General features: G+C 39.7%; 1 long non-coding RNA gene and 5 pseudogenes across 2 annotated transcripts; 1 reads left to right on the top strand and 5 right to left on the bottom strand.

The window, feature by feature from the left end:
- Positions 1 to 56: 56 nt before the first annotated feature.
- Positions 57 to 556, bottom strand: LOC144251893 (F-box/WD repeat-containing protein 7 pseudogene; annotated as a pseudogene).
- A 2,116-nt stretch (positions 557 to 2,672) lies between these two features.
- On the top strand, positions 2,673 to 45,009 carry LOC144251894 (uncharacterized). Of its 2 annotated transcripts, XR_013342813.1 has the most exons (6): positions 2,673 to 2,745; positions 11,481 to 11,560; positions 12,660 to 12,794; positions 14,352 to 14,464; positions 37,423 to 37,492; positions 44,853 to 45,009. It is a non-coding gene; the product is annotated as an uncharacterized LOC144251894 (long non-coding RNA). The 2 variants fall into 2 exon arrangements; XR_013342814.1 differs by lacking the exons at positions 37,423 to 37,492; positions 44,853 to 45,009 and adding an exon at positions 30,692 to 30,948.
- On the bottom strand, positions 17,659 to 18,431 carry LOC113175448 (uncharacterized; annotated as a pseudogene).
- On the bottom strand, positions 28,459 to 29,382 carry LOC113175446 (F-box/WD repeat-containing protein 7 pseudogene; annotated as a pseudogene).
- A 5,189-nt stretch (positions 45,010 to 50,198) lies between the features above and the next one.
- On the bottom strand, positions 50,199 to 53,789 carry LOC113175443 (NEDD4 family-interacting protein 1 pseudogene; annotated as a pseudogene).
- Positions 53,790 to 54,032: 243 nt separating this feature from the next.
- LOC144251892 (DNA repair protein RAD51 homolog 1 pseudogene) lies at positions 54,033 to 55,006 on the bottom strand (annotated as a pseudogene).
- Positions 55,007 to 63,118: the final 8,112 nt, after the last annotated feature.

The raw sequence follows: 63,118 nt of genomic DNA, 5'->3' as shown, positions 1-63,118 counted from the left end.
GCTCTCAGGTCCCTAATAGTTGTTGGTATTGCTGAACATCCCAGTGGTACATGTACATTCTGAGATTTTGCATATTTTCTTTCCAAAGAAAAGGAGTGGACCTTTGAACCGTGGCCCAAGTTTGTTTTCATTTTTGTTGTCTTTGTATAGAATGCGGAGGGGAGGGGGTGAATGGGCAGGTCCACAGGACTTCTGCAGTGTGTGGCACTATTACTCTGTGTGTGTTCATCTCCTCTGCTACTATCACCAAACTGATCAAAATCATCCTGGTCCATTGTCTCTTCCTCTTCCTCTTCAGCAGCATGTTCTGCATCTTCCTCCTGTTTTTCTTGGTTTCCTGAGGAGTCCTTGTATACGGAAATAAGTTCATTATTGTTTTCTTCCACTTGTTCTTGCCAAGAATCATTTGGGTCTCCAGGTCGAGGTTCTGTTCAACAATTTCACCATTCTTTGAAGTGTGCTCCTCCTCTGTTTTCTCATCTATCTGGCTTAAGGTTCTGTGAGACCCTTCAGTTTGTGGTCTTTTGCTGCCCACACAGAGAAATTCCTGATTCATTTCTAAAACCCAGCCTGCCACTTCTTGGACTTTGCCTGGACTATGAGAAGATGTGACAGTTTTCACATTCAAGAATTTAGATAGCCTTTTAGAAATATTGCTGATGGTGGAGACACTGTTTTAGAGAGAAGTCCTGGTGCTGAGAAAGTGGGTTGGTTTCCTTCCTCCTTGGCACTGAGGCAGTAACTGTGGAAGGCTCCTGCTCAAAAATGAGAAGAAGCAGTGGTAGTGTGGCTACAACCAGAGGATGGTTCTGCTCATCTCCCTTTTTTCTTCCTGGGTGTCTTGCTTATTTATGCTTTCTCTGTGCCACTTTTTTTTTTTTTTTTTTTTTTTTTTGGTAGTGGTGGTACTAGAATTGAACCCAGGGCCTTATAAATGCTAGGCAAGCATGCTTTATCACTGAGCCACATCCCCAGCCCATGACTTTTTTTTGTTTGTTTTTCTAGTTGTTGATAGACCTTTATTTTATTTCTTTATATGTGGTGCTGAGAATCAAACCCAGTGCCTCACACATGCCAGGCAAGTGTGCTACCACTGAGCCCCAGCCCCAGCCCCCCATGACTTTTTTTTAATACATATTCTTTTAGTTGTCAATGGATCTTTTATTTATTTATTTACATGTGTTGCAAGGATCCAACCCAGGGCCTCACACATGCCAGGCAAGCACTCTATCACTGAGCCACAACTCTAGCCCATGATTTTGTTTTTATAGTTTACCTTGGTAAGAGGCTGTGAGGGAGGACAGGAGTAGAGTAACTCCCCAAAGACCTGCAGAAGAGCCAGGGGTCTGGTGACTGACCAAGGGAAAAGACCCCTAAGGATATTGAGGAAAAGGGGGACAGTAAGAAACTGGAGAGACACTGATCCTACTCTCCCTGCTTCACATTAGGATCCCCACACTCAGAGTGAGGGTGGCTCCTGAGCTGGGGTAAGGTATCATACAAACCAGGGTGACATGCTACAGGCCCAAGAAGGTATTCCAGGCAGCTGACTGGAGAGAAGCAATGACTCAGCTTGGCGCCACTTTCACTGTGTTCCAGCAGTTGAGGCTGCCACGTGGACTCCTCTCCCTACACCTTGTGGATCTTTGCGCTGTGACTCAGGCCGAGCCAGAAATCCCAGCCCCTCCTCAGGGTCCACTTACTAAAGAGGAAGTCCCCACTCGAGGCTGGCAGTAGCAGCCTCCCTGGTGCCCTGCTGCTGGCTCTGGCAAGGGCTCTGACAAAGGCTCTGGCTTGTGCCCGGGCATGAGGAGCCACCTTTTCTGGGAAGGAGAGCTGGGGAAAAGGGTGACGCCACGGCGTCGCTGGTCCTGAGGTGTAGGCTGCTCTCCCGTGCTCGCTGGCTCACAGCACTCTCCAGCAGCAGCCATGGAGCTATGAGCTCATCAGGCTCCTCCCTCTCTCTGTGTAGGTTTCCCGCCTTGACAAAGACAGGGGTGGGGGCGGGGAGAGCGGCGCCTACTGGTGACACAATCACCCAGCGACCGCTCTCCTCCCCCGCCCTCTGCCTTCCGCCTACAAGGACATTTTTATAATTTTTTTCTTTTGAGAGAGAGAGAATTTTTTTTTTAAATATTTATTTTTCAGTTCTCGGCGGACACAACATCTTTGTTGGTATGTGGTGCTGAGGATCGAACCCGGGCCGCACGCATGCCAGGCGAGCGCGCTACCGCTTGAGCCACATCCCCAGCCTCAGAACATATTTAAATGAGGGCTATGTTGCATCTGAGATTAGGAAATACAAAAAAACCTTGACTTTATATGTACTTCGTATGTGTGTCAGACATGGCTGCCTGGAAGAGGGTGTTCTTAAGGTATCCCGATTCCTGGACATTTAAATAAACAGCATGACTTTTTTAGTTTATTAACTATTGTTTAGGGAGGCTTTAAGGATGGAATCAAAGTATTAAGGTTTGGGTAAAGCACCATAAAGCACCTTTTATTTCTTTTCTTAAAAACGATTGTATTGGTGCATTATAGTCACACGTGATACTAGAGTTTATTTTCACATAATCATGCATGCATGGAATGTACTTTGCTCCATTTTAGTCCCAGGTGTGCCCTCTTTCCCTCTGCTACCCTCTTATTCATTTTACTTGCTTATTATTTCAGATTTAAGAAGACCAAATTGGCCTGTCAAATGAGAAAACAGACACTAGCGTCAATTCCTTCTTAATTAGCTAGGTATGTTTATATGCTCAAATGTCCTGTATTAACTTAATAGAGCTGTTGAACTGTTTTAGCCCAGTGTAAATGAGATCCCATTTTTTTTTAAGAGAGAGTGAGAGTGAGAGAGAGAGAGAGAGAGAGAGAGAGAGAGAATGAGAATTTTTAATATTTATTTTTTAGTTCTCAGCGGACACAACATCTTTGTTGGTATGTGGTGCTGAGAATCGAACCCGGGCCGCACGCATGCCAGGCGAGCGCGCTACTGCTTGAGCCACATCCCCAGCCCTGAGATCCCATTTTATCAAGCTAATTTGTAGATGCACAAGCTTACTTCAGTATATTCTTTGTGTCAGAGCATATATGACCAATATAGAAATTTTTGGAATAGTGAGTATTATGAGTGTTATGAGTATTATGAGTGAAATTTAGGGAAGGCAGCCATAGCCATTTTTTTCTGTATTATATTTAGTTACCTGTTGAAGATTGAAAGCTGCAGAATTTTAAAATTTCATGGGATCCCAGGTGTACCAATTTGGAGCCCCAGTATTATTAGCCCAGTGAATTTTTGTCAATTGGTGTAGTTTATCAAAAGTTAGTGTTTAGACACACAGTCAATCAGCACTTTGTTTTTCCATTTTTCTTACATAAATACATTACATAAATATATCTTTTGTATATAATCTAGTACATCAATTTTGAATATTCATTTGGACCAAACTAGGTTAATTTGTTTTATTTTAATTATGATTTGTTCCTACTGGAAAACAATTTATCATATTGTTTATATTGAACTTCTTTATATATATATGTATACCACACAATTTTTGCCTTTTATCTTTTTTTTAGTGTTTATGACTTAATAAGTAATTTATGTAGTCTAGTCCTTGCATTGTGTTCTCTATACGTGGTGATCCCTAAGTACTAAAAGTTCCCCTTATTTTACTCCTTACTTTGTAACTGGCTTAAGTGACAGCCTTTTTTCCTTTAAACATTTTTAAATGTGTTTTAGGAATTTATCTGACAGAAGTTCTTATTTTAAGTTTCTTTTTCTGATTGAGAAGAGGAATAGAGCCATGGGAAAAGGTTCTGTTGACAATGAGCAGCAGCCCTTCCTACCACCATACTCCATTCCCTTCCTCCCACTTCTTCATCTTTTAAGTAAAGGCTTTAAAATGGCTTATATTTCTGTGCAGCTAAAACTTTTCCCCTTTGTCTTGGGACGCTTCCTTTGTCAATTCCTAGTGTTTAACTGGAGCATGTAGTGAGCATTTCTCGTGGTTTAGGGTCCCCTTCCTACGCAGCCACGTCCTCTCCTAGGACCACCCAGTTGGGATATGACAGCTGAGTCTTTTGCCTAGCATGCAAGAAGTTTCCAGCTCTGAGAGGAGCCCAAGGACAACGGATTCGTATTTACATTTCTTTATTTTGCTAAGCGCTTCTCTGCAGGGTGACAATGGGTTTTTCTGGCTTTTAAATTAAGCCTTTTGCCACTCACACCAGGTGTTTGTGCATAGGGGGATGGCTGTTTGTGGGGGGGGATGAATAGCCAATGAAACAAAAGAAGGGGTGGATGCTGCAGTGCCGCTGGAGACCGATAGATGGCAGCATGTCCCTAGTAATTGAGAAAACATGTTGCCTGAAATTTCTGACCCATGTCCAGTTTATTTTTGCCAAGATAGCCACTCTGTAGGAGAACCCTGGACAGGAGGTGAATTTGATTGGGATGTTTCAATGAGGCAACACACTGAGGAGGCAGCATAATCACACAGACTCAAACACAAACGTGAAGGAGCAGTTTTTATTGTTTTATTATTTTATTATTTTGAAATCCTAAAGAGAAGAGGGCAGCAGACCTTGCAGGACCATCAGTAAGAGTGCATTCTTGTGGGACATGCACACTCGAAAAGAAGGTGAGGTACAAGAGAGACAGAGATTGACCTAAGGCCAAAACATTTGTTGAAGTTCATGATTTTTAATTCAGGCAAGTTTCCTGAGTGGAGCTAAGATTGGTAAATCATAGTAAGTAGACAGGAGCTCCCTGGAGGCTACAGTGACTTGAGTAGGAGTTTCTTTGGCACATCTGCAGAGTTCTTGTGGGATGTGAACATGACTGGATGAGTCAAATAGGTTGTATTGAACTGTAGCAAATGGAGACGATTATTAGGAGATGGTCTATAAGGTAGATTTTTGGAATGGTCTTGTTGAAGAACTAAGAGGATAGGAGAAATGGAAACTGTGTTAAGGGCATGTAAGCCCTGCTTCTAGTATGGGAAAGGTCAACTTAAATTTAAAATAGAAGCCAAAACCATCTAAAATTCTAAGAATTCACCAAATTGTTTGCCATAGGAGCCGAACCATTTTTCACATCACCTGTGCACAAGAGTTCCAATTTATAAATCTAAGCGAATATGATCAATAGTTAATGAAATACCATGTAATTGCCCACTAGAGTGATTTTGTTACTGAAAGCTTAATCCTTATCCTGATGCCAATCCAATAGCTAGGACATCATTTTGAGAAAAAGGAAAAGGAAGTTTTATTGCTTTGCTAGCAAATGAGAAACACAGAGGACTTTTGTCCCAGAGGCTGTGATTCTGTGCAAGAGGGCTTTTGAAGAGATGATTCAAAGGCTAAATTTAAAATGTTTTCTGTCCAAAGAGTTTTAATTGACTTGTTAATTTTGGAGATAGTCATTTCTGAGGTCTTCTGGTGGTAGCCCCAAAGTTTGGATTACTTTGTTTCTGTGGTGGGTGTGTGCCCCCAAATAAGTAATTCTTTATACAAAAAAAAAAAAAGAATCTTTATTTTTTAGTTATAGGTGGAGACAATATTTATTTTTATGTGGTGCTGAGGATAGAACCCAGTCCCTCAAGCCTACGGAACACTCTACCTCTGAGCCACAACCCTAGCCCACAAGTAATTCTTTCTAGGATGGGGAAGAAAGTTAACCCTTTTCCTCTTGAGATTAGGAAGGAAGAGATATTAGGGAAGAAAAGGGAGTGAAACATGTCCTTTTAAAAAATAAGTTGCAATAGCAGTGCAGCTGGTGCTATAGGCAAAGCCTTTTAAAGTGGACCACCACCATTAGAGTTTGTATGTGTGTTTTGTTGTTTTGTGGTCTTGATGGAAGTTTAGGTTCAAATGAGTGTAATTTCACATGTGCTGCAGCCTGACCTGTGGGCCTATGGCTTTTCACATAGTATGTGAACTACAATTACTATTCACTCAGTTAATCCCAAAGGATTTTCTGGTAAGCATATTTTCTGTGGCCCCAGGTGGCTAGGTAGTATTATGACATCTAACAAAAGTCTAAGGCCAGGGGAAGCCACCCTCTATTCCTCTTATGGTCTATCAGAGGGTACATATTTTGCCTAAGTAGCCATGAAAAGTGTGGGTTGCTCTTTCTATTTCCCAGAGCATAGTGGGTATGAAGGGTCCCAGGCTTAGGGTTAGAGTTTCTGTTAACAACATAGCCAAGGAGGCAGCCAGTCATGCTGCTTCAATGGTGCAAAGACTAATTTGTGGGGTACTTAAATTAAATTTTAAATGGTTTCTAAGCAATGCAGTTTAGAAAACAAGGGTGCACTCAAAAGATCCCAGAAACCCGAACACAAATGAGATAAGGAAGAATGGTCTTATTACTTAAGAAGGAATATAGCAAATAAGCTTTGGAGCCAGGCACAGAAGGGTACATCTGTCATCCCGGTGACAAGACTAGAGGATTACAAATTCAAGGCCAGCCTCAGCACTTCCTGAGGCCCTAAGCTACATAATGAGATCCTATCTCAAAATAAAAAGTAAAAAGGGCTGGGGATATACCTCACTGTTAGTGCATCCTAGGTTCAATACCCATCTCCCCTATGACAGAAACATAAAATAAAAAATAAGTATTATACTTTAATTATTTAACTATTGTACTTAGAATGAGCTCCTTTTTTTTTTTTTTTTTTTTAAGTTTAACCCAGAGGCACCTGACCACTGAGTCACATCCCGCCCTTTTTTGTCTTTTATTTAGAGACAGGGTCTCACTGAGTTGCTTAACATGTTGCTGAGTTCCTGAGGCTGGCTTTTTGAACTCTTCCTGCGTCTGCTACTGGGATTACAGGCACCAGAGTGCCCTTCCTTAGCTCTTAAAAATGCTTATTATTTATTTATTTATTTATTGAGACAGAGTCTCACTAAGTTGCTTAGGGTCTTACTAAATTGCTGAGGCTGGCCTTGAACTTGCATTCCTCCTCTCAGATCCCCAAGTTGCTGGGATTACAGGTGTATTCACCTGCACCTAGTGAACTCCCTTATTTTTATACCAGTTTATTGCCAAGTGTACACTTCAGTGGTTCCCAGCACACCCACCTGGCCATGTAGCCATCAACACTATCCAGTTGTAGAACACTTCTTTCACCAAAATGATACTGTGTACCTATTATCAGTTAGTCCCAATCATCCCGTTCATTCATTGCTTGGTAACCACTCATCTACTTTGTCTATGTGTTTGGGTATTTTGGACATTTTGTATAAACAGAATCAGTATGTGGCCTTTTTGTAACTATTTTCCATTGCATAATGTTTCCGAGGTTCATTTACAGTGTAGCATGTAACAGTACTACATTCTTTTTCTTTCTTTTCTTTTTTTTTTTAAACAATTTGTTAATGTTATGGTTTGGATATGAGGTGTGCCCCCCAAAGCTCATGTGTGAGACAATGCAAGAAAGTTCAGAGAAGAAATGATTAGTTGTGAGAGCCTTAATCCAATTAGTGCATTAATCCCCCCCCCCAATAGGGATTAACAGAGTGTTAATTGAAGGCTGGTAGGGTGGCCTTGGAGGCATAGGTTTGAGGGTATACATTTGTCTCTGGCAAGTAGAGACCTGTCTGTTTTCTGATCATGATGTGAGTTGCTTCTCTCCACCACACTCTTCCACCATGCTGTTCTGCGACCCTAAGGAATGGAGCCAGCCTTCTATGGACTAAGACCTCTGAAACTGAGCCATAAAATAAATTTTCCTCCTCTACAGTTGTGGTCAGGTCATTTAGTCACAGTAGCAAAAAAGCTCACTAAAACAGTTAATTTATTACTTTTAAATGTTTAGACACATGGTTAATAGGCCTTTAAAAGACTTTTTATTGGTGCATTAGAGTTATATAATATTGGGATTCCTTTTTCATATACATGCTCACAATGTAACAATATAATTTGGACCATTTTAATTCATTCTAATTTATTACTGAATACTCACTTATGTTTTGTAGCAGTTAGGTGAAACATTCAAGTGTACATAATACCACTTGAAAGATTTTCTGCCATTCTTGAGGTCTATAGGTGTCTGGACATGTATCATCTGGTATCATTCTTTTTTTTTTTTTTTTTTTTAGAATTTGTTTTAAATAAGTGGACACAATATCTTTATTTTTATGTGTTGCTGAGGAAAGAACCCAGTGCTTCACGCATGTGAGGCAAGCAGTCTACCAATAAGCCACAATCTCAGCTCCTGTCTTTATGTTTAATTGACTGGGGTACCTGGTGATGTTCTGTCCAAAGGGCTTATATAGCTTCAACCCTGTGGCCCTGTTGATGACATTCCAAGTAGCCTTTCTAATTGGCTTGTCTTGGCTTCATTCCTGCAGGTTTGGTCAGCGGATGTTGCACTTTAGGGTCAACAATGTCTTTATAACAACTACAACTTCCTTAGCCTCAGTTTTACCCTGGCCCTTAAAGTCAAATCTTTTTGCTCTGCTTTCTGCTCCTAATTATCAAAATAAATTTGGCTAAAAACTACCAGCAATATCCATGCCACCGCCTGAATGCTATGCTGCCTAGACATTTCTTCCACCAGATAAAGGAGTCCATCACTTTTAAAATCAGCCTCACAGAAAGTCACAGGACATGAGCAAAATGCAGACAATGCCTCAGCCAGAATGTTACACAAATGGCCTGTAGTACAATTGCCAAGAATATTCTCCTTTTCTTCTAAAACCTCATGAGCCCAGACTTTATCGTGCTCAGTTCTATTGCCATTCTGGTCTTCTGAGCTCCCAGCAGAACTGGCCATTAAGTTCCGCTAAAACATTTCCAGATTGCACTGCTAAGTATCTCAAAATTCCTCCCACCAATTTCAAAAAGCTCCAAAAGCTTCTGAACCATATGGTCAGGTTAGGCCCAGCAATGACTCCACTCTCAGTTACCAATTTCTGGTTTAGTCAGTTTTTTTTTGTTTTGTTTTGTTTTGTTTTTGCTGCTCTGACTGAAAGATCTGACAATATCAACTTTATTTGTTTATTTATTTATTTAATATTTTTTAGTTGTACATGGACACAATATCTTTTTATTATTTATTTTTATGTGATGCTGAGGATCGAACCTACTGCCTCACTCATGCTAGGCAAGTGCTCTACCACTGAGCTACAACTCCAGCCCCAAGAACAACTTTAGAGGAGAAAAAGTTTATTTGGGGGGCTCACAGTTTCAGAGTTTTCAATCCATAGTCAGCCAGCTCTATTCCTCAGGCCTTGGGGTGAAGCAGGACATAATGTCAGAAGATTGTGGTAGAGGGAAGCAGCTCACATGATGATTGGAAAGCAGAGAGAGGGAGAGAGACTCCACTAACTAGATACAAAATGTATGCCCCAAAGGTGCACCCCCAATGACCCACCTCCTGCAGCTGCTCCATACCCATCTTCAGTTACTACTCAGTTAATCCCTATCAGGGGATTAATTCACTGATTAGGTTAAGGCTCTCATTACACAATCATTTCTCCTCTAAACCTTCTTGTATTATCTCACACATGAGCTTTTGGGGATAACTGACATCCAAACCATAATATTTACCAATGTAATTTTTTAAAATATTTTTTTTAGTTGCAGAGGACACATATCTTTATTATACTTATTTGTTTTTATGTGGTGCTGAGGATCGAACCTCTGTGCCTCATGCATGCGAAGCAAGCACTCTACTACTGAGCTACAACCCCATTCCCCAATGTAATTTTTTTATTACCTTTTATTTTTTCCCCTTCTATGTAGAGGATCTTGTCTTTTCTTACCCCCCTGACCGCCTCCATCTTATCCCCTTTTCCTCTGTATCTTATACTTGTAGCTGCCTGAAACCATAGTAGTTGTCTTTGCTGAAACTCAGTATGGACATTCTAAGTGGTTACAAGAAAAGTGGGGTAGGGCAGGTGCCCACTGTACTGCGTATAGGCAGCATGTTTGTTCTCTGCCTTTTCAATATTACTTTTCGAAGTAGTGTTTGCTGAGAGAACTCTAACAGCCCCTCCTTGTCTTTTGTTTGAAGTATTAATTTCTTTACAATGTGTGTGTGTGTGTGTGTGTGTGTGTGTGTGTGTGTTTAAGTCCTCAATCCTTTTGTGTTTGTTTCTTTGTGTTCTGGTTGGCCCAAGTGGCTCTGGGCATAGGTGGTGGCCTCTTTTATAGTTTGTTCCAGTTCAGCTGTGAGGGGCCTGGATCTACTTCCAAGAGAGACAGGGGCCTTAAGAGTGTTTTGAACCTCCAGGTCCTTACATAAGTTCCTTGTTTTTCTGGAAAGGCAGAGTATACAACTGAGGTTCATGCATATTATTTGGGAATTTTATGTTCCTGAATCAGCTGTGTGACATCCTGAGGGATCTTTGCATAAAGGTCACAAAGGCCCTCTTTCATCTGGGTCCTATCCTGATAAGGGTAACTTGTATTCTTTTGATCAGTGGAGGTACAGATCCAAAAAAGAATCTGAACTCCTGAGCCCTAAGAAGAAAGAATAACCCTGAAGATAACATGTAGTCATGGGTTGTGATACATTGCTATCTTTTTAACCCAAAGCTGGATCTTAATGGCCTTGTATGAGATTCTTAAAGGCTGAGAGTTAGCAAGTAGTCTCAATGTAAGAAATTAACTTTTTTTTTTTTTTTTTGTCTTTGGGACCAGGGATTGAACCCAGGGGTGTTTAACCACTTAGGTACATCCTTAGCATTTGAGACTGGGTCTCAAATTTGCTTAGAGTCTCACTAAGTTGCTGAGGCTGGCCTTGAACTTGCAATCCTCCAGCCAAGGCCTCCTGAGTCCTTGGGATTATAGGCATGCTCCAGGACACCTGGCTGAAATTTAACTTTTAAACTTCTTGGTCCCACTGCTCAAATCTACCTGCTACCTAACACCATTATAGTGACTCTGTGTTGATCACAACACAGGAGAATCTCCCGAGAGGGCTCTCTTTCCACTCCATAGGACAGACTGAGATGAGTCCAAAATAGCAGTGCAGTAGTTTATCCCATCACTTCTCAGTGCATCCTGTGTACACACCAATCCTGTCCTTAACAGTTGAGAAAAATCACACCTGAAGCCCTAAAGAAGAGTCTTTTATAAGTTGACCTTGTCAGTATAACAAAGGGGTGCCCCCAGGAGTTTGAATCTGGATCTAGGCAAGTCACACAGCTTAGATCTGAACTTGTGGAGGACTCAAGTTTCAACTTCTGAATTTTCAGTGGAAATCCACAGCAACACCCAGACAGTGTCACAATGCAAAAGTGTAACACAGTGCAAAAGTGCAACAGCCTGAGAATATGCCACAATCTGCTGGTACCTGCTTGCAATATTCGTAAGAAAAGTCTTGGAACATACCATCCCACTGTGATGCTAAAGCACCCTCTTCCTTTGCACCACTTTTTCTGAAATATAGATTTTATTACTTTTTAAGAATGATGATTCCAAGGAATGAGGAGATTATTGCCATTGAAAATCTTTTTTATTGTCACAGATCTCAAGAAGAAAGGACATGCCACCCAGTGAGGGAGCAGATGGGCAACCACTAAGGTCATCCACAACTCGAATGGAGAGGCAAGAGCTTTTATTTTCATCTGGAAGGAAAGGAATGGGCAAAGCCGAGTAAGAAGGATTCAGATTCCTTAGATTTAGTAATTTCAGCAGGCTCCAGGGCATAAGGGCTAGGTTGGTGATACCTGGACCTAGGGGCGTCAGGTAGGTGAACAGTGGCCCATAGTGTGAGAAGTCAATAAAGGAGGTAGCTGGAGTTGTAGGTCTGCAGTGGTTGCTGTGATATGACATCCACTATTACAGGCCAGTTGTTTACTTTCTCTGGGAACTGCTTAGCCCTGGAAAGGGACAATCCTCCAAGGTCAGCCCAAGCAGAGATATCAGACATCAGAATACAGGAAAGACATGGTTCATACAATGGTCCCTGGGATGCTTTGACCTTTCATTAAGGAATTATTGGAGTGATGAGAGACAAAACCTTTATAGATTTCCTCATGTTTCCTAGGCATGTCTCAACCCCATCAAGATTATAATCCACATTAACCATGACAAGTATTTATATCCATGAGAACCCAGTAGTCAACCTGTCATTATTGTTTTGATGGTGTTTAGCATGAGACCAAGGAGCAAGTTCTTGCGTAGGAAGCCCCAAGGCAACTATTGGCCATTATGGGTGGTCCAGAGTTATTTCATTGCCTAAGCTTTTATTTTGACAGAGGTTTCGGGATTTTGTTGTTGTTTGTTTCTTTTCTCTCTCTCTTTTTTTTTTTTTTTTTTGCATTGTGTGGAATCATTTTTTTTTATGTTTCCTTAGCCAATTCCTATTGTTTAAGTGGTACCTGTTTGAGCATTTCTGGTGGTCCTTTTTATGCATTCATGTCCTCTTCTAGGACCACCCTCTTGACCAAATCAATTGGAATGCCTATTGATTTTAATTCATAAGTAAAATATGTAAATGAAGACCAGAATATGTTGTAACCAGTGGCCAAAAAGTGCTAAGAAAAGACATTGGGGATATATATTTGTGTGTGTGTGTGTGTGTGTGTGTGTGTGTGTGTGTGTGTATGTATATATATGCTTACTTAATGAGTATTTCAGATAAATCATCATAGAAGAGAGAACCCTTAATGTGACATAGCTTTTCTGATGCTGCAACTAAAAGAACCCGACATGAACAACTGTAGAAGAGGAAAAGGCTCAAAGCATAGAAGGCTGGCTCTACTCCTTGGGGCTCGGGATGAGGCAGAACATCATGGCAGAAGAGTGTGGCAGAGGGAAGCAGCTCACATCATGATCAGTAAGCCTAGAGAGACTCCCCTTGCCATGTTCAAATATATACCCCAAAGTCACAACCCCATTTCCCTCCTCCTTCACTCTACCACTTCAGTTATCACTCAGTTAATCCCTATCAGGGGATTAATTCACCAATTGGGTTATAACTCTCACAGTCCAGTGATTTCTCCTCTGAACCTTCTTGCAGTGTCTCACACCCTAATCCTAACCCTAACCCTGAACCTAAACCTAATTCTAATTCTAACCCTAACCATAACAGATGTCATGCCTGGGTTCCTGGAAAAAGGTCTATGTTATCAAGATCTTATATGCTGAGGTTGTGGGTAACAACAAAGGTGCTCTTATATCATATCTATATAGCCTAGAAAAGGTGAGTTGTATCCCTTTGGAGATAGAGGCACCATGCAGCTTCAAAGCTGCAGGAATAATCACTGAACGAAATAGTTTATCCAAATCTATCGTACAGTATATTTATTAGTGATAGAACAGATGTAGCCAGCAATTTTAATAATACTGAATTTTAGTTAGGAAGTCTTTGATAGATGGAAACAAAGCATTAAGTCGTAGTAAAGCATCATGAAGCACCTTTTATTTCCTTTACTTATGTATTTATTTGTTTCGTCTTTAAAAGAGATGAACTTGGTTAGTCAAATGTAGAACCAGCTGATATAATCTACTTATTAATTAAGCTTTGTATAATTAATTTTTTACTCAAAAGCCCTGCTTTGACTTCATACAAGTAGGAAAATTGAACTATATGATATGAGTGTTGGGGATATAGTTCAGTTGGTAGAGTGCTTGCCTCACATGTACAAGGCCCTAGGTTCTAATACTAAGCACCACCAAAAGCAACAACAACAACAAAAAAGAGTTCTGGAGTATTTAGTGAATCCAATTTTATCAAGGTAATTTGTAAGTGCCAAAACTTATTTCAATCTTAATATATTATTCACAATGTTGGACTAACAAAATATTTTTAATCAGTGACTATTATGATTATAGTAAATTTAGGAAAGGCAGGCGTAGCCATTTTTCTCTATTAAATTTAGTTACCTCTTTAAGATTGGAGGCTATAGCTGGGCACAGTGGTGCAGGACTGTAATCCCAGCAGTTTGGGTGGCTGAGGCAGGAGAATTCGAGTTCAAGGCCAGTCTCAGCAATTTAGACAGGGCCTAAGGAATTTAGCAAGACCCTATCTCAAAATACAATATGAAAAAAGGGCTGGAGGATGTGGTTCAGTGATTAAGTACTCCTGAGTTCAATTCCCAGCACAAAAATAAAGAAAGAAAGATAGAAAGAGAGAAAGAAAGAAAAAGAAAGAAAAGAAAGAAAGAAAGAAAGATAGATAGATAGATAGATAGATAGATTAGAGGTTCTTTTTGGTACCAGGGATTGAACTCAGGGGCACTCAACCACTGAGTCACATCCGCAGCCCTGTTTTGTATTTTATTTAGAGACAGGGTCTTGCTGAGTTGCTTGGAACCTAGCTATTTCTGAGTCTGAGTCTGGCTTTGAACTCACAATCATCCTGCCTCAGCCTCCCAATTTGTTGAGATTACAGGTGTGTGCCACCACGCCAGGCAAAGATGGAGATGGGACCTGGTGACCCTGGGCAGCAGCCTTTCCTTGAGACATCTCCCCCACCAGCAAGACCTCAACTTCCTCAACTTTTAAGTAAGTCTTTAGAATGTTTTATATTTTTAGGCAGCTAAACAAATTTTTCCCCTTGTCTTTGGATGTTTCCTTAGCCAATTCCTGTTGTTTAGTGGTGCCTGTTTGAGCATTTTTGGTGGTCCTTTTTATGCAGCCATGTCCTCTTCTAGGACCACCCTCTTGACCAAATTTGGGTTTGCAGCAACCCCCAGTGTGCAATGATAGCTGAATCATTTGCTAAGATCATTGGAAGTTCTTAGTACTGAAGAGAGACTAAGGACCAGGGATGCACATTTACATTTCTTTATTTTCCTAAAGACTTCTGGAAGAGGTGACAATGAAATAGTCCTGCCTTTTTAACTGAAGACCTTGCCACTGCACACCAGGTGTTGGCATATAGGGGGATAGGTGAGGGGATAAAACAAGAGAATGGGTAGAAGTTGCAGGGCCACTGCAGACAAATAGTTGGCAGCAAGTCCCCAGAGATGGGAACGCATTTCTACCAGGATAGCCACTCTTGTAGTAGAGCCCTGGAAATGAGGAGAATTTGAAAGTGTTATTTCAGTTGGGCAGGACACTGAAGAGGGGAAAAAAAAAAGACTGAGGACAAAGCATCAACACACACACACACAATACACATGCACACACACACACACACAAAATACATATGCACACACAGAAAACACACACGAAGTGAAAAGAATAGTTTTTATGACTTTGAAATCCTAAGGAAAGCTGCACCTCTTGCAGGAGCATCAAGATGAGTGCAGTTTTCTGGGACATGCATGCTCAACCATCCCATGGGGAGCAACAGAAATAGACAGAGGCCTAAATCCAAAGTCTTTATTTTAGTTAGGTCCCTGGTTTAACAGAGGCAGATTTCCTGAGTGAATCTGTAATTGTTTAAGGTATACAAGGCTATGTGTGGATGAGTCAAGTAGGTTGTATTGGAGTGTTCTTTAAACAGATGGTTACTAGGAAATGGTTGTATAATGTAAATTTCAGTAAAAACTGGGAAGGGAAGAGAATTGAAAACTGTGCTAAGGGTATCTAAGCCCTATTTCTGGTATGGGCCAAATTAACTTAAATTTAAAATGAAGCCAAAACAATCTAAAATTACAAAAATTGGCCAACATATTGTTTTCCATAAGAGCTGCACCATTTTTCATTCATAGCACCTATGCACAAGAATTCCAATGTCTCAGTCAGGTGAGGTGGATGGCAACAATGAGGAAGGTTGAGACAGCCCAGTGTGAGCAACTTAGGGAGACCCTGTCTGTAAATTAAAAATAAACAGGGCTTGCGATGTAGCTCTGTGGTAAAGCACCCTGAGTTTAATCCACAGTACAAAAATAAAAATAAGATAGAATTCTAATTTCTCCAATTTTTATGAACAATTGTTATGTTTTTCTTCTCTCCTTCCTCCCTCCCTCCCTCTCTCTCTCTCCTTTTTTTTTTTTATTAGTGTACTTGTGTGTACGAGGCACCATGATGTGTGTGAGGCAAGATCTCATTGTCATTTTGTTTTGAATTTTCCTTAAAATGATTTTAGTATTCTTTATATTGAGTCTCTTCTCATGTGCCTGTTGACCTTGGGTGTATCTTTTTTTGAGAAACATGTATTCATGTCCTGTGTCGTGTTAAATTTTTTTTTGTGATTCTTTTTTTTTGTATGTCCTTTTTAAAAATCACAGTATTTTGTTGTTGTTTATTTGTAAAAGTTGTTTATGTCTTTGTATTTTCAGAGTTTGTCAGATATATAATTAGAAATATTTCCTCCCATTTTATAAGTTGTCTTTTCGTTCTGTTATAACCATTGATTCACAAAAGTGAGACATTTTGATGTCAAACTGGATCATTTTTAGTTTTTTTTTTTTTTTTTAGAGGGACTAGTTCTTTATTTCAAAAAGACACTTGTCAATATTCAGTATCAAAACAGTTGCGCTATTGTTTGTCTTTCTCCCAACTGGCCCCAAAGAGACCACAACAAAGGAGAATACATTTTAAGCCAATAAGCTGCAGGATGTACACCTAACAGACCTCACAAAACCTCACCCAAAAATGTGGGGATTGGGCTGGGAAAGAAACTTTGAAAGATCAGCACACTGCCAGCCCAGACTGCAGGACTCTCACAGCCAGACGAGGTGGCCAGGTACCCCACCCCAAAGATACAGTTTGAAAATAATATAAAATTTAAAAAGTTGTGTACATAAGCTATTCAAGATTCTCCAGCACCGACTGATACAAAGCACAATGAGATGGCACTTTTAGATACAGCAGCTTCAGACCTAGAAAAGGGTGATGAGATGAGTTCATATGGCTAAATCAGTGGCCAAAACATAATTTTCTTTCTTTTTTTTTTTTTCAAGCAAGCAGGAGAACAATTAAGTGGTCACGCAAGATTAAGGGGCCCATGATCCATTCTGTGAACACTTGGGAAATGGGTAGAGATGGGAGAAAAATTTGGTCTCAGGGCTAAGAATATGGCTCAGTGTTAGAACATTTGCCAAAGAAGCACGAGGCCCTGGGTTCAATCCCCAGCACCAGAAAAACAAAAAGTCTCAGAGGTCTCACCATGCTAATTTGGTCATTTCTGATGAAAAAAAGTAAAAAATAAGAATACAGTTGTCTAAAGATATCTTAAAGCTAAAAATAAAACAAAACCTGAATAGTAAGGTTTTTGTTTTTTGGCTAACTCCTCTTGGAATCACCTTTCTGGTTTGGCTAGTACTTTGCACACAGCAATGAGGGTTGCCATAGTAGAGTCTTTCCCTGGGCTCTGTTTGGCTCTCAGTAAGGCAGGCCTATTCCTCTTTTCCTCCTCTATGGAGAGGGCAATAGGGATTAGGCTGGAAAGTTACCTTCCAAAAGTGAAAAGGGAATTAGATTGCTGCTTCAGAGCTATGAAATTATTTGGAATGTTTTACAAATGGTTACTGTAACAACAAAAAAAGTAATTTACAAAATATGTACATCACAACATGCTTTTAAAGATACTTTGTGTGTTGTGCTCACATTCCCTTAAATGCTGTTCCCAAAGGTGCTCTGCCTCTAGCCCAGCTGGAATGTCTGGGAAGAAGCAGAGACAGTTTGGTGAAAAAGACAAGGGGGTAGGGGGTCCAGGGGGTGTTGAAAGGAGAAAGCAGCCTTCCAGTTAAAGATCAGCCCTCAGTTTCAAGGTCAGCTTCGGGCTGGCTGGCCTCAGGTGGAGTCAGGGTCAGAGGGAGGAGCAGCAGCAGGGCGGGACTGGGGAGCTCTACATCTCATTCAGGTCAAGCAGAGTCTGGTCCAGCATCCTTTGTGTACAGAGGTGCTCCTCTTTGGTGCATTTCAGCTTATCTTCCAAATCATCAATTGTCTTTTGTAGTTTGGCTACCGATCTCAGCGTGGGTCTCTGTCTCCTTGAGTTTATCAGTGAGAATCTTTATTTCTTCCTCATATTTGTCTTCTTTTTGAGAGGACTTTTCTTCAGTAGCATTCAGACACTTCAGGTTCTGGTCCATCAGTCTGATCTGCTCATCTGTCTCTCTGCAACGGGACTCTGCCAGCTCAGCTCCTCTGTGCATTCCAAGTCTCCTTCAATAATCACTAACTTGCGAGCCACCTCTTCATACTTCCTATCTGCTTTTTCTGCAATGTGCTTAGCTTCTTTGAGTTGGATTTCCTGGAGTGCCATCTTTTCTTCATCTTTTAGGGCCCGGTTTTCAATAACCTTTGTACCTCTCTCACTCTCATCAGCAGCTTTTTCTGCTTCCTCCAGCTTTTGCAGGGCAGTAGCAAGGCACTCCTGAGCACGGTCCAGCTCCTCTTCGACCAGTTGGATCGTTACATTCAAGGAGGCTACCTCAGCCTCAGCCTGTTCCCGGGCCTGCCTTTCTCCCTCAACTTCCCGCTGGAGGCGCTCAGCCCTCTCCTCGGCATCATCCGCTTGCTGCTGCAGAACCTGGATCTTGTGCTTCACCGCCTCGACGGTGGTGATCCCGGCCATGGTGCCCACCCAGTGGCTTCTCGTTATCTGCCTTCCCATTTTTAGTTTTACTACCTGCATATCAGTATTATATGCAAGGAATCATTGCCAAAACCAAAGCCATGAAGTTTTGTCTGATACTTTATTATGAGAATTTATGGTTTTAGTCCTTATATTCAAGTCTTTGGTTCATTTTGAGTTCATTTTTATATATGGTATAAGGTAAATGGACAATGCCATTCTTGGGTATATGGATTTCCATATTTCTCACCGTTTGTTGAAACTAAAAGACAGTTCTATCTCCATGCAATGGTGCTGACACTCTAGTAAAAAAAAAAAAAAATCATTTAAATGTGTATGTAGCAGTTTGTTTCTGCCTTCTATTCCATAAGTCTACATGTGTTGGTCTTTATGTTTTCTTTTTAATTTTTTAAATCTATTTTTATGTGTTGCTGAGGATTGAACCCAGTTCCTCACATGTGCTAGGTGAGCACTCTACCACTGAGCCACAACCCCAGTCCCTGGTCTTTTTGTTTAATTGACTTTTTATAATAAGTTTTCATCTTTAATGTCAGTGTTTTAACTTTCAAAGTACCATATTAACTATTTTTTTCTGGGGCTTTTTGGGTCCCATTTTATCTAGTTATGAGAAATTGACAATCCTGGTGGTCCATTTTCAAAATACAGTATTTAACCTTAAATGTAAAATGACCTGGGATATAAGAAAGGCAGCCTGAGTGAAGAGCCGAATGGAAATTAACAAACAGTTAATACCTCAGTGTAAAATTTTACAGCTCCTTGACACACAGGAGGTGAGAAGGAGACCTGGCCTGATCAACTGAGAAAAGCTGTGTTCCTGTCAAAAGGCACTCAACCCAGAGGGCCTGTCCCACCACAAGGGAACACCACAAGAGAGGTGGGGACAAGTAGAGGATATATTTCTTTAAATAACCCAATAGGAAATAGTGAAGTTGGCTCCAACCAATGAGTAGTGGTCCAGTACCCCTTTTCCTTCATAGCTGTTCTCCCAAAGCCAATGAGGTCCCCTCTGACCTATAGGCAAGGACCCAGTCCCCTTGTGTCAGAAAGAAAAGCCAAGCTGACTGCCTGCCAGGGACCCCTGCATTGGTTTAGATGGCTGTGGGCCCTTCTGGGCATGGAAGTAAACTTATTGCCCTGTTGACAGAGCTGATTAGTCTTGACTGTTTATTTTCATGCCCAGGACTCAGTATATTTTTTCCAACACAGTAAAATGTATAACTGCCAAAGGTTTAATTTAATTTTAATTTGTCATTCATTGTGTGATAGCATCTATAACCCAATATGAGACATATTGCCACAATTGGTACCATGAGTGTAGGATATTGAAGCAACTATGCAGTTAAAATGAGGCTTAAAGGCTGGGATGTAGTTCAGGTGTAGAGCATTTGCCCAGCATGCTCAAGGCCATTGGTTAATCCCTAGTACTGAAAAACAAACAAATAAACAATGCTGAACTATTTTTCTTCTACTTTGTGTGTAGCTATTTTTCTAATATTATAGCAGACAAAATATTTTCCTTTTGTTTCAGATTCAGGTATATGTATTTGTACCCTAGAAATTGATCATGTATGGAACTTATTAATTTAGTCCATTTAATTAATTATTTATTTAGATGCTAGGGATTGAACCCATGGACAGTTTACCAGTGAGCTACATCTCCAGCCCTTTTGTTTGTTTTTTTTTGTCTTTTTCCTGGTGCTAGAAACCAGAGGCACTTTTCCACTGAAGTACATCTCCAGTCCTTTATATTTTTTATTTTGTTTATTTTTTGGTGGTGCTGGGGATTGAACTAAGGGCCTTGTTCATGTTCAAACACTCTACCAACTGAGCTACATATTCTGCCACGTATATGTATTTTTTATTTTTATTTTGTGACAGGGTCTTCCTAAGTTGCCATGAGAGTTGAGAGTCATGATAAGTTGCCAAAGCCTGCCTTGAACTTAGGATCCTAATGTTTCATTTTCCTGAGTCACTGGAATACAGGCCTGTATCACTGCTTCTAGCTTAATTAGTACATTTTAGCAAATGCTAATATTAATTCAGAACTTATATTGATATGTGGTTATTATATACAATTTCTTTTATAAAACTGTGCTATATAAATGTTAGTGTGTAAGTTTTGGATTTCTAATTGGGTCAAATGGCAAATCTATATTTTTGTGAATGCATGTGTTTTAGTCATCTATTTTGCCACTCTGACTAAAAGACCCAACCAGCACAATTGTAGAGGAGGAAAGGTTTATTAGAGGGCTCAGGGTTTCAGAGGTCTCAATCCATAGACAGCAGGCTCCATTCCTCAGGACTCAAGGTGAGGCAGAAGACCTTGGCCTAAGAATGTAGCAGATGGATGAAGTTCGCATGGTGATCAGAGAGAGGGAGACTCTACTTACTCTCCAGATACAAAATGTGTACCTCATAGCCACGCTTCCAATCCCCATCTTCTCCAGCTATGCCCTGCCAATTCAGTTACCACTCAGTTAATCCCTATCAGTTGTTTGTGGAAAAAATTCAGTATGAGTCTTCTAGTAGGTTACAGAAAGGGAAAGTAGAGCAGGTATCCTGTGACCTGCCTTTAGGCAGACTTTTCTGTTCTGGAGCTTTTGAAATTGCCTTCAGGGATTGGGGTTTACACTTATTGGTCTAGAAGCATTTCTTTTGGACAGGATGGTTTTCTCTTGTGTATCAGTCCCTTTTCATTGTTTCTTTCTTTTTTTTAAGTCTCCTTGTGTCTCTAACTGTTTTGTTTCTTTTATTAACCCCATGAAGTTCTGGTGTTTCCTAAGTGGATCTCTGCATGGGTGCTGGCCTCCCTCTGGTACTATGTCCCAGTTAATTTTTTTTAAAGAATGAAAAAGTAGGATTTATTCAAGTATGAAGAACAGAAATGTAACTCCTATAGCCACAACAAGGGACCCCAATAGTGGTTGCCCTCTTGTTGATTTTTTTAAAAAGATATTTATTTTTTAGTTGTACTTGGACACAATACCTTTATTTATTTTTATGTGGTGCTGAGGATCGAACCCAGGGTCTCGCACGTTCAAGGCAAGCACTCTACTGTTGAGCCACAGCCCCTCTTGTTGATTTTCGAGGAGCCTGGATCCTCTTCCAGTACAGTGATGAGATCATTATTCTCGAGGCTCCAGATTGATAGCCTAAGGCCTTCTGTATGCTGTTAAGCAAACGTAGTCAGTAAAGATCCATGCACTTTATCCGGGCATTTTACCTTCCTGAATCAATTGCATGATGTCTTTTGGGGTTTTAGGAGATTGAGGACATAGTCTTCTCTCACTTTTACATTTTTCAGTAAGCATACTTGTGCTAGTCACAAACGGTATGATCTCTTGTACGTCACTAGGTCAGGGGATAAATTACAACAGCAGCAAGACAAGTGATAAAAGTTTACATTTATAACTCTTTTCACTGAGTGCATAGCCTACTTCCTGAGTTTAAAACATCACACTGACTGTGTGTCAATCACCACATATGAGAGCTTCCAAAGAGGGTTCTCCTATTCAACAGGGCAGGGTGGGATGAATGGGAATCAAGAAATGCTACAGTTTGTCCTGACAGTTCTCCATGTTACCCTGTCAATTGGTCAAGTGCACTCATCTAGCTGGCCCCAAAATGTTGGGAAATAAATCCAAACTCACTTTATTCTGAAAAGCCTTTTTAAGGTTAACCTAGTCAATTTGAAAAGGGTGCCCCTAAGAGTATAATGTTCAGATCAAGGCAAGTAACTCAGCTCAGACCATAAGTTGGGGGAGACTCAGTATTCAAGTTCTGCATTCAGGGTAGGAATCCACAGCAACAAACAGCATTTGTAGCCACAGTGCAGGCATGCAGCAGCAGCAGCAGCAGCAGCCTGGAGCGTACCACAGCCTCCTGGGGCACGCCCGCACTATCAGTGAGCCATGAGGAGTCTAACAGCCTATCATCCTGGTCAATGGCCAACCACCCTGTTTCCTACAATTGTTCTAAAATATAGGTTTTGTTACCTTTTGGTAATGGGGATTCCAAGCAATCAGGAGATAGATTGCCACTGTGAAGACATTGTTTATACTCACAGGTCTAAGGAAGAGAGGGTGAGCCACCCCATGGCGGAACTTTGGCAAAGCACCAGTATCATTCACAACAAGGCAAGTGGGGAGAGGGGTCATGTAGGCAGGAGCTTTTAGAGTTTGTAATATCGACAGGCTCTAGGGTATGGGGGAGGGCGGGAGGTGTGGGGCTAGTGAATAGTGGCTCAGAGTGTGAGAGGCCACTGAAGTGGCTGGGATTGTGGGCTCTGGAGTGCTTGCTGTACAATATGATAGCCATTGTCATAGTACAATCATTGATGTCTGTTTAATCTGGCATACCCTAAGAGGGGTAAATCCTCCAAGGTCAGCACAGCTAGAGCTGTGCATGAGAATATAGAAATAATAAAAGGATATGGCTCACACTACTGGCCCTGAGATGCTCTGACCATATAAAATATATGACATCATTAATAGTAGCAAGTTAAAGGAATGATTGTGGTGGAGGATGAATGTGTGGCAGGAGGTCATGGCGGAAAGCTAGTTCTTAGAGTATGGGAAGATAAAAGGAGTGAATGGTCCATTTCCTAGGGGTCAAAGATAGGTGACAGTCCCCAGGTGACTTCTGGGGAAAACCATCCTCCTGCATTTTTGAAGTTATATTAATAGTGGTACATTCTCCCACATTTCTTTTTAGGCATGGAAGTGTACTTATGTGTATGTTGGCAGAATAACGGTTATACCTAGGTCATGGGCTAAGCAAAGATAACATCGCAGAATCTCTAATATCAAAGTAGGAAAATAAAATAATGTCATGTATCCAATTTTGTCTTAAGAGAGGTAGTCTAAGACCTTGTTGGGGGCCAGTGTTCACATCCAGGATAAAGTTATATCTGCTGCATTGTGCAAAGTCATCTTCAGTAGTGAGCTCTTGGGCAGGTAATGTCATTATGGCTATTGGACTATCCAAGTGGATACCAACTCAAGCTAAGAGGGATCATATTTTGTTTATGTGTCTGGTTTTATGATGCTATAATGAGTTTAATCTGCTTGTATAACTTGAAGGCAATGTGGTTCCTAGTATCTTGACTTTCCAAGTATCTTTTAATTCAAGGAGCTTTTTGGTACATCATGCACAATTGTGACTTAAGCATGCATAGCAGAGCTCCACTGAGACAATTAAATTTCCAAGAAGATATTACCAAACATACACATTTACAATTCTCTTAGGTTTTTCCCAGATGGTGATGAAAGGAGTTTATTTGCAAACAGGTTTTAAATCCCTTAGTCTGATTTGGGTATATTTTTTTTAGTAGCATGTTAGGTCATATGCAAATCACAATATTAAGACTCAAGTTTGTAGATCCAGCATTAAGCCAAAATTTGGCAAACGGCTGTGGGCCTTTGTTCAGTTTTCAGTTTGGTAGGTAACATAAGTTGTTGAGGTATAGAGCTGAAGGGCCTCTCTTAGCTAAACTAGATTGGCATAAAGAGCCTCAGCATTTGCCATATCTGGTTGAAAAGATGAGTTGCTTTGAAGCCTGTGGGCTTCTAACTTGCAAAGCAAGGAAAGTATTAAAACCATCCAATAATAATGAGGGCCACAATCAACAGAATTGTTGAGGTTTACCTAGGAATTTCTTTTCGCAGGGGGCCGGGGGGGGGGAGATATTGCAAGGCTGCCAGCGCCTTGCTGGGGGTTATTTCTCCTGCCCAGGAGGGGGATAAGCCAACTGAAAAAATACAGTCTGAAATAATTAGTAAAGAAGTAAGACAAAGTCAGAATTATAGTTTTAGGAAGCATGGAGCGCCTGATAGGTCAAGCCCACACAGGAGCTAAACAATTAAAAAATGGCTCTGGTGGTTTATTTAAGGGGGTCATCAAAGGCAGGGATAAGGTATCAGGGGTGGAGTCTTGCTTCATGATGTCTTACAGTTAACAGGTTGATTGGCATCTTGGCAGATCACACCCATCTCTGAGAAGCTGTGTGGCTACAGCAGGTCACCCCATCTCTGGAGCTCTGTGGGACCTGGCAGAGCTGAATAGGACTCACGCCTATCTGGGCAATCTTACCAGCAGGATTGCCACTGTAAGTTCCCAAATCCCGCATTTTCCTATTCAATGGATTTCCATGCCAATTTGGTCCACCCATAGTCCATGGATAGCTCTCAACAAGGGAGTGTAAGTACATCCCATTTCAGATGAACAGCTGCCTGACCCATGAGATAATCTGTGGCTAATGGGTCCTACGAGATTTTGCAAACTCAATATGACCTCCAGCCTTCATGGGATCAGGGTAAGATAGAGTATACAAAAAAAAAAATGTAAACCTTATTAAGTGTCTCATATATAATGAATCCATATATAGAGAGCAGGAGTTGTGGAGAAGGAAGAGAGCATGACATATCCCGCTTTAAATACAAGGAACGAGTCATGGGAAAGTTTTTAACATTGGTGGAGATTTGATACACCCAAGAAAACTGAATTAAGAGAGCTTCGTTCGGGGCTGGGGATGTGGCTCAAGCGGTAGCGTGCTCGCCTGGCATGCGTGCGGCCCGGGTTCGATCCTCAGCACCACATACAAACAAAGATGTTGTGTCTGCCGAAAACTGAAAAATAAATATTGAAAAAAATTCTCTCTCTTTCTCTCTCTCTGTTTAAAAAAAAAAATTTATTAAAAATAAAAAAGAGAGAGCTTAGTTCCTGCAGGAAGATGGAGACCCACTGAAGTTGCCATTTGTCTGACTTGAATCTGACAAGAAGTTATTTGAGACCGTTAATTCAGCCAGCTTTCTAGGACCTAACAAGGGGCATGAAGACGTTATTGGATGTCTTTCTAAATTGTGTATTCTGAGAAGTGGAAACTGGTCTCTTAGTAATGTCTGTAAATCCTGAGGGGGTAGGGAATGTCCTTTTAACTCCTTGTTTTGTGACCTTAGAACACGTGGATGGTCAGGTGAATTTGCTTTAGTTTTGGGTATATGTGAGGCAGGACTATTAACTATTTTAACCAAGGGATCATGGGATTCAGTTTCTTTTTTTTTTTTTTTAAAGAGAGAGTGAGAGAGGAGAGAGAGAGAGAGAATTTTTAATATTTATTTTTTAGTTATCGGCGGACACAACATCTTTGTTGGTATGTGGTGCTGAGGATCGAACCCGGGCCGCACGCATGCCAGGCGAGCACGCTACCGCTTGAGCCACATCCCCAGCCCCATGGGATTCAGTTTCATCAAACCAATTTATAAGTGCCAAAGACTTATTTTAACATTATTATTCATTGTGTGAAACTATTTATGTCCAATATAGAAAATTGTACAACAGTGAGCATTATGACAATGGGAAATTTAGGAAAGGCAGGTGTTAAAGGCAGGCATAACCATTTTTCTCTACATTGTAGAACATTAGAGCTAGCAGATTGTTTATATTTCATGGAATATCCATATATAACTTTTGAGCCCCAGGATGATTAATCTCATAAACTCCTGTCAGTTGGTGCAGTAATCTGTGTTGTGGAGGCACAAAAGCCAATCAGCATTTATCTTACATAAATATTTAGTATAGAAATTAGTATAGTTTGATGTTGTTATTGTTTTTGTACTAGGGATTGAATCCAAGGGCAGTTTATCACTGACTATATCCCCAGGTCTTTTTTTTTTTTTTTTTTTTTTTGAGACAGGGTCTCCATAAGTTGCTTAGGGTCTTGCTTAGTTGCTAAGGAATCCTCCTTCCTCGGCCTCAAGTCACTGGGATTACAGAAGTGTGCCACTATACCTGGCTTAGTAAATAAATTTGAATTTCTAATTAGATAAAAATATGGAAATTTGTTTTACTTAATTTTTTCATTCTTACATGAACTCAGTTTATCATGCATTTATATTGAAAATTATATGTGTTTATTATAACTTTTTCCTTTTCATTTTGTCTTTTATGTAGTCTCGTCTTTGTAGGTTAATAAGTAATCTCCAGACTAACATTATGCTTACTAGACCTGGAAGTGGTGTGTGCCAAGTTCAAAGTTCTTCTTTTTTATTTCTTTTCATTGATCTGTAGCTTCTTTAAGCAACATCCTTTTTCCTTTTTGAAAATGTACTTTAGGTTCCCACCCACCTAAAGCACTGATTATTAGTTTCTCTTTTGGGTTTAGAAGAGGATCAGGGGAGGCAGATGGGACCCAGTGTCTTTAGGAATCTTCCTTTCCCTGGGATCCCCCACCACACACACATAGCAGGATATTTAGTCCCTATGCCCCCCTAACACACTTTTTAAAGTCACATCATTCAAATAGTTGTATTTCTAGGTGGCAAAACAAATATTTTTATCTGTTCTCTTTGGTGTTTCCCTGATATTCCTAGGATTTCAGTGGTTCCAGCTGTGGGTGGTCCTCTCCCATTGGTCCCATTTATTAGAAGCTTCCCAAGTAACCACAAATGTGTTTGGATCAGTCTACAGTAGTGCAAGGATGGCTGGATCGTTTGGCAAGGCCACACAAGCCCACCTAAGCACAGACCATAGGTTAGGGGCACTGGACAGGCATTTGATATTTCTTTAGTTTGTTAACATCCTTAGGGATCTTGGGAGGAGTGACAATAACATATTCCCACTTTTTAATTTGAGTCGCTAAGAGTTTGGGGATTTAGCTCAGTGGCAGAGTGCTCAGCAAGCATGCACAAGGTCCTCTAAGTTAGAAGGCATTGGAGCCTAGTAGAGGCCTTTACATTATGGTCTCAACCTCCCACATTCCTGGGATTGAAGGAGTGCATCCCAGCTAATGTTTTTTTAACCTGAGATTGAACCCAGGGGCACTTAGCCAATGAGCCACATCCCCTGCCTTTTTGTGTTTTTATTTTGAGAGAGGGTTCTCCCTAAATTGCTGAACCTGGCCTTGAACTTGCCATCCTCCTGCATCAGCCTCCCCAGTCACTGACATTATGTCCTGTCACTCTAGAGAGATAGATGGCCACATGTCCTCAGTAATAGGGAGCCCTTCTTGTCAACTTGAAAATTTTGTTGTCTAGTTTATTTCTGCCAAGATAGCCACTCTCTGGGAGAGCCCTGGGCAGGAAGAGAATTCGATTGTGGTATTTCAATCAGGCAAGACTGTGAGGAGGTAAAACATACATAGACACACACACACACACACACACACACACAAAATAGTTTTTATTACTTTGAAATCCTAAAATGAAATTACAGCACTCTTTGCAGGGCCATCAGGATGGGTGCAGTCTTCTAGGACATGCACACTCAACCATCCTGTGGGGAGCAGTAGACACAGAGAAAGACCCAAAGGTCAAAGATTTTATTGAAGTCCAGGGTATAAGTTAGGGAGGTTTCCAGTGTGGAGCTGTAATTGGTAGATTTAGGGTAAGCAGGCATGAGCTTTCTGGAGTTCACTGTGACTGACAAGTGGTCACTTTGGCACTTCTGCACAATCCTTTTGGGATGTGGGCATGTGCCTCAAACCGATTGTTTTGAGTTGTTTGATAGGGAGTTGGTAATTAGGAGGTGGTTGTATAAAGCAGGTATCTGGAATGCACTCATTGAGTAATTGGGGATGGTAGAATTAGAAATGTTGTGTCTAAGCCCTGGTTTTCTTTTTTGGGGGGTGGGCTGGGGTGCTGGTGTTTGAATCCAAGGGCTTTAACCACTGACATATATCACCACCCATTTTTATTGTTTGTTTTGAGACATGGTCTCACTAAATCACCAGGGCTGGCCTCTAAATTTCAATCCTCTTGCCTCAGCCTCTGGAGTCACTGGGATTACAAATGTGCACCAATACCTCTGTTATGACATAGGTGTTGTATGTCTTTCTCTCTCTCTTTTTAAAAATATTTAGGCATATTGTTTGTAGGTCTCCTTTTTTTTTTTGAAAAAAGATTATAGGTGCATTATAATTCTTTTTTTATGGACAAATAATCCCTTATTTTTGGCAGTAGTTAAATGAAGTATCTCAACTACTGTGTGTACATATGTCACCTGAAACCTTTCAGCCATACAGGATGCCTGTAGGAGGTTGGAGAGATGTAATTAATTGCTTCCTTTGGCCATTGATCACTCTCAGGTTCCCCAAAATTGTTGGTGTTGCTGAACATCAAATAAGTCCTGTGGTACTTGTATACTCTGAAACTTTGCATGGTTTCTTTCCCAAAGAAAAGTAGCAATCCTCAGAACCATCTTCCTAGTTTCTTTCCATTTTTGTTGTCTTTGTATAGAATGGGAAGGAGAGTTGGCCCTGGAATTTGTGACACTATTACTATGTACGTGTTCATATTCTCTGCTACATTCAGTAGGTGGAAATCATCACTCTCCTGGTCCATTTCCTCTTCCTCTTCACATCCTCCTCATCTTGTTTGCCACCATGTTCTGCATTTTTCACATGTTCTGGGTTTCCTATTAATTCCTCATCTAATGAAATAAATTCATTATTATTTTCTTCCACCTGTTCTTGCTGGGAATCATTTTTGTTTCCAGGTCTAGGTTCAGTTCCAACAATTTCACCATTCCTTGTAGTGTGCTCCACCTCTTGTCTCCGTTGCTGCTGCTGGTGGTATTCTTTTTCTACCACAGGATTCATCTGTTCCTCATCCACCTGCCTTGTCGAAGGTTTTTCTGAGAATCTGCAGTTGGTTATTTTTTGCTGCCCACACAGGGAAATTCTTGATTCAATTCTAAAAGTCAGCTTGCTATTTCTTGGATCTTGGCTGGACAGTAAGAAGATATAAAAATTTTCACATTCAAGTATTTAGATAGCCTTTTGTTTTAGTTAGCTTTTTTTTTTACTGCTACTGGAACACCCAACCAGAACAACTATAGATGAGAAATGGTTTATTTAAGGGCTCACAATTTCAGAGGTCTCAATCCATAGACAGCAGGCTCCATTCCTCGGGGCTCAAGGTAAGGCAGGATATCATGGTGGAAGATCACTGCAGAGGGAAACAGCTCGTATGATGATCAGGAAGAAGAGAGAAAAAACTCCACTCTCCATATACAAAATATATACCCCATAGCTACACCCCACCTGCCTCCAGCCACCACCTAGTTAATCCTATCAGGTATTACTTCATTGATTAGGTTAAGGCTATACTTTAATCATTTCTCCTCCAAGCCTGCACCACATTAAAAAATAAATAAAATAAAGATATTGTATCCATCTACAACTAAAACAAATATATTTAAAAAATATTCTTTTAGTTGTTGATGAAACTTTATTTATTTATTTGTATGTGGTGCTGAAAACCTAACCCAGTGTCTTACGCATGCTAGGTAAGCGTGGTACCACTGAGCCATAACCCTGGCCCAAAAATAATATTTTAAAAAATGTTTCTAGAGTAGTGAGTACTCTGACTATGGGAAATTTAGACAAAACAAATGTTAAAGGTACGTGTAAGCCATCTTTCATTGTATTATATTTAGTTACCACTTTAAGATTAGAGGCTACATAATGTTTGCAGTTTATGAGATGTCCAGATGTAACCATTTTCACCCCACTATAACTAATCACATGAATTTTTGTCAATTTTTATGGTTTAGAAATACTGTTCACTTGAATCTGTGTTTTAGAGGAACAAAGCCAGTCATCATCTTGCTTACCTTTTCCTTACACAAATCTTTTGTGTATAAATTAGTATAAATTTTGAATTTTCATAAGTGATATCAAACTACATAAATTTTACTTTAATTATATATTCATGGTACATGAACCCAATTTATAATACACAATTTTCCCCTCCCACTGGGGATTCAGCCCAAGGGTGTTTTACCACTGAGCCACATCACCAGTCCTTTCTATTGGGGCGGGGGGCAGTAACCAGGGATTGAACTCAGGGGCACTCCACCGACCCCTGAACCACATCCTCAGCCCTATTTTGTATTTTATTTGGAGACAAAGTTGCACTGAGTTGCTTAGAGCCTCACTGAATTGCTGTGGGTGGCTTTGAACTCACAATCCTCCTGCCTCAGCCTCCTGAGCCACTGGAATTACAGGCGTGGGCCACCACACCTGGCTCCTTTGCTGATTTTCATTGTTGTTTTTCATTTCCTCCTCGTGGAATATTTTGCTGAGGATGTTCTGTAGTTCAGATTTTCTGTTTGTAAATTCTTTTGATTTTTCTTTATCATGGAAGGTTTTAGTTTTTTTTTTTTTTTTTTTTTTTTAAAGAGAGAGTGAGAGAGGAGAGAGAGAGAGAGAATTTAATTTTTTTTTAATATTTATTTTTCAGTTTTCGGCGGACACAACATCTTTGTTGGTATGTGGTGCTGAGGATCGAACCTGGGCCGCATGCACGCCAGGCAAGCGCGCTACCACTTGAGCCACATCCCCAGCCTGAAGGTTTTAGTTTTGTCATCAAATCTGAAACTTAATTTTGGTGTATATAAGATTCTTGGTTGACATCCATTTTCTATCAGAGCTTGGTATATGTTGATCCAGAACCTCTTAGCTTTGAGGGTCCAGTTGAGACATCTGCTGAGATTCAAATTGTTTTCCCCTATGTGTAATCTGATACTTTTCTCTGTGGCCTTTAAAATTTTATTCTGTATGCTAGGCATTTTCATTATAACACGCCTTGGTGTGGATCTGTTGTAATTTTGTATATTTGGTGTCCCGTGAGCCTCTTGTATTTGATTTTTCCATTTTATTCTTCAGGTTTTGGAAATTTTCTTATATTATTTCATGGAAATGATTGTGCATTCCTTTGGTTTGTATCTCTGTGCCTTTCTCTATACTGATAAATCTTAAATTTGGTCTTTTCATGTTATCCCATAATTCTTGGAAGTTCTGTTCATGTTTCTTACCATCCTCACTGTGTGATCAGCTTTATTTTCAGGATTATATACTGTCTTCATTGTCTGAGGGGTTTTTTTTGGGGGGGAAGTGTGTGCTGGGGATCGAACCCAAGACCTTGTGCATGCTAGGCAGGCACTCTATCAACTGAGCTATATCCCCAGCCCTTCTTTGCCCGAGGTTCTGACTTCCAAGTGATCTAGTAAATTTTTAATCTGCTTTATTGTTTCCTTTGTTTCAAGGATTTCCAATCTCTTTTTTGAAGGAATCTTTTGAGGAAGAGACAGAGAGAAATTTTTTTTTTTTGAGAGAGAGAGAGGAGAGAGAGAGAGAATTTTTAATATTTATTTTTTAGTTCTCGGCAGACACAACATCTTTGTTGGTATGTGGTGCTGAGGATCGAACCTGGGCCGCATGCATGCCAGGCGAGCGCGCTACCGCTTGAGCCACATCCCCAGCCCGAGAAAATTTTTTTAATATGTATTTTTTTAGTTTTCAGTGGATACAACATCTTTATTTTATTTTTATGTGGTGCTGGGGATCGAACCCAGAGCCCCGCGCATGCCAGGTGAGCGTATTACCCCTTGAGCCACATCCCCAGCCCAGCATTTGCTCTCTCTCTCTTTTTTTTTTTTGTCCCTATTTTTTTTTCTTTTTTTATTGGTTAAGCATTTGCTCTCTTATCTTGATTGGAGTGATCTTTTGCTGCCTACATTTGCTCTCTTATGTCATCCTTTACTATGCATTCTAAACTCCTTTTCTGACATTTCTTCTACTGTGCTGTCAATGCATTCTATTATTGTAGCATCTTGGTTTGTTTGTGGTGCTTTCTTCCCTTGTTTTTTCATGTTATTTGTGTGTCTTCCCCTCTAGCAGTGCGGATCTGAGGTATTATAGTTTCTACTATATAGGCTTGTAGTGTCCCTGCAGGTTTCAAAATCTTGCCTTTAAGGGGGAGATCAATATTAATAGCACCCAATGCAAACCATATGCGACCTTTAACCAAATAGCTCCTATTAAGATTTTTACAGTTTTGTCGCAATAAACAGGAACGATGTATTGGATTATTATCTACAATATAAACAGCAGGTTTGTGAAAGGGTTACAGTTTCTAATGGTGGACAAAGACAGAACCGGGGTTGCAGTTTGAGATGTTTATAAGGTAGGAGGTGAGAATATAGAGGTATTAGATGAAGGAAAACATGAAAGAAGAATCAAAAGAAAGTTGGCTGTTAGCAGGAGAAAAGAGAGAAAGAGGCTCCTGGGAAACAGGTAAGGGAGATGAAAATATATAGAGAGAGTAAATAAATAAATAAATAAATGATTTTTTTTTCTTTTTTTGGGGGGTGCTGGGGATCAAACCCAGGGCTTTGTGCAAAATAGATAGATTTTAAAAAGTAAAAGTAAAATAAGAAAATAGGAATTGAAAAGAAAAATAATTAAAGAGAAAAATAAAATAATGTAAACATAAAAGAATGTACAACAAAATTGTAATCTACAATTCAGACATCCCATTTCTCAGTATCCTGATGCATGAAAAGTACTGGGTTTCACAAATGTGAGAGTGGGAAAATAAAGAAAGAAAAAAAATCTGGAAGGAAAATTGAACAATTGTTTTTCTTGGAGTTCTATATCTTCTCTTCTTCCCTTTTTATATGATAGGTGGGGTTGTCTTTTATTTGCTGGTATCTCCAGCCTCAGGTTGGTGATGGTTACTAGGGTGGATGGGTTAGTCTTGGAGGTGGAACTCCTGGAGGTGGGGTATAGCAATTGCCAGTCCTTGTTAGAGGACTGCACCCCAGGAATCTCTTTTGGGATCAATGCCTGTGATGTGGGAATCTGGTCTTAGCTCCTTATATCGTCTGTGGACCCCACAATTCCTGGCCTGTAATTTAGTCTCTAAACTGTATTTCTCCTGCCCTGCTCTTTCAGTTTCCCATAGACAGCCAGCCCTATTCTTTAGGGCTCCAAGTTAGACAGGAACAACATGGTAGAAGAGTGTGGCAGAAGTGGCTTCCATGGTGATGAGGAAGTGTTGTAGGGACAAACAAGGCAAGGCATTGAAGATAGCAGGAAACAGTTTTATTTGGCTGCAGCTAGGTTCAGAGGGTACAGCTTTTGCTGTAATCAATCAATCCCCTGACCCCGAGTTCAGGGGGTTTTAGAATTTCATACCTAGCATGTAAGGGGAGGGGCTCAGAAGTTCACAGTCTGCAGAAGTTCACATAAAAGTAGCTGTTTCTTTCACTGTTCTGGGCATGTTAACTCTTCAAGGACAACACCTGAGAAGGGGAGAGCTTCTTCTCCCCTTTCTTTCCTCCCCCTGCCAGCTGTTACCATGGAGCCCATTTGTAACTTATCTTAAAAATGTAGACATCTCTGTGAAGCCCAGCTCAAGGCCAGAGACCTTATTGGCACATTTCTACAAAGTATTGTACTGGATATATTTGTGAAAAACTACTAAAGGGTGTTCAGCACCTGGAGTGCTGGTATCTTCTCTGCCAGTGGCCAAGTAAAACAGGGCGACACAAAAATAGGAAGTTTATCTATACTGAACTCTTTTGCTGGCAGTCCTAAAATCAGTCTGGGTGAAGATTTCTGGAGAGGCCCAGTTAAGACTTTTCAGTGGAGAAAGGGGTTGCCACTTCAGAAGCAGAGCGAGAGTCTCCACTCTTGAGGTACAGAGTATATACCCCATAGCCACACCCCAATTCCCACTTCCTTCATCACACCCTACCACTTCAGTTACCAGTCAGTTAATCCCTATCAAGGGATTAAATCACCATAGGCCATGGTAGCATAGGCCTATAAGACTCTAATAACCCAATGATTTCTCTTCTAAATGTTCTTACATTGTCTCACATGTGAGCTTTTTTTTTCCTTTTCTTTTTTGAAATATTTAATTTTTAGTTTTAGGTGGACACAGTATCTTTATTTATTTTTTTTTTTTTCACAGGAGGTGTCTTTATTCAGCAGGGCCCCTGCACAGGGAGCGGCGCCTACACTGTGCTCCTGAGGCTGAGGCACCCCGCGGTGCTGGTTCTAACTTTTGTTAACTGAAATCAACTTGAAGAAAAATCAGGGGGTCTACAAACCACCCATATTATTTTAAATGATGAGGTAGATTTTTTTTTCCCCCTATGCAGGCAAATGAAGATAACAAAAAATCCAGACTTTCAAATGCTCTTTAAAAAAAAAAAAGTTCAGGTTATAGTCACTTTCACAAAAAAGACATTTATAAACTATGAGGTGGAAAGGTCATCCTCAGATGACCTTTATTTTTATGTGGTATTGAGGATTGAACCCAGCACCCCGCACATGCCAGGTGAGCACGCTACCACTTGATCCACATCCCCAGCCCAACATGTGAGCTTTTGTGGGATACTGCACATCCAAACCAGAACATAGAATAAAATACCAAAACTTAAAATGCACACCTACACAAAATAACCATTGGACTTTTTTTTTTTTTTTTTTTGGCCAGGGGTATCAGGGATTAAACTCAGGGGCAGCAGACCACTGAGCCACATGCCCAGCCCTATTTTGTATTTTATTAGAGACAGGGTCTCATTGAGTTGCTTTGCACCTCACTTTTTTTTGCTGAGGCTGGCTTTGAATTCCCTCTGCCTCAGCCTCCTGAGCCATTGGGAGTACAATTGTGTGTCTCTACTCCTGGCTAACCATTGAAGTTTCAAAATTACTTAAAAGTTAAAATGAGCTTCCTTTTTTTTAATCCCCTCCTTCTCCTCCAACACCAGGGATTGAACTCAAAGGTACTTAATCACATCTACAATCCTGCCCTCTTCCTTCCTTCCTTCCTTCCTTCCTTCCTTCCTTCCTTCCTTCCTTCCTTCCTTCCTCCCTCCCTCCCTCCCTCCCTCCCTCCCTCCCTATAGGATCTCCCTAAGTTGCTTAGGATCTCACTAAGTTTCTGAGGCTGGACTTGAACTTGCACTCTTCCTTCCTTAGACTTAGGCATCACTGGGATTATAGGCCCATGCTACCATGCCCAGCTTTATTGCATTTTATTGAGATATATGTCACATAATGTCACCATTTCAAATTGTACACTTCCCTGGTTCCCAGCACACCCACTGTGCCATGCAACTATCACCACTATCCAGTTGCAGAATATTTCCATCACCCAAGATAACACCATGTACCTACTAGAAATTACTCCCAATTATTCCCTAATGCATTGCCTGGCAACCACTAATCTACCTTCTCTCTATATATTTGCCCATTCTAGACATTTTTTATACACAGAATCAGTGTGTGGCCTTTTGTGTCTAATTTTTGTCATTTAGCATAATGTTACCAGGATTCATTTATGGGGTAGCATGTAACAGTACTTTATTTTTTTAAACAGTTTGTTAACTTGATTACTTTGGTGTGGGAGTACTGGGGATTTAACCCAGGGGAGCTTTATCATTGAACTACAGCCCAAACCAAACCCTTTTGAGATAGGAAGGCTGTAAACAACTTACTGAGACCCTAAGTTGTTGAGACTGGCCTCAAACTTGTGATCCTCCTATCTCAACTTCCAAAATCATGGAGATTATAGGGGTACACCAGTAATGTTAGGCATTTGATTTGTAGGCCTCCATTTATATATATATATATATATATAAAGAAAAGTGAGGAAACAGGAGACGGGCGAGCCAGAAATGAAAGACAGAGCCAGACAGAGATACACATGAGAGTTTATTTGTCAGAGCTGACAAATAAAGGCCATCTCTCTATAAGAAAGAAAGGCCACACAGGCTTGGGGTTAGAGACTTTTATTGGGGAGGCCCAGGAGTTAGAGCCCAGTGGCTCCTAATGTGGGCAGTGAAGGGTGGGCTTGGTATGAGGGAGTGAGTGGTGAGCCCTTCTCAGAAAGGCCCTTGGGTAGGAAAGCGAAATTTTTCTTAAAATGGCAGCTGTCACTTAGGATGGCCATCCAGATGCTAAGCAAGGACCTTACAATTAGTGCTCTACAATTGTACATAGTAGTGTGATTCATTGTTATATATTTGTACATGCACACAATGTAAAAATATAATTTAGTCAATTTATTTCATTCTATTTTATTGGCCAAATAATCACTTATTTTTTGCAGAAGTTAATGCAGCATTTAAGTCATGCTTGTACAAGTCACATAAAATATTCTGAGCTGAGCATGGTGGCTTATGGCTGTAATCCTAGTGGCTCTGGTGGCTGAGGCAAGATTGCAAGTTCAAAGCGAGCCTCAGAAGCTTAGTGAGACTCTAAGCAACTTGGCGAAACCCTGTCTCAAAAACTAAAAAGGGGGGTCTGGGGATATGGCTCAGTGGTTAAACGGCCCTTGGTACCAAAAATAAAATATTTTCAGCCATTACTGGAGATTTGTAGATGGTTAGACTGATGTAATACAATGTCTTTGTTGCCCTGGGCCATTGCTTGTTCTCAGGTCCCCAAAAGTTGATGGTTTTACTGAATTTGGCATAAGCCCAGTGGTACTTGTGTATTTTGGGATGGTGCATGGTTTCTTTCCCAAAGAAAAGGAACAAACCTCAGAACCATGGTCTAAGTTTCTTCCCATTTTTGTTGTCTTTGTATAGAATGGGGAGGAGAGTTGAAGGATGAGCAGGTCCCCCCTACTCCTGGAATTTGTGACACTGTTACTATGTGTGTGTGCATCAACTGTGCTGTCATCAGACTGATGAAAATCATCATTTTCCCAATCTATTTCCTCTTCCTCATCTTCTTCATCAGCATGTTGGGCTTCATCTTCTTGTTATTGGTTTCCTGAAGAGTTGTAGTCGACAGAAATGAATTCATTATTGCTTTCTTCCACTTGTGCTTGCAGAGAATCATTTTCGTCTCTGGTTGTTTCAACAACTTCACCACTTCTTTGTAGTGTCCTCCTCGTGTATTAGTTGTTGCTGCTGCTACCACTGGTGTTCCTTCTTCACCACAGGATCCATCCATTCCTCATCTACCTGGTGCTTAACGAATCTTGGATTAATTTTCAAACCCTGGTCTCTTCTGAGCTCCCAGGGAAGAGGAAGCAGAGATGGTCCAGCTCACTTCCTCTTTTCTTCTTCTTGGGTTCTTCAGGCTGTGATTTGTGCCCCTACAGAGTCACTTGTCCAGAAACTGTAATGATTTTTTTTAATGCGAATTTTTTAATATTTATTTTTTTAGTTTTCAGTGGACACAACATCTTTGTTTGTATGTGGTTCTGAGGATCGAACCCGGGCCGCACGCATGCCAGGTGAGCGCGCTACCACGTGAGCCACATCCCCAGCCCATGATTTTGTTTTTATAGTTTCCTCTTGGCAGTGCCTATGCCTTAATCCCTTCCCAGGTCCCTGGGTAGTAGTCTTCTGCCCAACCCCTTGGTCCCCACTGAGTAAGGGACTGGAGCCAAGGCTCTAAGAATCAGGATGCTGGCCACTGGCAAAGGAAGAAGGCCCCAGCAGAGGGGTGAGGGGAGAGGGAAGCTAAGGAAAACATGCTGGATGTGGTCTTGCTCCCAGCCACCTTTCACAATGGGGCGCCAGCCTCTTGGGTCTAGTGGGGGATGGTTCTGATCTTATGTCTTTGGCTCATGCAATTCAGGATAAGCTGCTACAACCCTGGGAGAATGACCAAGGCTGGGGAGAGACAGAGGAACCAGCCAGCTCAGCTTGGCTGCACCCATTGCGGCATATGTCCCTGTTGCTGGGGCCCCCTTTCTATACCCTAGAGGTCTTTTGCCAACCCCTGGGACTAGGCAGCAATCCCAGTCCCTACTCATCCTCATTTCACTGATGAGCCACCTCCCTGTTCCTCAACTGCTGGCTGCCACTCTGGCTCCAGCTCACATTCAAGTGGAAAAGGAGAGCTTCATAGAGGAGGGCGGCCACAGATTCTGCTTGTCCAAGTTGGTGCTGAGGCAGCTCTCCTAGGCTCCCTTGCTCTCAGTCTGTTCATGGTGGTGGCCTTAGTGCCACAGTTCAGCTCACTCTGGGTGGAGCTCCCGCCTGGGGTGGGGTGTGTGTTGGGGGATGGAGGAGAAGCACCTACCAATGATGTAATCACCTGGTGACCACTCTTGTCCCACCTTTTGTCTTCTTTCTACAAGCACATTTTAAATAAGGGATATGTTCATCTAAGATTAAGAAGTACTAAAAGACATCAGATTTATGGGAACCCAGCCAAGTTTCTGAGACTGGCATTAAAATCCTGCTTCAGCTTCCTGAATCACGGGGATTACATTAACTGTCTGTCTGTAATTATCATATGCGATAAAACACAGACTCGGGGCTATGTATGTACCTAGTGGTATGCCACTTTCATGGCATGACCTTGACAGTGGTTTCAATCTATAATACCAGAATAAAGTTATTTTAAATACAATATTAAGGGGCTGGGGATGTGGCTCAAGCGGTAGCGCGCTCGCCTGGCATGCGTGCGGCCCGGGTTTGATTCTCAGCACCACATACAAACAAAGATGTTGTGTCCGTCAATAACTAAAAAATAAATATTAAAAAATTCTCTCTCTCTCTTTCTCTCTCTCCCTCTCTCACTCTTTCTTTAAAAAAAATAAATACAATATTAATTTTACCATTATGCAAGTATGGTAAACCTACACAAATGAGTGATGATTGTCTTTCCTTCCCCCATTATTTTTTTTTTGGGGGGGGAGAACCAGGGATTGAACTCTGGGGCAATGTAAGGGTCCAGCAAAAAGTTGAAGGAAGAGACCACCAAGAGACTGACTCATGCAATTGCAGAAGGGGATTTATTGAGGATCCAATTCAGCGCGCTGAGGCTCTAGGCTCACTCAAGAAGCGAGAGCAGCCCAGAGCCCAGAGCAGAGGCTAAGCAGTGCTTAAGTACATGAGGCGCGGGAAAATTGAACAACAACTCTCATACATGATTAGCACATTCATTGGCGGGAACAGGTGGGGGGGGGAGGGATTGGTCACTCCTAAGGGGGGGGGTACACATTCAAACTGATTGGTTCGGGCCCTGTATGCTTACGTGACAAACTGCACAGGGCCCTAGGCTAAATGGCCAATAGGGCGTTGTCTTAACTATCTCAGGAATTTCAGGTTCTGGGTGTAGCAGAGGAACTTAACAATACCTGGTCTTTCACTTTTTAATTCAGTCTTTGCAGCTTAGAAACTTTACAATGCCCAGTCTTTTACATTTTAATTCAGGCTTTGCAGCTTAGAAACTTTACCCTTTCAGCACTCAACCACTGAGCCACATCCCTAGCCCTATCTTGTATGTTATTAGAGACAGGGTCTCACTGAGTTGCTTACCAGCTCACTATATTGCTGACGCTGGCTTTGAACTCTCCATCCTCTTGCCTCTGTTTCAGAAGCCACTGGGATTACAGGCCTGAGCCACAGCGCCCAGCCCAATTCTTTTTTTTTTAATATTTAGTTTTTAGTTGTAGTTGGAGGCAATATCTTTATTTCACTTATTTATTTTTTATGTGGTGCTGAGGATTGAACCCAGGGTCTCGCACATGCGATCACCCTACTGCTGAGCCACAACCCCAGCCCCACAGCCCCATTCCTTTAAAGAAGAAAAAATATATTCTTCTCTTTGTCTTTGGCTGTTTGTCTAGCACATTCCTGGGATTCCAAGTAGCTCCATTTTTGAGTGGTGGCCTCCATTTGTGGATCTCATTGGCCCCACATTTTGTAGCTATTAATCTTTTGAGGGCTTAACAAGTGACTTCATCTTGGGGGAAAATAGCCTAGCAAGGATGCCAGGATCTATTGGCAAAGCCCCAAGATCCAAAGAACACAGAAAAGAGCCCAGCAGCAATGGAAAGCCCTTTTACCTTTCTATAGTTGGCCTGTAGGGGGATGGGTGAGGGGGTATAGAAGAAGAGAAGCAGCAACACAGAGATGTGAGATCCCAGGGCCCCTGTTGCCAGCAGAGTTCCCCCAGTGAATAGAGTAAGTACCCTTCTTGTCAAGTCTGGACTCAGATACTGCCTCACCTATTCAGTGAGTGGTCAGAATGCATGTCTCCCTCTTGACATCTGCTAGGCCTTACACTGCCCAACAATTTACCTGACACTCCCTTGGCAGAAGCTATCCCCTCTCCCTCTTAGTAACACTCCTTTAGAACCTGGTGGAAACCTTTAGAATCCATTCAATTTAACCTAGATACTAGTTCCCATTCAGAGGTGTTATAGCAACTGTGGTTACCTTTCTTATCATACTAAGGCTGGCAATTGCAGGGAGAACTTCGACTGTATAGGACTCGCTCAAATTAGTGTGTCAGGGGTATTTGGTTAACTCTTAATGAAGACAGCAGGCATCAGTGCACAGCAGCATCTATATATCAACAAGCCCTGGATCCATTCTAGATTCGATTAGATAGGTGAGAGGTTACTAAACTACTAAGGCAATGCAGTAAAAGTGGTTTTGTTTTTTTCCCCCCCTGTGCCTTAAAGTCGGGCTATTTGCAGCCACAGCAACCTGCATCCATTGGAGGGCAGTCTTGCACTTTTCAGTGAGGCAAGAGAGTCCACAGCTTTTTTTCTTTTTTTTTTTCTCCCAGTGTGAGGCTAAATCACCTGGCTGGAAAATGCAGGTGTGGGGATTCCAAGCAATCAGGAGATGATTTGCATTCAAAAGACAGCTTGCTGTGCTTGCAGGTGTGGGGAGGAAAAGGTGGGTCAAGTTGTTCCAGGCACCTGGAAAACCTCTGTTATGCAGGGCTTGGTGGCACAAGCCTGTAATCCCAGCAACTCAGGAGGCTGAGGCAGGAGGAATAGAGATAAAGTACAGAAAGGGAAATTTATAAAATTTATAGCACCAAATGCTTTCATTAGAAATTAGGAATGGTGCTGGGTTTGTTGGCACACACCTGTAATCCCAGCAGCTCAGGAGGCTGAAACAGGAGGATCAGGAATTCAAAGTCAGCCAGCCTCAGCAAGGATGAGGCACTAAGCAATAGAGTGAGACCCTGTCCCTAAATAAAATACAAAATGGGGTTGGAGATGTGGCTCAGTGGTCCAGTACCCTTGAGTTCAATCCACAGTGCCCCCTCCCCCCAAAAAAAACCCAAAAGATAGACCACTGACTCCAATTAAAATCAAATAAAAGCATGCTTATTATTTCGACCAGCCAGGCTGCCTCTCCCAACAAAAGACAGTCTTGTAGCTTTTTAGAAGCACAGCTTTATAGCCCAGGAAGTTACACAAAGGGGGATTACAGATAACAAAACTCTGAGAAGCATAACACAAAGGCTAGTTTATCTTTTTTGCTAGCCCCAACATCAGAATTTATGAAGGTCATTAGAGCCTCAGAGAGGGTTGTTATCTGGTCAGGGAAGGCCAAGCATGGGTGAGTAACAGGCACAGACAGGCATTCCAACCAGTTTAGAATTTGCAGTAATTTATTGAAAGCCGAAATTAGCTTTTTATGCCTTGGTGGCAAGATGGCTCCCAATTTTAAGAGGGTTTATCAAGTTCAGGAAAGGTAGCATTATTGTCTTTTCAGAAGAAAATCTAAATATATTTAAAACTATTTCATGCACAAGTGAATTTTGAGTATCATACTAAATACCTATGAGTTTCCAAATACAAATAAAGTTGCTCATTCTATTACCATTAGAAGTCTACAGTAAAAGCTTCAGAATGGTTATAATATGATGGCCAAACCCATAATTTTTAAAATAAAGCAAAAATAAATTTAAATAAATTTAAAATAAATTTTAAAAAATAATTAGGAAAGAGTGATGGGAAAACTTTTAAATTCAGTGTGGAGTGTGATTCAGCCTAGACTAGAGGTCTTGAATTAAAGCTGCTGACCCACCTCATGGCCTAGAAAGCCACTTTGTGGGTGCTGGGGCTGGGGCTGAGTGGTAGCGCATTTGCATGGTATTTGTGAGGCACTGGGTTTGATTCTCAGCACCATGCTTAAATAAATAAAAATAAAGATTTATCAACAACTAAAATTTTTTTTTTAAAAAATGAAAGTCATGTTGTGTCCCTTTGGAGGTGGAGGCAAACTGCAACTGAAAGGCTTTTTAGAAAGAGGCAATGAGCACAACAATTAGGCAAACATAAAAAGAAGATATTGGGTAGAGATTCCTTGATGTATATGACCAGAGCATGAAGTTTGAAATAAATTATCACTAGGTGTCATTTATTAAAATTATTTATGTGTATATACTTATGAACAGAAAAAAATTGGTTTGTCAAATGTAGAATGAATGGGGATAATCAACACTTTATTTTTTTTTAAAATTCTTTTTCTTTTAGGTGGACACACTATATTTATTTATTTATTTTTTAGAGAGGGGGGAGAGAAAGAGAGAATTTAATATTTATTTTTTTTGTTTTTGGCGGACACAACATCTTTCTTTGTATGTGGTGCTGAGGATCGAACCTAGGCCGCACGCATGCCAGGCGAGCATGCTATCCCTTGAGCCACATCCCCCGCCCCCTCAACTCTTTATTAATTAGGCTTTCTATATTAAGTTTTCATCCTCAAAGACTCTGTTTTAATTTACATTGGGCTATATTATCTATTTTAACTTAGAGTTCATGGGAATGAAATGGGATCCCATTTGATTAAGGCAACTTGTAAGTGTCAAAGCTTTACCTTAACTTTATTTTTCATTCTCTCAGAGCATATTTTACAGCATTGAATATTACGACTATGAGAATGTTACTCAAGATAACAGTTAAAGGGCAAATTTATCTAGTTTTCTCTGTATTGTAGTAGCAACTTGCCTTGTTTTTTTTTTTTTTTTCTTTCTTTCTTTGGTACCAAGGATTGAGCTCAAAGGCCACTAAACCACATCCCGCCCTTTTTTGTCTCTTATTTATTTATTTATTCATTCATTTTGTGTTAAGAGGTGGATTGACAATTCCAAACAACATTTCTTTCTTTTTTTTTCTTTTAGAGAGAGAGAGAGAGGAGAGAGAGAGAGAGAATTTTAATGTTTATTTTTTTTAGTATTTGGCGGACACAACATCTTTGTTGGTATGTGGTGCTGAGGGTCGAACCCGGGCCGCACGCATGCCAGGCAAGCGCGCTACCGCTTGAGCCACATCCGCAGCCCATAAGTAATATTTTTTGTATAATAACCATTATTTTGCGCGTGGATTTTATTCCTCATTAGTGTATATATGGTTGAAAATGCTAAATACTTTTTTTTGAAATATCTAGATATCTAGATGTTATGGGCTGGGGGTGTGGCTCAAGCCATATCGCGCTCACCTGGTTGAGGAAAAAAAGCGGAGGAAAGAGGCGGAACTTGATGTCTAGGTAGTAGCTGTTCCCTGAGACTCCCTGACACCTTAGAAAGGTAACCAGACTTACAGCCTCTCCTCCCCACATTCTCGCTGCCCCCACCCCATTCTAGGGTTTAAACCCTGGCACTTTACCACTAAGCAACATCCCAGGTCCTTTTGAGACAGGGTTTTACTAAGTTGGTGAAGGTCTCACTAAATTGGTGAGGTTGGCATCCTTCTTGCCATACTTCTAACTTAGCCTCCTAGGTCATCATTTTTTGCACAAGAGTGCTGTAGCAGGACCACAGAGATGTGAGATCCCAAGGCCACTGTTGCCAGCAGAGTGCCCTTATCTCCCCAGTGAATGGGGCACCCTTCTTTTTTTTTTTTTAAAGAGAGAGTGAGAGAGGAGAGAGAGAGAGAAACATGTCAATCATGTTTCTTCTTTTTGTTACCACTGAGATACATGGTGAAAGAGGGGAGGTTCCCATAGCCAGAGTGCCCATTTTCCATCTCTATCAGGGTTCTGAGATACTCTCTTGATAATAAATTTGTGGCAGTCATCCACCTGGGCAGACTTGCAGGATTTTCATTTTCCACAAACTATTTTTTTTAAGAGAGAGAGAGAGAGAAAATTTTTTTAATATTTATTTTTTAGTTCTCGGCGGACACGACATCTTTGTTGGTATGTGGTGCTACCGCTTGAGCCACATCCCCAGCCCAAGGGGCATCCTTCTTGTCAGCCTGAAAAATGCAGCCTCAAGTAAGACCTCAGTAATTCAGAAGTGCTCTGAATGCATGTCTCCCTCTTGCCATCTGCTAAGCCACACCCTGGTCCCAAATCTCCTCATAGCTCCTTGGCAATGGTTATGTTCCTGAAAGCTGGGTCCTTGTCCCCATGTCAATCAAATAATGAGGACATGGTTTTGGGTTTTTTTTAGTTATATATGGATATAATATCTTTATTTTGTTTATTTATTTTTATGTGGTGCTGAGGATCGAACACTTTAGCCTCAAATAAAATCAGGATGTAGTACACATAATTATCACCATATGATAAGTCTTCTATGAATCATCAGTAAGAGAGGGACATCTATTTGTATACATCCAGAAGACAGCATTCTTCACTTTGCTTTACCACATGTCCTCGGACAACATCAGGATACATGGTGAGAGGAGACTTACAAAGCAGTATATGGGAGTCAAAAGGTCATCATTTTTTGCACTTGTCCTTGGAAAACATCCATCAGAGTGACATTAAAGTGCTCTTCATTCTGAATGTGGGTATAAAAGTAACATTCCCAGAGCCTGTGTTTGTATTATGCTGGATGTATTCTTTACTATCATTCACTAATGAATTTTTGTTTTTTTTCCGTAGGATTTGGAGGATAACACCCAGACAGGGAAACGTGCCATTGTTCCTGCTACTGTATATTGTTTCATTTTTTTGTGCTACATATTTTTGACATATGAAAGTTTGTCTTCAGTTAGGGATATCTGGCACAGCTTTGATTAGGGAGGGAAATTTTGACTCTGCTTCGGGATGGAGTGAAATGATTCTCTCAACCCAAGGTAGAAGGGTAAGTATCTTTGTTGATGGTGATATCCACATAGAAAGGTAAGTATTTTTATTGGTAGTAACGTAGTGATATTACATATTCTGATACCACTCAGAAAGGCAAAATTATCCTGGCTGAGGCAGGAGGATCGTAAGATAATATTATTTTTACTGCTCCATGTATTTTACACAAATGACAATAGTTTTAACCCAATGTGAACTTTCATTTCACTGAATGTTCCATCAATGTACACTAAGAATAGTGGAAATTTTGATTCTTGACATGTACACAAATCACCAGGAGAAAGGGAATATTTCTTAATGCTAGGAAGACGTAAATTGCAGCAAAAAGTCTTCAGTAAGGTTTCTCACAATATGGCCAAAATAATATCAGAAAGAGGGAAAGAGAAATAAAAAATATCAGAAATTCAAGGTTAAATATCGCATAATGAAGAGTAAATTTGAAACACACACATTATTTTTCCATTTGGTGGCCTCAAATGTATCTAACAGTGGCAAGTTGAGTGTGAAACGTGTCACAGTAGAAGAATGTCTTGTAAGAAAAGTCCGCTGAGTTCCCAGTCAGAATGGGGGACTCTACTCAGGACCAGAAAGAGAGGGGTTCTTGGCCTTGGAATGTGAAATGCATTTCTTCTGGCAGAACTCTGATTAGGGGCAGAGATCCTTCCAAAGTGTGCTTTGGAGTGAAGTGATGATGCGCTCCACTTGGCCTTCTATGTGGAGTTCCAGAAGGTAAGGGAAGTGTCTTTACTGCTGGTGATATACACATGGGAGGAGATGGCACTTGTCACCAGTGTGCCTCACCACGTGGCCTCAATCATTCTCCAAATGTGTGGCTGTAGGTGGTCTACCTTGCAGCTGATCTTCCTCTGACACAAACCATCGGGACTGTTCTGTGCTCTCTGGGTCCAGACTGAATGTGGCTGTACATGCCAGAAACAGGGGGGCACACAGCACACACGTGGGAGGTTTCCATAGGTAGAGACTGGTTTGCAGCTGGCACTTTATTCCATTCCCAGGAGAGATGAACACCCGGTGGCAATGTAGTCCCTTCGGGGTGGAGTGTGACTTGAGTTTCTTCACTGCTGCCCTCTGAAGACTGAGCTGTCCTTCTTTCAGATACATAGTGCCAGTTGGTTGGGTATGTAGCTCCAATGAAATAAGAGGTGAGGCAGAGAGAGGCCACTTTCCTTCAGGGCTGTTGTCAACTACTGTGAGGGGTCAAGGCCAGTATAATTCACTTCCCCAAATACTGAACACAGAGAGTGGGAATTGTGAAGAATGATGGCAAGGAAAGGCTTGAGAATACTTGCTATCCTTGGTAGTTGTCCTGGAGAGACTGGTTCAGTGGTAGCCTAAAGAGAGAGTTTCAGAAAAGGAACCACCTGACTTACGTGTTGTACTTGGGCAGCAGCTGATAAAAAGAATAGTATAGAATATATAATCATTTTATATAAAATAAAAAGGATCCCATATATAACACTATGAAATAATTATACATTATATGGAATTATATAATTGTATCGGATCAATGGCCAGCATCTCATTGTGGGGTTCTTTTTCCTGCCCAGGAGAATCTAATCTACCCTAAAACTTAAAAGTCTCAAATAATTAGTGAATAACAAAACACAAATATTCAGAAATATATTTACAAAAGGCGTTTATTTGAGAGGGTAGATCAATGGCAGGGATAAGATTTCCAGGGTAGAGTCTTGTCAGGTTACACCCATCTCAGGTGCTGTGTGAGATCTTTGGCAAAGCTTGAGGGTGAAGTTCACCTGCATCAGGCCATCCAGCCCTGTAGTCATGCCATGGGAAATTCCCAATGCATAAAAAGTGTATTTCAAAGTGTAATTTTATAACAAATATAAGAAAATTAAATATTAGACCTAATGTTTATAGAAATATGTAATATATTAAATCATAATGTCATCTATCATATATCATTGTTCCACTGTTATATTTGTTTATCCATTCTCTGATACCACACTTTCTTGATTTATAGATTTATTGATTTTTAGATTTATAGGAAGACTTATAAATTGTGTTCTTTGCTTTTTCTTATAAATTTTTGAATTATCTTGTTCTTGCTTTCTATGAATAATTCTATTAATGTGCCTATTAAGATTGAATTCAAGCTGGGCACAGTGGCACACACCTGTAATCCTAGCAATTTGGGGGGGCTGAAGCAGGAGGATCACAAGTTCAAAGCCAGCTTCAGTAAAAGTGAGGAGCTAAGCAAGTCAGGGAGAATCTGTCTCTAAATTAAATACAAAATAGGACTGGGGATGTGACTCTGTGGCTGAGTGCCCCTGAGTTCAATCCCTGGTACCTGGGGAAAAAAAAAAAGATTGAATTCAATCTGTAGAAGAATTTGGGAAAAATTTACATGTGAACAATATTTTGTCTTCTAGGCCACAAACATGGTTTATTAGATAGCTTTGTTACTATAACAATTTACCTAAGGAAATCTACTTTAAAACAGAGTTTTGTGTACTCATATTTCTGGAGTATGTGTGGTCTCTCTCTCTCATAAGAATACCAGGATTCTGTAATATGTGTCTCATCCTAATCAGTTAATCTAATCACTTCCTAGTGGCCTTTCAACTCTAAACACCATACCTAAATTAAGTTTCCACCCTCTTAATCAATTAACATCAGATTTTTGTCATTAAATTCCTGCATGTGTTCCAGGAAACAAGCAATGTGTAAACTAATATTCTGTCCCTGCCAGCTCTCCTCCTCAAACTCATGTCCTTCTCGCATACTACATACAGTGATTTCATTCCCCAATAATTCTAAATTCAAAAGGCCAAATCCCAAATGTCATCTGAGAGTCAAGGCAACCTGTCTACTTCTTTTTTTTGTGTGTGTGTGTGTGAGAGAGGAGAGAGAGAGAAAATTTTTTTTTAATATTTATTTTTTAGTTATCGGCGGACACAACATTTTTGTTGGTATGTTGTGCTGAGGTTCGAACCCGGGCCGCATGCATGCCAGGCGAGCGCGCTACCGCTTGAGCCACATCCCCAGCCCCCAACCTGTCTACTTCTAAGATATAATTGTGGGTTACGCAAAGTATACATTCCCATTCTAAAACAGAGAAGTAGGAAAGTAGAAAAGCGGAATCAGCCCCAAGCAAGACTGAAACCTAGCATGGCAAACATGATATCTTTAAGCTCTAAATCTGGACTCTCAATATGTTATATGTCTATCCTTATACCATCACCACATTCTTTTGATTACTATATAGTGTGTTTTGAAAGCGTGAAGTATAAATATTCCAGCTTTATTCTTATTTACCAATATTGTTTTGGCTATTTGGAGTCCATTGTAATTCCATATAAATTTTAAGATCCGCTTTTTAATTGTGCAAAATGAACAGATGGAAATTTGATGAATATTGTGTTAAGTCTGTAAATCAGTGTGATTATTTGTGTCTTAACAATATGACGTTTTGTAATGCATGAAAGTACGATGCATTTCCATTTACTGATGTCTTTAATTTCATTCAATAACGTTTTGCCATTTTCAGTGTACATATCTTGTATTTGTTATATTTCTTGGTAAATATTTTACTCTTTTGATCCTTTTATAAATGAAATTGTTTTAATTGTTTTAATTTCTTTTTTGGATTTTTCATTGCTAGTGTTTCATTGTTGAGAGGCAAATCTCTGGTCTCAAATGTGCTTGGCAAGTGCTTTACCACTGGGCACTACCTCTAGTCCCCTAATTTCAAAAAAAAAAAATTTTGTAATTAGTTATAGCTGTATACTGTATTTCACTACATAATTGTAACAGATTTAATGCTTTTTTTTTTTTTTTTAAGTAACAACCATTATGTGAAGCTTTTAAGAATTGTGCTGGTATTACTTAAATCATTTATTACTAGATTATCTTTGCTGCAAGATTAGAATGCATGGAATACTTATGAATATACATTTATGCAGTGGTGAAAATTATGTGGTAAAGAACAGTCCTTATCTTTTATCTTACAACTTTTCTCAATTAATTTATTATCTCTAATAGTTTTTACATAGTTTAGATCCTATAATCTCTGAATAGTTTTATTTTTCCACATTATGATGTCTCTTTTTTTTTTGTTGTTGTTGTTGTTTAATTTAATTGCCCTGGCTACAACTTCTTGTACTGTGTTGAACAGAATTGGTAAGAGAGGATATAGTTGTACATATCTTTTTTTTTTTTTTTTTTTTTTTTTTTTATACTGGGGATTGAACTCAGGGACACTCAAACACTGAGGACATATCCCCAGTCCTATTTTGTATTTTTTGAAAGGTGTATTTATAGTTTTAATATAGCAAACCAAGGTGAATTACCATTTGGGCAGAAAGCACATCATTCTACATTTATAATGCATCAGTTTCTGCTAACACATTGTAAAAGCAAGTAGTACAGTATGTTAGGGATCATCTCAGAAGTTCCAAACTAATTCTTTGTTCTTAGTACCTAATCCTCTGGGACTCTAATTATACAGTGTGAAGAATTACATTTTAGTAATTAATTTGTATTTCTCCTTAACCTTTCTATTTTATACAGTGACAAAACCTTTAGAATTCCTTAGGTACACACCATATAAAAATAAGGTACTGAAAAATTTCAAATACAGACCATAAAAAGTTAATGTTTATTTATGAATTAAGAACATATTTTTGACCACACCTTAAATGTATTTTTGCACTAAAATTTTGCTTCCAGGTGGTAACACATAGTACAATAAATTTGTAGATTAATTTTAACAGCAAATATGGATTATGTGCAGAAATGCAGTCATAACAAAAATTTTTCCTTTTGAGAAAACCCCTTTAAAATAGCTAGCCTTAAACATATCTTACACTAAAATCTTTTTTAATTTCCTAATTTGCTTTGAGATGGAGCATGAATAAAGCAAGACTGCCCCCTACTGAGTAAACTGACATGGCTCATGCTATTTAAAACGACTCCAAACAATACGTAAGGCATTATTAATACATCACATACTTGATTGCAAGAGCTTTTAAAAACATTAACCACTAATGATTCAATGATTACAGAATTCTGCATTAACCATTAAAAGTCTATACCTAGGAACAAGTAGAAAGAAATGATCTTTTTCAACAGTACTTTATTTTTTAAAGCAGGTGATTATTACTCTGTTCTGCATCTTGATTCACTTCCTGCAGGTGTTCTCTTGCTTCTTGAGAGAGAATTCATAAACGCAGGAAGGCCTTTGCCAGAAAACATCTTTAATAAATAAAGAGAACTCTGGTCCTGGGGAGATTTGAGAAAGTTTCTGGCATCTTCCGGACTTTTGCATAATTGACAAATCCTCTGAGAAACAGGAGAAAGCCTAAAACCAGGAACACCCACCAGAACCAGTACTGAACCATCAAAGTATCCAGGGAAATAGGTGGAAAACTTGACAATCAGGATCCACTTAATTGGAGAGAGACCAAATCCTGAGATGGCCCCATACCTTCCTGCAGCTGAGGTGGTCAGGCAAAAAGACAGGAAAAACTCAATCCAGTTGAAGACGAATGCCATGAAAAAAGTTAACGTGAAAGTCCCATCACTTCCTATCCTCAGCTGTTCAGCATCATCAAAATCATCCCGGCCCATAAAATCTTCATCTCTTCCAGGAACTAAAGGGATGGTAGCTTCAGCTTTCAACCTCCTCATAACTCGGCAGTGTTGTAGCCACGTTATAAGATGGGGGCTTTGGAAACCCAGATTCGTTGTTGTAGTCAAAATAGGCTGCACTATCTGCAGAGATGCTGCTGTAAGGTGGTGGAGCATCACCTGCAGCCTGCTCAGGTTCCCCAGGCTCTTCTTCATTCTGCAACTGTTGGCTGCCATAGGCCGGCTCCAGTTCCGCCAGCGCCGCCAACGCCAATGCCAGGGCGCAGCCGGCCGCAGGGAAAGAAGTCAAATGAGCGAGCTGAAGGGGCCCTGGCGCTGCGGCCTGGGAGCGCTGCCAGGCTGAGAGGGATGCACCTCGCGTGGGTCTCGGGGGTCGCTGCTCCCCCAGAGACGCTCTGCTCAGGTTGTCCCTATTTTGTATTTTATTTAGACAGAAGGTCTCACTGAGTTGCTTAGTGCTTCCCTGTTGCTGAGGCTGGCTTTGAATTCACGATCCTCCTGCCTGAGCCTCCTGAGCCGCTGGGATTACAGGCATGTGCCACCATGCCCAGCTAATTTTTGTTTTGTTTTGTTTTAGGTACTGGGGATTGAACTCAGGGTGTTTTACCACCAAGCTGCATCCTAACCCTTTATAATTTTTTGTTTTTCATTTGGAGTCAGAGTCTCTCACTAAGTTGCCAAAGCTGAACTTTGGATGCTCTTGCCTCAGTCTCCTGAATCACTAGGATAAGTCATGTGCTACCATGCTGGGCATTTTTCTAATATTTTTGGAAAGTTTTCAATTTTTCCCTTTGAAGTATGATGTTACCAGTGGGATTTTCTTAGATTCCCTTCTCAAGTTGTGTTTGTTCCCTTATATCCTTAGTTTGTTGAATGGTTTTATTATGAAAAAGCATTGAGTTTATTCAAATGCTTTTTCTGCATCAGTTGAGATGACCATGTGTTTATTCATCCTTTTGATAAATTATTCATTATTGTATGTATATAACTTAATTATAAGAGTTTATTAATGAATACCAACTGTTTTTCATATGTTGAAACACTGTTGCATTACTGGGATAAATTTCAGTTGGTCAGGGTATATAATTATTTTAATGTGCTCCTGCATTTGGGTTGCTGATATTTTGTTGAGTACTTTTGTATTTATACTTTTGAAAGATACGGTTCTGCAATCTTCTTGTTATTCCTTTGTCTGATTTTGTTGTAGTAATTTTGGTTTTATAGAATGATTAAAAAATATATTCTCTCCCAATGAATTTTTTTTAATCTTTGGGAAAATTTTGTTCTTACATATTTTATTTATTTTTAGTTATGAAAATAAATGAATCATGAACATGAAATTTGCCATCTTAACCATTTTTAAATGTACAATTAACTGTCAATTCTTACATTCACATTGCTGTGCAACAGTTACCATCATCAGTCTCTAGAACCTTCATCTTGCTAAGTTGAAACTGTGCATCCATTAAACAAAAATATCTCATTTTCCCCTCTGTTCAGTTCCAAGCAACCACCATTGTACTTTTTCTGTGAATTTTACTATTCCTAGTACTTCATTTAAGTAGAGTGGTACAGAATTTGTTCATTTGTGCCTGACCAAATTTATATAGCATAATATCCTCAAGGTTCATTTGTGTTGTACTTTGTGCCAGGAATTCCTTCCTCTTTAAGACTGAAAAATATTTCATTGTAGGTATATGCCACATATTGTTCCATTCATCCATGGATGTACACGTGAGTTGATTCCATCTTTTGGTTATTTATCAATAATACTGGCAAGCATTCATTTAAAAATTTCTCTTTCAGATCCTACCAGAATTCACTAGTGAAGCTGTTTCTTTCTGTGTGTGTGTGTGTGTGTGTGTGTGTGTTCAGATATTTGTTTGTTTGTTTTTTTAGAATTTTTTTTTTTTAATATTTATTTTTTAGTTCTCGGCGGACACAACATCTTTGTTGGTATGTGGTGCTGAGGATCGAACCCGGGCCGCACCCATGCCAGGCGAGCGCGCTACCGCTTGAGCCACATCCTCAGCCCAGATATTTGTTTGTTTGTTTCTGTGTTTCCTTTTGGTATAGGGGATTAAACCCAGAGGTGCTTAACCACTGAGCCACATTCTTAGGCCTTTTTATTTTTTATTTTGAGACAGGGTCACGCTAAGCTGCCAAGGATGCCCTTGAACTTGTGATCCTCGGGCTTCAACCTCCTGTTTCTTCCGGATTACAGGTCTGTGACACCAGGTTTTGTTGAGCTTGTTGAATGTTTAGATTCATGTATTTCATAAATCTTGGGGAATTGGGCACCATTATATATATCTTCAAGTATGTTTTCTTTTTTCTATCTCCCACCTCTTTCTGGTATTCACATTATATATATGTTGGTGTGTTTGTTTTTATTTTCTTTCCTCAGATGGGATCACCTGTAAATTCACTGATATTTTTCTTCTGTCTACTCCAATCTGCTGTTGCAACCTTCTAGTGAATTTTTTATTTCACTGGTTATGCTTTCTAATTGCAGACTTTCTGCGTGTTTCCTTTTTTATAATTTCCATCTCTTTATTGATATTTTCTTAGTGGTAAGCTACATTGTGATTGTTTCTTTAGGTCTTTGAGCATATTTTAAATAATTGATTAAAAATTTTTGTCTAATCATCCCAATGTCTTATCTTCCTCAAGCACCAAATCTGCTTATACAGCCTCTGAAATGTATAAGATTCCAGAATTATCCTAAATATGAAGGGCTGATGGCCCAGCAAGACTTGTGGAAGACTTCTTAAGCAAAACAGATTTTTACATATGAGAGAGTTTAGGTACAAAACTTTAACACTTGTCTTGAGTTTCACTGATGGAGCTGTGAAGAGAGCCATTCCCTTGTCTACAGAGGTCAGGCATTTTATTTTAGAATTATTCAAATTATTCAAATAATTATTCAAATTATTCAAAAAGAGTCATATCTCCCCAATTTTGGCTCTCTTGAAGATTGTCCAATAGGCACCTGTTCAACGTGAGTAAACAGCAAACTTGTCATAGGATTGGTATTCTTACCTCTCCTCCAAAAATCAGAGAAATCACATAGTGATAATACATTCCAGAAGCAGTGAACATTTCAGATCAGTTTGTAAATACTGATCTGTCTCCTGTTCACACCACGAGAAAAGCTAATATAATAGCTGCTTTCCTGGGAGCCTTTTCCTGACAATCACAATAGGAAGAGGCCTGTGAAGAACCCCACAGAATAGTCCTCTCCATTGGGCCGCAGTAGTTAAAATTTATCACAAGAAAGTGAACAATGATTCAGTCTTTGGAATCTCTTCATCATATCCACATGAATTGCAAACAGTTTCAGCTTCAAGAACTTCTGCAATCCCCTCTTCCTTTCCTCAGATACAGTCTGGTTATTGATGCATGAGCAATATTTACTTCAGTTGGCTTTTTGGGATCTGCAGCAAACAGGATTCTCTTTCCACCTGGTTTGTGATTACCATTACTATACCAAACTTATCAGCAAGTTGTAGAAGCATCTGTGGAAATCTGACCACCTGTTTGGTGGAGAGCTCTCCTTAACCCAAGTAGTCTGTTCTACAGACAGTATATATACTATCTATAATACTCAGTTACATACCTGGACTCCACCTTCATGGTTGATGCTTTATAAAGAAACTGGGGCTGCAGTTGTAACTTAGTGGTAGAGCAGTTACCTATCGTGCACAAGGCATGATTAGTCCTCAGTTGTGCAAAACAAATACCAAAAAAAGAAGCTTATTTTGATGGTCTGTGTTGAATACTCAAGAATAAGCTATGTTGTCCAGAACATGACTGCCATAAAGGCCATATCTCTATTTTTTATGTAGTGTTGAGGATTACAGGTGCCCTCTGTGTCAATGTATATGGACTTCCTTCCCCTCTACACAAGTCAATGAGAAGCTGGCAAATTAACAGTTAGTGTATGACAGCTCTGGTTTTCCCAGTTTACTATACTCCAAACATCTCTGTGATCCTGTCTCAATTCTTCAAGGAAGTTGTCTTTCAAACACTTTGGAGCCAGTTGTAATATATTTGATTTCTGACTGCCTTTGGTAGAATTCGTTTGCATTGCTGAAACTCACTTGAACTAATTTAGCTGCCTTAGCAATTACCTTTATTAGCCCTTTGGTGGAGAGAAGATTGCCTTTGCAGTGTGGAATCCAGTTTCTTCTGATTTTTTCACATCATTATTCTCCATTCCTCTAACTGTGAAATAGATTGTGGGCTGAAGCTTTCTTCTTCCACTGAAGTATATGCATTTGCTTCAGGCTGCATCTGAATAGCTATGTCTTTACTTCCTGTTCTTTAGACACCCTCTGCTTAAAGCTCCTGCAAACCGAACTGAGGTTATATCGTTTTTAAATTTTATTTATTCTGCTTGTTTTTGGTGCTTAACTTCCTTTTCAAAGCATCTTTTAAAAGTTTTTTTAAAAATATTTTTTAGTTGTAAATGAACACAATATCTTTATTTATTTTTATGTGGTGCTGAGTATCGAACGCAGTGCCTCACATGTGCAAGGCAAGCGCTTTACTGAGCCATAGCCCCAGCCCTTTTTTAAAGTTTTTAAGGTACAGGACTGGGGCTGGGACTCAGTGGTCGAGCTCTTGACTCACACTTGAGGCACTGGGTTTGATCCTCAGCACCACATAAAAAATAAATGAATAAATAAAGATATTATGTCCATCTGCAGCTAAAAATATTAAAACAAACAAAGGTTAAGGTATAATCCTAGGTTTTTATTTAGAGAATTTTCTCATTTGTTAACATCACTATTTATTGTAAAATTTTTAAGCAGTGCTTCAGCTATCACAATTTTATATCTCATCTTTTCATTTTCATTCAGTTCAAAATATTTTCTAATTTCCTTCAAAAATTTGATATTTATCTAATACATGTCTTAGTAATGTATTGTTTAATTTCTAATTGTTTGTAGACTTTCTGTGTGTCTTTCTGCTATTGATTTCCAATTGAATTATGTTATGGCCAGAGAACATACTTTAAATTAGTCCAATTCCTTTAGCTTTAGTATTGTTTTATTTGTGATTCACAAGTTTGTTTATTTTCTTGAATGTTCCATGTCTATTTTAAAGCAGTTTGTATTCTCTTGTTTTTTTGGGGATAGTGTGGTATAGATGTCTTTTAGGTGAATACGATTGATGATTGGTGTTCATGTCTTGTATGGAATGATTTTTTTTCAACTCATTCTGTGAATTACTGAAACTGTTATATCCAAGTATAATTGAAACTTTGTTTCTTTATTTCTATCAATGTTTGTTTTATTTAGAATGGTTTTGTTGTTGTCTTCTTGACAATCTAATCATTTTTTCATGTCCTCCTCCTTGCTAATATCCTCATATTGACATTTGTTTTTCTGATATCAGTATAGCCATAACAGTTTTTAATTGATTAGTGTTTGCATATTTATAAGTAATACATAAAGAGGTTTCCTGTGGAAATCTCATCAGTGGTTCTTGCTTTTTATTCATACTGTTAATCTGAAAAATAAGGACTGGAAAATAAAGAGAGTGGTAAATATGTGGATTGATGTATGTTATTATAGCATGGCTTAATAAGCACGCATTGTGATGGTTTTAAAAGCATACCTTATGACCCACAAATTTCACTGAGTGAAACACCATATGAAAACTATATGAAAAGTATGTGCATATGTACACTAATAGATATGTATATTCATTTTAACAGTATTATTATAATCTCAGACTGTAAATAACTAAAATGTTCATAAAAAATATCCATGGAGGAATACCACAAACATTATGATAAAAGGCAGCTTCTAGAATGCTGATGATATTCTGATTCTTGGCCTTTTTTTGTGTGTGTGTGTGGTGTTGGTGATTAAACCCAGGGCCTCTTGTATGCTAGGCGAGCACTCTACCAACTGAGCTATATCCCCAGCCCCCTGATTATTCTTCTTCTTTTTTTTTTTTTTTATAATTTTAATATTTATTTTTTAGTTATCGGCGGACACAACAGCTTTGTATGTGGTGCTGAGGATCGAACCGGGGCCGCACGCATGCCAGGCAAGCGCGCTACCGCTTGAGCCACATCCCCAGCCCAGCCCCCTGATTCTTTTTTTTTTTTTTTTTTTAGAGAGAGAGAGAGAGAGAGAGAGGAGAGAGAGAAAGAATTTTTAATATTTATTTTTTAGTTTTCGGCGGACACAACATCTTTTTTTGTATGAGGTGCTGAGGATCGAACCCAGGGCCGCATGCATGCCAGGCGAGCGCGCTACCGCTTGAGCCACATCCCCAGCCCAAGCCCGGATTCTTGAAAGAGTAGTTATTATTGGTTCACTTGGTTATAATTTATATACCTTCACACTCCTGATTTATATATTTTTTGTATGTTACATTTCAATAAATAATAGTTTAATTTATAAAATCTAGATATACATATATAAATTAAAGAAATGGTAGTATAGCTATGATGTGTATAAATACAGCTGATGTGTTCTAGGCCACATGTTAATCTAGAAAGCACTTAACTGTGGCAGAAAGACTCAGGGGAGATTTAAAAGAAAGTCCTTATGATCCTTACCTCCTGGTATTTACATAGCATGTAATTTCTTCTATTTGAATATTTCTTCTATTAGAATATCCTATTCTAACCAATAGGATCCTGCAAAGGTGATGGGATGCCTTTTTCATGAAAATGGTGGCATAATATTATGTGCAGTTTTAAAAATAGCCTCAAAAGACAGGCTAGGGCTGTAGCTCACTGGCAGAACACTTGCCTCACATGTGTGAGGCACTGTGTTCAAGCCTTAGTACCACATAAAAATAAACACATCAAGGTATTCTGTCCATCTAAATGTACATGGCATTAATTTATAGAAATTCATAGACAAATTGAACTAAGTTCAAAAGTTCCTTTCAATTACTGAGAAACCATATACAGAAGTCAACAGTATAGCTCAGTGGTAGAATGTTTGCTGTATATATGGCTCAGTGGTTAAACAACTGTGGGTTCAATCCCTGGCACCAAAAATAAATAAATAACAAAAATTTTAAAATTTTACACCTAATGAATGACCCTACAAAAGTTGCAGGACATTAAACCATCTGAAAAGGAAGTTAAGAAAACATATTTACAATAGCATCAAAAGAATAAAATACTTAGGATTTAACCGAGGAGATGAAAGACTTGTATACTGAAAATTACAAATGAAAGAAAGAAAACATCCCCAAAAGAAATGATATTGCATGTTCATAGATTGGAAAACTTTATATTGATAAGATCTCCATTCAAAATCTCAGTTTTATTTTGGTAAAAATAGAAAGATCTATCCTAGGCTCGGGGTGTAGCTTGGAGTTGTATCACTTTCCTAGCATGTGTAAGGCCCCAGGTTTTATCACTAGTACTGTAAACAAACAAACAAACAAATTCATCCATCAATCCATTCATCTATCCTAAATTTCACCTGGAATTTAAGGGACTCCAAATAGTAAAACAATCTTGAGAAAAAATAGATGGTGTTAGCATACTCCCCAAATTCAAATATACTGAAAAGCCTTAAGAAACTAGAAAAAGGGGCTGGGGATGTGGCTCAAGCGTTAACGCCTGGCATGCTTGGGGCACTGGGTTCGATCCTCAGCATCACATTTTAAAATAAAGATGTTGTGTCCACCGAAAACTGAAAAATAAAATATTAAAAAAAAGGAAGTAGAAAAAAGCCTAGTGTGGTGATATACACTTGTAATCCTCAGGAGGCTGAAGGAAAAAGATGTTATTGGGCAACTTAGCAAGACCCTGTTTTGAAAAAAATAAGGTTGGTGCCAGTGGTGTAGCTTAGTGGTAAAGTACCCCCTGTTTCAATCTGTAGTATTGGGGAAAGGAAAAAAAATAGAGAAAAAGCAAGCACGAAGAAGGATATAATAAAGAGAAAAACATAATCAATGAAAACGAATGTTGACTCTTTGAAATCATCAGTAAAATTGACAAAATTTTAAGCTAAGTGTCCAAGAAAGATGACTCACTAAGATCAAAAGATATTGTTATCCACTGTACAGAATTAAAAACTATTATGTGAGGATCATATGAACAATCCTATGCCAACCAATTAGATAAGCTAGGTAAAGAGAAATAATCCCAAGGAAGACACAAAGTACCAAAGCTAGTTTAAAAAGAAAAGATTAAAAAATTTTTAATATACCTGTAATAAGGAAAATAATTGAGTCAGTAATCAAAAACCTTCCAATGAAGGAAAGCCCAGAAGGGAATGAGTTCAACTATGAATTCTACTGATTGTTTACAGAATGATTAATAATAGTCCCTAAAATAGCCAAATTATGGATTCAAACTAGGTGCCCATCAACAGACAAATGGATAAAGAAAATGTGGTATATAAACATAATGGAGTATTACTTGGTCATAAAGATGAATGGAATTTTGGTATTTGCTGGTAAATGGAGGAAACTGGAGAACATCATGCTGAGTGAAATAAACCAGACCCAGAAAGTCTTTCTCATATGTGGAAGCTAGAGAGAAAAAAGAAATTAAAAAGGAGATGGATCTTGGGCTGGGGATATAACTCAGTTCGTAGAGTTCCTGCCTCACATGCACAAGGCCCTGGGTTCAATCCCCAGCACCTTTAAAAAAAACAAACAAACAAAAAAACGGATCTTAGGAAAACAGTAGGGAGATTATTAGATCAGAAGCAGGAACAAATTGGGTTGTGCATGAATTGAAGAATGAAGTTGAACAAATTATACTAGGTGTCTGTATGAATATACCATAATATATTTAAACTTTATATGTAACTAACATACCAAATAAAAATTATTTAATTAATTAGGAAGAACGAACAACCAAACAGAGCAAGGGCATCAGGAAGAGGGAGGAGGAGAGGAAAAGAAGTAGTACTGGGGGTTAAAATGAAGAAGAATACATGCATTTATGAATGTGTCAGAATGATCCTCACTATTATGTACAAGTGTAATCCACTAATAAAAGGGAAAAAAAAAAACATAAACAAAACAGCTGGGAATGGTGTCGCATGCCTGTAATCCCAGTGCATGAGGCTGAGGCAGGAGGATTGCAAGTTCAAAGACTATCTCAGCATTTAGAGACCCTAAGCAACTTAGCAAAACCCTGTCTCTAAATAAAATTTAAAAAAGTGCTGGGGATGTGGCTCAGTGTCTGCTGGATTCAATACCTGGAACCAAAGTAGGAGAAAAAAAAGAGAGAGTTTGATTTTCATTTCCTGGCATTCCAGGATTCCTTTCTACACTAAAGTACCTGCAGCTGGTCACCAGCAAGCAATGGTACGTTTGCTCCCAGAATGGAGTCTTAAAGGGTGGTCTCCTCAGATCTTCCAGAAGATGATATTAAATAAAATAGAAGATGATATCATTATAGTAAATGAAATTCTAAATTTGAATAGGAATAATCAAGAACAAAGCAGCAATACACTAGGGATAAAGGATCTGATCTTCACTCTAAAGAACCAAAATTGAGCAATCTGCACCCATAAAGAAGCTCCCTAAAGAACAATGTTGAAGAAATTCTACCGATGAGTTCGATGGTATTCCTGCCTTACATGAAATTCCATTTGACTAACTTATTGTCAAATCAATGATATTATTAAAGAAATCAAGATGGTATTTACTATGATTACACATCAAACAAAAAACTGAATTCTGAAAAATTCTCAAATTGATTAATGAAAAACAAGGAATACTTAAGATCATTATTTTATAGAAGGAGCTAATGTAAAGGAATTCACGACTTTGAAAGCTGACAAGAGGTTTCTTGTTACCTGACTATTTTGTGACATTGCTGAAAGCTCTCAGAGGATGGAGGGGGAGGACTCATCCTTTATGTCATAACCTGAGTCCTTTGTCAACTTTGTAACTGAATGACAGTAGGGTATACCGTCCTATAATTTTTTAATGTTTCTTTAGCTTTTCATTTTCTAGTCCTTTTCATTTTTCAGTCCTGTTTTTTTTTTTGTACAAATAAAACCATTTTTTTCATAAACCACATGTATTTTCAAAATCATTCCCTTTAGGCAAATATTTATCTAACTGCTATATAAGCCTCTATACTATGCATAGTATGAAACTAAAAAATTGCTCATGTCTACTTTTGTACTTAGTGGACAATGCTACAGACCCCAATCAAATTGGTATAGATGTGATGTTGGAAGAAAAAGTTCAAGAAGATAAAGTCAGTATACCCAGACCCTTTGGAATTGAACATTACTGTCTAAATTCCATTCAAAGCATTTCAGTCTGAAGGTAGACTTCCTCCAAGTGGATTTGGAGGTGGCTTATCTGTTTGATTATTGTACTTTCCCATATGTCCATAGGGACCAGCTCACCTAAAATAAATAAATATATATTTATCTTCTCAGGTCCTTGTTTGAGGCTCCTAAAACCTTTGTTAAGCCCTGAATGCTAGTTCATGCATCTTTTGTTTCCTGATACAAAGCTCTCAAATCCCCGCAAATTTCCTGGTAATAGGACATCTTTTGAGCTTCTAATGAAATGATTCTTGGTGGACTCCTGAACAGCTTTAGAATAGGATTTGATCACAAAGACAAAGGCATGAATAGATGCTTCCTTCCAACTTTTAGCTGTTCTCTCACCTCCCCCACACTCCACCCCGCTCCAAGAAGTGGAGAGGAGCTGCAGATTGAGTTAAGATCCCTAAATGATGGAATTCAGAGAGCTTTGATGGCAAAAAACATTGATGTGCCAGGAAGATGGTGTACCCTACTTGGACAAGGACAGAAGCTCCTCTGCTTGGGACCCTTCTGAAGTTTACCCTGTGTATCTATCTCTTCATTTGGCTGTTTATTTCTGTATCTGTTCTAATACCCTTTATAATAAACTAGTAAACTTACGTGAAGTGTTTTCTTCAGTCTTGTGAATCCTAGCAGATTACCAAACCCATGAGAGGGTTGTGGGAACCCTCAATTTGTTGCAACATCAGACAAGTGTGGTACTTGGGGACCCACTATTTGTGAGTGGTGTCTAAATCGAGGGAAATGTTATTGGGGCTGAGGCCTTAACTTGTGGGGTCTGTGCTAACTCCAGGCAGTGTCAGATCTGACTTGTAGGACACTCAGTTTGTGTCCATAGAGTTGGAGAATTGTTTGCTATGGTGGGAAAACCTACCCATTTCAGTGTCAGAAGTGTTATGTGAATGTATTATAGAAGAATACAAAGGTCAGAGAAAAAATACATGGGTCAGGTAAAGGGAAATATGGAGTCCTTAACACTTTTTTTCAGGGAGGCACACCAAATGTGAGAACAAGGAATTTTATTCAAACCAAAATGAGGATGGCCTTCTGGGAAATATGTATTTTAGTTGCCCAGATTTAGTGCTCCAAAATGGCATCCTGATCTGGGTCTGGTTTTATAGGTTAAAAATAGAATAAGAAGGGAGTTTTAGTAAGTGGGTTGTTAAACAATTACATTGATCAACAAGAATAGCACAGGTGATTGTATTGTCATTGCTTACTTCTGTTATAGATTCAGGAAGAAAGTTCAAAAGTGGGAAAGGCTTTTTTATTTATTATCTTTATGGCATCAAGGAGGTTGCCGAATATGCAATGCTGAGTCAGAATAACCTAGGTGACTGGTATCATGCTTCATACTTTCCCTGGGCTAACAAATTTTTTGGCCTCAGTCTGAGGCACTTTATTTTTTAATTTTATATATTATATATATATATATATATATATATATATATATATATATATAAAATTTTTAATTTCACTTATTTATTTTTATGTGGTGACGAAGATCAAACCCAGGGTCTCACACGTGCAAGGTGAGCACTCTACTGCTGAGCCACAACCCCAGCCCCAGTCTGCGGCACGTTAAATCCTTGCTCATGATAAAATCTTCAATCTGTTCCTGTATAGGTTATGGGTTTTTTTCTGGAAAATTGTTTACTTATATACAAAACATTTTTTTTCCCCTAGGAAACAGCCCAGTTTAAAATGATCATTGGAAATCATCTCAGAGCATCTCAGTCCCACTTTCCTTCCTAGGTACATTTTTGTCCCCTTTCACCTGTCCTCCATCCCTTCCCTAGGTATGCTCTGTCCCTTCATCTCTCTTCTAGGTACATTTTGTCCCTTGTACCTCTCCCCTTTTACATTTCCTGGATATATGGGTGTCCTGTCTTTTGCTTACATCTGTATCTCAGACATTTGGCTGCTTGTTCATGGGTACCCCTCACTGGTCCTGCCACAGGTACTAACACAGCTGGCAGTCTCCTCCCTGGGGTGTCAGACTCTGGCCTCAATAGCACTTTGGTTTTTTTCTGCTTTTGCATCACTGTGACCAGAATACCCAACAGGAGCATTTATTTGGGGCTTAAAATTTCAGAGTTCCATTGCCTCTGGGACCAAGACGAGGCTGCACACCATGGGTGA

The sequence above is a fragment of the Urocitellus parryii genome, unplaced genomic scaffold (genome assembly GCF_045843805.1).
Source record: "Urocitellus parryii isolate mUroPar1 unplaced genomic scaffold, mUroPar1.hap1 Scaffold_2471, whole genome shotgun sequence".
NCBI lineage: Eukaryota > Metazoa > Chordata > Mammalia > Rodentia > Sciuridae > Urocitellus > Urocitellus parryii.
Note: the sequence above shows the minus strand (reverse complement) of the source record. Positions and strands in the feature narration are given on the sequence as shown.